General features: G+C 37.4%; 5 protein-coding genes and 2 non-coding genes across 8 annotated transcripts in view; 4 read left to right on the forward strand and 3 right to left on the reverse strand.

Annotated features, from left to right (window-relative positions):
* The first annotated feature begins 16251 nt into the window (after positions 1 to 16251).
* LOC146924484 (uncharacterized) lies at positions 16252 to 17136 on the forward strand. The gene has a single exon (XM_085711861.1). The coding sequence runs from the start codon at positions 16252 to 16254 to the stop codon at positions 17134 to 17136; it is 885 nt and encodes a 294-aa protein (XP_085567987.1).
* A 4023-nt stretch (positions 17137 to 21159) lies between these two features.
* Positions 21160 to 25145, forward strand: LOC146924485 (uncharacterized). The gene is made up of 3 exons (XM_085711862.1): positions 21160 to 22814; positions 22898 to 24631; positions 24920 to 25145. Exons 1-3 carry the CDS (start codon positions 21160 to 21162, stop codon positions 25143 to 25145), a joined length of 3615 nt encoding a protein of 1204 aa, XP_085567988.1.
* A 3364-nt stretch (positions 25146 to 28509) lies between these two features.
* On the reverse strand, positions 28510 to 32486 carry LOC146924486 (actin-related protein 2/3 complex subunit 2A-like). 2 transcript variants are annotated; one of them, XM_085709499.1, is made up of 8 exons: positions 32093 to 32486; positions 31550 to 31627; positions 31249 to 31381; positions 31070 to 31161; positions 29937 to 30592; positions 29662 to 29831; positions 29414 to 29574; positions 28510 to 28626 (listed from the first exon to the last, which is right to left on the reverse strand). In XM_085709499.1, the coding sequence occupies exons 2-5, from the start codon at positions 31607 to 31609 to the stop codon at positions 30401 to 30403; spliced, it is 477 nt and encodes a 158-aa protein (XP_085565625.1). In that variant the 5' UTR covers positions 31610 to 31627; positions 32093 to 32486; the 3' UTR covers positions 28510 to 28626; positions 29414 to 29574; positions 29662 to 29831; positions 29937 to 30400. The 2 variants fall into 2 exon arrangements, with proteins under 2 accessions (XP_085565625.1, XP_085565624.1); XM_085709498.1 differs by lacking the exon at positions 32093 to 32486 and having other exon boundaries at positions 29937 to 30052; positions 30136 to 30592; positions 31550 to 31642.
* A 23668-nt stretch (positions 32487 to 56154) lies between these two features.
* LOC146924487 (uncharacterized) lies at positions 56155 to 60050 on the reverse strand. Its single transcript, XM_085711863.1, has 3 exons — positions 58376 to 60050; positions 57413 to 57669; positions 56155 to 57312 (listed from the first exon to the last, which is right to left on the reverse strand). The coding sequence occupies exons 1-3, from the start codon at positions 60048 to 60050 to the stop codon at positions 56155 to 56157; spliced, it is 3090 nt and encodes a 1029-aa protein (XP_085567989.1).
* Positions 60051 to 60724: 674 nt separating this feature from the next.
* Positions 60725 to 60830, forward strand: LOC146924488 (small nucleolar RNA R71). Its single transcript, XR_015013053.1, has one exon. It is a non-coding gene; the product is annotated as a small nucleolar RNA R71 (small nucleolar RNA).
* A 1870-nt stretch (positions 60831 to 62700) lies between these two features.
* LOC146924489 (small nucleolar RNA R71) lies at positions 62701 to 62808 on the forward strand. The gene has a single exon (XR_015013012.1). It is a non-coding gene; the product is annotated as a small nucleolar RNA R71 (small nucleolar RNA).
* Positions 62809 to 68620: 5812 nt separating this feature from the next.
* Positions 68621 to 71786, reverse strand: part of LOC146924490 (receptor-like protein 6) — a 3313-nt gene continuing 147 nt past the window's right edge. Inside the window, exon 1 of the mRNA XM_085709508.1 lies at positions 68621 to 71786. This exon is cut by the window's right edge and continues 147 nt beyond it. Coding sequence (XP_085565634.1) covers positions 68795 to 71786 — 2992 coding nt within the window. The 3' untranslated portion in view covers positions 68621 to 68794.

Consider the following 71786-nt stretch of genomic DNA (forward strand, 5'->3'; position numbering starts at 1 on the left):
GAAAAGCTTCGAAAAATTCGAAGGATTTTGAAGTAAAACCCTAAAAGATGTGAACCTTCAAAGATTCACTGTTTATTCCTTGAAACGAGGCTTGAAATCATCATAAGTAAATAAAATACTTCAGTTTAGGGTTTCGTCTCATCATATTCAAAAAACTTTCAAAAGATTCGAAATGAAACCCTAAAATACAGATCTGCAAAATTCACCGTTCGTTTTTTACAAAATCAAGTCCAAATTCATCATCAGCAGAGAAAACAACATAGATTAAAGCCTCGTTTCAAAAAGTGTGAAGAGTTTTGAAAAATCTGAAAACCGTAAAGTTTGAGTTTCGATCTACATAGATCCAGGTCTTATTTGCCATTTGTGATGCTTGATTCGTGTTTAGGCTAAAAAATGAACGGTAAAAAGTTTTAGATCGTTAAGTTTTGTTGAGTTTAGGGTTTCATCGTCACCGACGGTGGCTATTTCCGCCGGAGAAGACGGTGGAGAGTTAGAGAGAGAAGAGAGAGTCTGAAGGTTAGAGAGAGAAGTAGAAGGGATGAATAAGGCTTGGACCGGCCTCTTAGAATATATAGAGGGATTGAACCAGACCGGTTCACCTGAACCAGTCTGGTTCATCCCTGAACCTTCACCCTGACCGTTTGATCTGTCCCTCAAAAACGTGTATGGTGTAGATCTGTTGTTCCTGTATGCTTGATATGCCTTATGGTGCGCTGCTTGTTCGTAACCGTTTGATCTAGGGTTGGCAGATCCTGGATCAATCCAACGTCCCTGGTACGTTTGGATAGTCCAGGATCCATATTCCCTTGGGCCTGGATTCCTCCCTTTCGTTTTTGTGCTGCTTTTTGCTATATACACCATTTTTCTTGCTACTGGGACCCCTGCCTTGCCTTATTTTTTTTACAAAATTCCAAATAAATTTCCAAGAGTCTTTGGTGTTTTCTTTAGTGTTTTTTATGATAGTTTTGTATGATAGAAGTGGACAAAAAATAGGTGTATTAATTCTTGTTACTTGTTTGCCTTTTCTTGGCATTTTTTTGTGGAATATTGCTATGATTTGACCATGATATTTTGTTATGTAGTATTGATACAAGATATGTGACTTTGTGATGTGTTTATCTCTGAACATGTGCTTGTTTTGTGTGTCCAAGTATGAGTTTCTTGTCTTGCAAGTAATGAGAAATCTCTTGTAAAAATAAAGTGTAAAATATGCTTAAAAGTGTGCTATAAAGTTTGGCATGGCATTTCCTCTTAATTCTTGTGTTAGAGCTGAACTAAATACTTTGCAAAGTGTCAAAATGTGAGGATTATAGGTCATGTGTTTGCTTTGCTATTGTGGTGAACTTTTAGGCATGTTTTGATACTTGTTTTGGCTAAGTTTTTGTCATTTAGTTAGTGCTATCTTCTTGCTTATAATTACTACTCTATTATGCCTTGTTTTCACTAACCATCCTATTTCATGCCTCATATTTTTTCATAAGCATTACCACTTCATCCCATATTCATTTGACTTCTTGCACTTTAAGCTTCACCAAAATTAGAATGTAACACTTAGGACTTTTTGTACTTTGCTTTTATGCAATCTTAATTTCTTGGCAAAGAGGCCATAGAATGTATCTAGGGTATGATGTAAAGGACAATGGACTCTAATAATGTACACCGACACAAGCACCGACACATGCACACACATCACTATAATATAGCTAGAATATGCATGTTTAGATGTATGCTTAGGATTGTATGTTTAGATGAATGTTTAGGATTCATACTTAGAAAAAATCAATTTTCCAAAAAGCATGAACAAACTTCACTCAAACCACTTTCAAAATAAACCTTGGGATCAAAATCCCATTGCATTTTCCCTTTTATTTTCTTAATCAAATTTCAATGAAAAATAATCACACTTTGACCATATTTTGCAAATCACTAATCCAACCTCACAAATTCATAAATCTCATGCCCTTGAGGCCTCTTTCTCTCATTCTTCAAAATTCCCATTTTCAAACTTAAAATCAACCAACAAAAACAAAAACCTTTTTGGAAGAGAACTACGGTGGATTTGATCCCTTAAACGGGTACGTAGGCAAGGAACAAAATTCCTTCAATTCAATTAAAACAAAAAATCCAAACACATTCTTCTCCCTCCAATTCTTCACTTAGAATACCTTTAGGCCTAATAATTACTTTCAAAATAGCATTTAAAAATAAAGCGCGCGCGTAGAAATTAGAGACGGTTCCTATAGGATACTATAGTCGTTATGGGTGCCTAACACCTTCCCGTAGCGAAAACAACTCCCGGACCTCGATTCTCAAGGGTTTTGCTTACTTTTTCCCTTCCCAAGAAAAAATAAGATATCACCGGTTTAAAAGGTTCAAACGTAATCAATGTTTGACACCCGAAAACCAAGATAAAACAGTAGACTTCTCTTGTCTTGGGATTGTTGGATAAGTCTAATGACATGATCCTAATCGAACCAAGCTTTAACCCTAATTTCATGTAGCCGTAATTTCTAATTTAGATTCACCGTTTTAACATGGATTAACCATTATCAAACTGTAGAAGCGAAAGTGGAGGGTTTGATAATTGTTAATCCATCATCCCAAATATCAATTCATAAAGCGAAAGCGGAGCTTTGATATTGGAACAAGTGAATCTAGACAATAATTGCAAAGGCAGCGAAATAGTCTTTGCAATTATTGAGACATGTGTAGTTTCAATCCTTATAAGCTTCTTCTAGTAATCAAGTCAGCGAAATAGGCTTGGTTACTAGGGGTAAACTCTCACCAGACTTTTACCGGAAAGGTGAGGGGCTAAAGGGAAACCGGTCTTTAGAAATTAAGGTGTAAAACATGAGACTAGAAGTTAAGGTTTTGGCTAGTGAAGGATTTGTCATTAGGATGAACCAATAATCCCAAGGCACTTTTACTTTATTATTGTTATTTTATCTTATTTAAAAATCCAAACTTTATTCTCAAAATGAAAGAGAAATAGAAGCTGATGTACATCATCGTATTCAAGCCGGGTGGTTGAAATGGAGAAAAGCCTCAGGTGTTTTGTGCGATAAGAAAGTACCACTTAAGCTGAAAGGAAATGTAACATCCCGCTCATCAGCTAAAGGAAACTTTGTCTGTTAAATGTAGCAGAGGACTCAGTGATGACATTCTGTCATTACGTAATATTAGGGACTTATTGTGACATTTTGATAGAGTTCTTATGCAATTTCTACTGTTCTGGAGTGCAAAAAGCTTAAATGTTGAAGTCTGTTCGAAGGAAATCGCGCCACGCCAATTTCAAGCCGTGCTGCGATTTTTGAAGCAAAATTACGTCCTCCCTGTTTGAGGGAAATCGCGGCACGCCTATATACATGGCGCGGCGCGATTTTGACGGGTCAGGCCCATGACTTCTATAAATACTGCACTCAATCGGAAGAACAGGGGTTACGATTTTGGAGAACGAAAGTGCGATTTTAACACCCAGAAGGCTGCAGCGGAGAGGATTTCATCATCTCTAACCCAGTTTATGTATGTTTTAATTCTTTCATTGATTATGCTATTTGTAAACTCAATTATGAGTAGCTAAATCTCTTAGAGATTAGGTCGGAGATGAACCTATGTAACCCTAATTGATCATATGTTGCTGTGAAACTCTATTACTTATTAATGATATTCTAGTTTTCATTCAATTCAATTGTTCTTACTGCTTTTTATATCCTGATCAAATATAAACATGATTTTGTGAGATCGAATGACTACTGACCATAGCTTTCGACTTAGACCTAATTGAATTGTTCTAATAAACATGGTTAGTCTAGGAATGGATAATCGTTTGTTAGTGATATTAGGTTAACGTGCTTAAATCTTTGATGATTATTAGACCACCTAAGGAATTAGGGGCTGTAGTTTAAAAAGAGGGTCCTAACTCAAGGGATTGATTAGGGCTAATTTGTTAACTATCGTGAAACTAGAGAATCATTAGTAATAATAGGTGCAGTAACCAATTAGGGGAAACATAGAGGATTCGAAGACCTGATCTCATCTCTCTCCTTTTTTCTTAATCAAATCTTTACTTTTTTTTATTTGATTTCTTAAAATCAAACCAAATCTACTGCCTAGTGGCAAAACAAAATAAACTTTTATACATCCTAATTATATAACGCATTTGAATTATTGAAGTTAAAAACAGTCCTCGTGGGAACGATATTTTTACTACTTCGATAGTTATTGGTACACTTGCCAAACGTCTATCACTCAGGTTCGTGGAAAACGATTAAGGTGAAGGGCATTCTGGTACTTGCACGAAAAGAGTTATATAAGTGGGATTGGACCCAAAATATTCATTTCTTCTTTCACTTTCTCTCTCTAGGTTTGAGAGAAAGAATTGTTCTCTTCCTTCTCTCTAACCCACGCCCTCTCTCTCCTCTCTAAGTCATCCAAACTTCCTTCAAAACATGATCAAGCATGGTTTATGGTAGCTTAGCAAGCAAGAAACACATGAAGGAAATGATTAAGCATGGTTTGGTTTGGAAGCTAAGGATCAATAATGAAGTGGAAACTAGGGTTTGGTGCTTGAAGCTTGAATAGATGCAAGAAACATGTTTAGGTGAGTTCCATAGATAGTTTACCTACCTCTGGTTGTGTAAATTTCATGATTAAAGTATAGATTTATGTTTATGAGAGGTTTAGAACCCTAATGTTCTTTTGATTAATTCTTGTCAATTACATGTTAGTTTGCCATGAAATATGTTATTTAAAGTCAATATATGTTGCTGGATGATTATGGTGCATTGCAGGACCAAATTGGAAAAGTTTTGGGTCAAAACTGGGAATTTGGTACCACAGACCCGAAGAACTGCGCTATTAGCGAAATTTACGCTAATAGCAAAATTCTTCAGGCAGGCCACGCCCCAGGTGCGCTATTAGCGCAGCTCTCTGGATGGGCCAGCATGCTTTTGGCCTGTTGGTCCATTCTGGGGTCCGTGGTGCATTCTGAAGCTTTTCTTTCAACGTTTTACAACTTTATAACCCCAAAACAACATCTAGGCAATGCACATAACATCAAACGATTCTTGAAATGAAAATCATGGCAATCTTACCATGAATGGCAAGAGTGAATCAAGAGAGTTTAAGCCAATATTATTCAGGTAGCAATGATTTAAGAAAGGGCATGAATGTAGAGCCTCGACATAGTTGTTGAGAACTAGCAAGATAGCATGAATCCCTAAGTATGTCAAGTATAGGAATATGAATACATATGTAAGTAAGACGCGAAGGATTATCTCTTCGCACATGAGCTAGAATGACTTAGCAAGTATGTAAGTTGTGGATTGATAGGTTATTTCTCTCCACCATGTTAAGTATGAACAAGTATAAGTTACCGCTAATCGGATCGATCAAGGTTCTGAGGTAAACAAGCAAGTATGTATATGTTTAACTTATATGCACGACAAGACCATGATTAATAAGTGTAGGTGACATGTCTCTTGTTATCCACATCAAGGGGATACAAGGGGTTCTCATGATGAGAACGATTCAAGCCGTAAGGGACCCGCATGTCACTGAGTAAGCAAAACGTAGGTGCTCGTGTCTCTTGTTATCCACGCCAGGGGGATACGGGAGGTTCTCAACCTAAGGGGAACGGTTCAAGCCGCAAGGGACCCGCACGACACCGAGGGAGTCCGATGTACGTACATCGGTCATGTATGGGATTGTTCTCGGGGTTACTCCACCCGGGACTATCCGTAAAATGAATCAAGATAATAATTGTTTGTTCAACGCTAACCTAATGAATGAACTTAGATACGTTTATGCATGATATGAATATGAATATGTTTCTCATGATTATGATTATGGTATGACATGTAGAATGATTCCATGCAAGACCATGTTAAGAACACGAGCATTAGATGCTACAAGCAAGTACAAGTAAAGTAAAGAACATGATACCGATGACGATCTTAGGTTTCCCTAATCGTCCGATTTAGCATCGTGCCATGATTATGATATGTTTAGGCCTCGGTACATAGAGTGTATTCTTGGCAATGCGGTTTTAGTTACCCCCTTGACCGCCATGACACGTATAAGAAGTGAAACCTATAACAAGTTAAGATAAGATTATGACGGCTCTAGTATGCACTGCCGTATAGTATGCAAGTCCCCACACACGTATAATCAACCGGCAGGTTGTAATGTAGACACGTGGTGACCGTAGGTTTCCCTTGAGGTTGCCTATAGCCTAGGATTTAGGGGAACTCACTGAGACATTATGTCTCATCCCAATCCTTATTTGTTTCAGATAAGCAGGATGATTATGCATGTTCGTAGCCGGATGAATATTACTTCAAGGGTTCGTTCGTACCGCTGCAGGACGTTATGGATATCAAGGATGTATTTTTATGTATGGATGAGAAGTATTGTATTATTTATACGAACGTGACTTGATGTAAATATTATTCATTTGGAAAATTTTATGTTGTATATTTTAATGTATCCAGTACTAAGAATAACGTTCATGTTAAACTTTCTAGATACGTTTAGTATGGGTGTTACAATTGGTATCAGAGCAGGTCGATTCAGACCGTGCCTTGGGTCATTAAGTTACAACTAAGGTAGTGGGACCATTGGGTTCCGGGTAAATGTTCTAGTTGTTGATGTTAGTTGAGCCTGATCAACTCAATTTAGCATTCGATGATTAGAACGGATGCCTGAGAGCTGAATAGGACCCAGGAGGAACGAAGTATGTGATGATTATGCACTGGAAAGTGTGAACTCAGAAGTAAGAACTTGGATTGAGTATTAGTAAGAGGTCGATCATGTCAGTAGGTGGCCGGTGAACTAAGCAAGTAGAAGTATGAATCCTCCGGGAATATAAAGTGATGTTAAGACAGGGTGTTCCGACAACGTTGGGTGAGATGCTAGTAATACTTCGTAAGCCCGTAAGTAAAAGAGTTTGGAATCTCTAACCAAGATCGGAAGCTTCGGTAAGAGTCGTTGTTGGAACGGGTTTATTGTATGCAAAGGAAATATATATTCTGGAACGTAAGTATAAGGCTAAAAGTTAAGGAGAAGTCGATATGTGTTGATGGAATTAGTAAGCTCTCAGGGATTGAGATATGAGAACGGAAGATAAAGATTTATATGTTCAGTGATAATAAGGGTCTAACAGTGAATGAGTTGGCAGAGAAATAAGTTAAGCCGTTCTTAGCGGACGAAGTTAAGGTTTTATGTGGAAGTATTATGTTAAGTGACATGATGAACAAGATATTAGTTTCTAATGTGCCGTGAATTAAATCGAATGATGTTAATGCTTGCCATGCAACAGTTATAAATTTTTTTTTTATGATGACTGGAATGGATGATGTGCACTAGATTACTTGAGGAATTAAGATTTTTATGTAAAATATGATTTCTGGAAAACAAAGCTGAAGAAACACGCCAATAGCGAAAATTTCGCTAATAGCAAAATTACTCCAGAGGATTTCGCTAATAGCGAACCTGGAGCAAAATTTTCAGTTTTTCTTAAAACTGTCATTTCGTCTCTAGGGTCAGTAGTAGCTATTGGGGGTTGTTTCACAATCTTTTATGTAACAATCACTCTTTATAACATCAAGTATCGAATGCACATTACCCCCTATGATTTCTAAGGAAGAGAATGCTTGGACAAGTATTAACAGAATCAATTCGGTTTAAGGTAACATTGGAAGTTAACGTGGTAAGAGCTGACGAAGAGCTTGGGTCAAGAGTTTTAAGGTTTCGGTTATGGAATGGATAAAGTGGATGCGAAGGCATGAGATGGAAAGTAAATTGGTAAAGAGTTAAGTGAGGTCACAAGATTTTCAGAATTAATGAAGTTATGAGTATTTTCCCGGATCTATGTTTTGCTTAATTGAATTGTTAGAGCTCGTTATGATGTTGAATCAAAAATTTTACAAGATTTTAGAAAGGTAGACACATATGGGTGATTGGAGTTGACGTTTATGAATTTTAAATGGAATTCTGTAGGTGCCGGTCGGTCATGACTCGCATAGAGTAAGTTAAATTCACCTGGAACAAGGTTTGATGGCATAGTCATGTTGTCAACACGTTCCGTGAATATTAAGGTAACGACTAGGACCTAGAATTCAATATGTTTATTGTATATGATGAGAAATCGTCAAACGCCAATGACCCGTGTGTTATATTTTAATGTTTTCTTAAAGAAAGAAATTAACGAGCAAGCATTATTTGATTACGCAAAACATAGTATGTGAGAATACAAGGATGCAATGAAGCAAGATCAAGAAAGGCATGTATAATTTATGATGAATCTACTATGAAGATTCGAGATTTCTCAGAAACAAGTTTATGTATGATAAGTGTATGTCATGAGGTGAACTCAACCAGTAAGAAAGTAAGGTCTATTCCCAAGTAAAATAATATGGTAATTCGACAAGTCTACTGTAAGATCCAATCTTGCAAGGTATTGTGAGGTGCATGTTTATGGCAATGGTTGCCACATGAAAGGTTTTGATAAAGGTTTGAGAAGATGATGCTCATAAGGAAAGAGAATGTGAAATTCAGTCGTCTTAATGAATTAGAGTATTGGGTAAGGCCAACTGGTGGGAATCAGAGTGGCGCAATGAAATGTTAATAGATGAAATTTTCGACAGTAATCATGGAACATGGAATGTGATAGTAAGATCCTTCGTTAGAAGCATTATGGGACAAGCGAGAAGTTCTTGAAATGTTAAATAAGTAATGAGACCAATATGGACAGTGAAGGATAGGACAAAGGTATAATGGATGTGTTTCATCTAAGTAAGATAGGAAAGGCTAGAGTCACCACAAATGAAGAATATGTACTATGGTAAGGAAGATGCATGTAAGAGTATGTGCTATGATAAGAGAAATACATGTAAGAGTTGAAAGGTTCCTTTTGTGACTCATAGTAATGATTGAATTATCAAGTGTGGAACCGGTATTAAAAGAAGAGGTGTTATGCAGGATAAGATAATAATATGTGATCGTAACCGGATATGATGTTTTGAAGATTCAAGTTTATTGTTCTTAGAACGAGGAAATGAGATAATGTTATGAGGGTCAAGGATCCTATATGATTTATGTTATGCAATTATGTGAGTCTCCAAGATATGTATGTAAGACGAGAAAGAATAAGAAAGAAGTTACTTTTGAAGTTCAAGAATTTCATTATGGATGGAGATATGAATCAAGAGTTATGCACGATGAAGTGCACACCCTCTTATGTCAAACTTGTTAAATGATCACGATACTTGCTATGAAGATTCCGAACTATGATTTATAATTTTAAAGTTAAAACGGGTAGTAAGGGACTTTGGAACGATGATTATTTTAAAAATATGATTTCATAATGTTTTCTTTTAAGTTATACAATTATTCGTTCCAAGGACCCAAATACCAAAGTTTAGAAAATTTTCTTAATCAAGATGTTAGAACAAGTATCGTTATTATCTAACAAGATGCGACACTTGAGAGTATGTAGGACACCATGTAAGGTAAGATTTGATGAAGTAAACAACAGTTTTTCGAAAAGTCTTATGAGACGCACAAGTATATGTTAAGAGTATTCAAATGCAAGAGGTCTAAGTCGGAAGTTTTAAGAGCATGTAAGTTACAAGATGGGTTGATGAATGTAATACGTGTAGGTGTAATTAATTTCACCTCTCTACGACAAATTATATGAGTTACCCTTTAGTAAGGGTGTGATAAGATGTATGTATGAAAGATGTTTTATGTCGCAAGTAAGCACTGCAGGGCAAACCTGGTATCCGATAGGATTCCAGTTAAAAGGCAAATCCTGAGTGTTCATGTTTATGATAAGATACCTTTATGAATGGTTTATGTTAAATGGGTAAGGTACGAGTCTGAGACAAGAAGTCTATGTGTAGCAAGGTAAGTTCCAAGTCATGATATACTAAGATAACTCTAAGTTTGAGTGATATTAAGATCAAGAAGGCTATGTTCAATTGCATGTGGGTTAAGAAACAAGATGAGGACATGATGCGATAAACCCTTTGGGATATGTATGAATGGAAAATGTTTGGCTCAGACCATAGATGGTAAGTTTTTGTCATGATGATTGGTAGTCGATCTCTAAATTTCGAGGACGAATTTTTTTTAAGGGGGGTAGGATGTAACATCCCGCTCATCAGCTAAAGGAAACTTTTTCTGTTAAATGTAGCAGAGGACTCAGGTTCGTGGAAAACGATTAAGGCGAAGGGCATTCTGGTACTTGCACGCAAAGAGGTATATAAGTGGGATTGGACCCAAAATATTCATTTCTTCTTTCACTTTCTCTCTCTAGGTTTGAGAGAAAGAATTGTTCTCTTCCTTCTCTCTAACCCACTCCCTCTCTCTCCTCTCTAAGTCATCCAAACTTCCTTCAAAACATGATCAAGCATGGTTTATGGTAGCTTAGCAAGCAAGAAACACATGAAGGAAAGGATTAAGCATGGTTTGGTTTGGAAGCTAAGGATCAAGAATGAAGTGGAAACTAGGGTTTGGTGCTTGAAGCTTGAATAGATGCAAGAAACATGTTTAGGTGAGTTCCATAGATAATTTACCTACCTCTGGTTGTGTAAATTTCATGATTAAAGTATAGATTTATGTTTATGAGAGGTTTAGAACCCTAATGTTCTTTTGATTAATTCTTGTCAATTACATGTTAGTTTGCCATGAAATATGTTATTTAAAGTCAATATATGTTGCTGGATGATTATGGTGCATTGCAGGACCAAATTGGAAAAGTTTTGGGTCAAAACTGGGAATTTGGTACCACAGACCCGAAGAACTGCGCTATTAGCGAAATTCTTCAGGCAGGCCACGCCCCAGGTGCGCTATTAGCGCAGCTCTCTGGATGGAGCAGCATGCTTTTGGCCTGTTGGTCCATTCTGGGGTCCGTGGTGCATTCCGAAGCTTTTCTTTCAACGTTTTACAACTTTATAACCCCAAAACAACATCTAGGCAATGCACATAACATCAAACGATTCTTGAAATGAAAATCATGGCAATCTTACCATGAATGGCAAGAGTGAATCAAGAGAGTTTAAGCCGATATTATTCGGGTAGCAATGATTTAAGAAAGGGCATGAATGTAGAGCCTCGACATAGTTGTTGAGAACTAGCAAGATAGCATGAATCCCTAAGTATGTCAAGTATAGGAATATGAATACATATGTAAGTAAGACGCGAAGGATTATCTCTTCGCACATGAGCTAGAATGACTTAGCAAGTATGTAAGTTGTGGATTGATAGGTTATTTCTCTCCACCATGTTAAGTATGAACAAGTATAAGTTACCGCTAATCGGATCGATCAAGGTTCCGAGGTAAACAAGCAAGTATGTATATGTTTAACTTATATGCACGACAAGACCATGATTAATAAGTGTAGGTGACATGTCTCTTGTTATCCACATCAAGGGGATACAAGGGGTTCTCATGATGAGAACGATTCAAGCCGTAAGGGACCCGCATGTCACTGAGTAAGCAAAACGTAGGTGCTCGTGTCTCTTGTTATCCACGCCAGGGGGATACGGGAGGTTCTCAACCTAAGGGGAACGATTCAAGCCGCAAGGGACCCGCACGACACCGAGGGAGTCCGATGTACGTACATCGGTCATGTATGGGATTGTTCTCGGGGTTACTCCACCCGGGACTATCCGTAAAATGAATCAAGATAATAATTGTTTGTTCAACGCTAACCTAATGAATGAACTTAGATACGTTTATGCATGATATGAATATGAATATGTTTCTCATGATTATGATTATGGTATGACATGTAGAATGATTCCATGCAAGACCATGTTAAGAACACGAGCATTAGATGCTACAAGCAAGTACAAGTAAAGTAAAGAACATGATACCGATGACAATCTTAGGTTTCCCTAATCGTCCGGTTTAGCATCGTGCCATGATTATGATATGTTTAGGCCTCTAGTATGCAGTTTTAGTTACCCGCTTGACCGCCATGACACGTATAGGAAGTGAAACCTATAACAAGTTAAGATAAGATTATGACGGCTCTAGTATGCACTGCCGTATAGTATGCAAGTCCCCACACACGTATAATCAACCGGCAGGTTGTAATGTAGACACGTGGTGACCGTAGGTTTCCCTTGAGGTTGCCTATAGCCTAGGATTTAGGGGAACTCACTGAGACATTATGTCTCATCCCAATCCTTATTTGTTTCAGATAAGCAGGATGATTATGCATGTTCGTAGCCGGATGAATATTACTTCAAGGGTTCGTTCGTACCGCTGCATGACGTTATGGACATCAAGGATGTATTTTTATGTATGGATGAGATGTATTATATTATTTATACGAACGTGACTTGATGTAAATATTATTTGTCATACCCCAATTTTGGACCAGTTAAAATCTTTGGTCGTATTTTAAAGCGGCTCAAAATCTTTTTTTTATTTTGTTTTAATCAGTTAAAATCCTTGGTTAGTCGTTTGTTTAACATTTTAAAACTTTTATCTTGTATTTTAAAGCAAGTAAAATTTTGTTCGTAATTTATATTGTTAAAATCACTTTATTCATTTTTAGATATTTTAAATTTGTTACTCGTACTTTTAAATATTTAAAATCCTTTTATTTGCTTCTCTTTATAAATAAATCTCTTTTAGTTAAATTCCTTTTTTTTATCTGTATGTTTGAACCAGTAAAAAGAATTTTGTTCGTATTTTAGAAGCACAACGTTTTTAGCCGTATTGGTCGAAATTTCGACAGAGAGGTATTTTAAAATACCTCATTTACTAAAGGGACAATTTTACCTTTTTTATTTTTCCACTTATTCAATCTTCATTATCATTTAATTCTCTTTATTTACTTTTACTTTTATTTTTTATGTTGCTTCCATTTTTATTATTTTTTTTTAATTTCTTCTTTCCTTTTCAAGAGTCACGTTTATTCTATGTATGTATATAGTTTTTATTTTTATTTTTTTGGGTCCTTATGTGAGTCCTCTTAAATGTTCAAGTTTGGTCCTTTGGGCCTGTCCACGTGCCCTCATGCTACAGGTTCAGAAAGCATCCAAAGTTTTAAACTTTCTCTCCAAGACAGTCCAGGTGTCACAAGTCCATTGGTCCAAAGTCTCCAAACCCTAATTTCCTGCATTATAAAAGGGTCATTTATTGCACTGTAGCGGCCAATGATTGCCAATCTCTGACAGCCGCAGAGAATTTTCACAAACCCTAATTTTCCTTTTCTCTACACATTTTCGGATCAAACACTGAAATATGAAGAACATCACTTCATTTTTCTAGATCCAGTAATTCAAACCGTAACATCAAACCAACACAGATTTGAGCAAATCCGAATCGGTTCATCATCATCAACATCATTCAAACCGTTTTGGTGCAAATAACAATAGCAATTTACGAATTACAATAACAATAGAGTCGAATCCGAGCCTGGTACAAAGAAGAGAAGAAGAATCGAAGATTTTCCTTGAAGTTTTCCCGTCTTTTCTGAAGTTTAATCTCCAGATCTTAACAGATCCGTAGAGGTATTGTTTCCGTTTCGTTTTGCTCGCCTCTTTCTTCAAAAATTTGCTAAGCTTGCATGTTAGATCTAGGCTAGTGTGACGTTTGTTTTGAAAATTTGACCTCGGATTCATCTTCAACACCAAAAAGGATTTATGAAACACTAAATTTTATTTTGAAAACGAAAAAAATAAAATCCGGCGGCGGCGCCACCACCCTAAGGTGGCCGGCCGCCGCGCCGGAGTGATGAAGATGAATCGGAGAAGAAGCTGAATTTGCAGAGCTTCTCTCTCTTTTTCTACTGAGAGAGAGAAGTGTTCTTAGGTTGTGTTGATTTTTTTGTGAACTATCAAATATATAGTGCTTTTTTTTTTATACTTCTATGCACATGGATCCATGGTACTCAGTATGCCTTCAGGATCTTGACCGTTGGATCTGAGATCTAACGACCGATGATGATGCTGTTAGAGATCCAGTAATGCTTTGTTTTTTATCTTGCGGTGTACTTATGTTTTAAGCCGTCAGATTGTTGATCTGACGGTCACTGTGACGCTGTTTTTATTCATTGTTTTTTGTTGTTTTTAAGCACCGTTTGATTTATCCACTGGCTGTGACGCGATTTCCTTAGCATCAGATCTGAGCCATCTGATTGATCAGACGGTTCAGATCTGATCTGGATCTGAGCTTATGAGGGTTTCTTTGAACCCATGGCCTGCTCCATTTCGGCCGGTTCAACCTGTCCAATGACCTAAAACCCGAACCGGCCCGGTTTTTTTTTACTAGGGCCCAAACTTTGTTTCGAAAAAGCACTACTGCCTTTACTTTTTACACCACTGCTTTTACGTTTTGCACCTCTTTTCATTAAAAGTTTATTTTCTTCAACTCTACAAAAATATTTTGCTTTGCTTGAATTATTTACATACTGTTTTTTTATTTTTGTTAATTTCGGTGCATCATCATTCCATTTTGACGCATGCATGTTATTTTAATTTCTTGCTATCTATTTCATTTTTATGCCTTCTTTATTATTTTGGTTACTTTGCGTGCATTGTTATCCCGTTTCAACTCATGCATGTTTTATTTTGATCCCTGATCATTCATTTTATCTTTACATCTTGTTATTACGTTGTTATTTTGTGTGCATTGTTATTTCTTTTAATTCATGCATAATGTTTTAGTTTTCGCTATTCATCTTTTTCTTTTATAATGATATCTAGTGTGTATAATTAGGAGATGGATGTAATTTATTTTGTGCTTTCATTTCTCTTAGAAAATGCCTAGGATGGGAATGTAATAATGTAGTAAATGCACACACCGACACTTGCACCGACACCATCACTTTATTTATCGCTTTACGCTCGCTTTTTTTCGCATCGTTATGTTAACTTGCCGTTAGTTTAGAAAAATCATTTTATCTCAAAAAAAAATCAAATGAGCAAAAAGTCAAAATATTTTCTTAATAAAACTTGGATCCAAATCCAAGATGATTTTCCCTTTATTTTCTTAATCAAATCTCTAATGAATCTTAAATGAACTTAGACTAAATTTCCTAAATAAAATGAAACAACCTCACTCCTATTTTATTCTTCTATACCTTGAGGTCTCGCAATCCTTCTCAAAAACCATTTTCAAAAACAAATTAAAATCAACCTAACCCACAAAAAATATTTTGAGAATGAACTACGGTGGTTTTGATCCCTTTTAAGGGTACGTAGGCAAGGGTTTATTCCTTCCAAATCAATCAAATAAAAAACAACAAAAATCATCCTTCTTCTCCCTCCATTCTTTCACTTAGAATTCCTTAGGCATTATTTTTTCAAATAAATAAATGAATTTAGCACAAAGATAAAGTAGGTAAGAGGTTACCACGGAGTACCGTGGACGATGCGGGTGCCTAACACCTTCCCCAATCGTAACCAACCCCCGGATCCAAAAAAGGGTTTTAATCTCATTTTTCCCTTCCCAAGAATAAAATCGAGAAGTCCAAACAATTGAAGGTTCAAAACCAATTAATGGATTGACACCCGAAAATCATGGTCTACAAAATGGCGACTTCACTGGGGATCCTACGCGGGTTAAACCCACCTTTCTTTCTTTATTTTTGTGCTTTACTTTTTTAAATATTTTACCTTGTTACGTGAGGGGTGAGAAAAGAAGTCCTACACCCGGGCTTGAGTGAAACATAAGATAGGACGGAGTACGATCATAGTGCCATACCAGGAGTAGTCCTGTGATATGTGTGCATGTGATATAACTCCACTCAACGTGGGTTCAAGAGTACATATACGTCACCATGAGTAGTCGTGATTGGCGCTATTATTTTTGAAATCCATCAAGCGCTGAGGACCTTTAGATCACCTTTAACCCATCTTGGCCTTTTATTAGGACGTAGTGCGGAGACTAAACCAAGAGTAGTCTTGACTTTGGTCGTCACGCGATACTACACTCAAACTAGACTTCCTTACGAATTATTGGTCTAGGAGTGAATCCTACGCACCGAGATATCCATAAGGGTAGTTGTAAGTTGGGAACTTGGTAGAACCCTTGTTACTTGTGCAAATGGAAACCATAGTCCTTACCAAATGGCGTTGTTATCCCTTCAACTCCAACATTGTGAATCTAGCCCTCCATGTATTCTATGTTCTCTAGCATTATCATGCATTCATGAATTCATCCATAAATATTCTTTTTCATTCATAAGATTATCGAAGGATTTAGACAAAGTTTTTTTGTAAACATTGTAGATGAATCCACAATTGAGGGCTACCCAGAGGTATAGTTTCAAGAAGCCGGATTTGATGAGGCTAAGGGAGCTAGGAGAGCAAGTATCTGATCCTAAGAGATTTCAGAATCATTACGGGAGGTTGCTTGATCTCATCAGGGTGAGGGTAGACGATGGCATTTTGGAAACTTTGGTGCAATTCTATGACCCGGTTTATCATTGCTTTACCTTCCCGGATTATCAGTTGCTCCCCACGCTCGAGGAGTATTCCTATTGGGTTGGCTTACCGGTGTCCAAAGAAATACCCTTCACTAGTCTTGAACTCGCACCTAAAGAGGCTACTATTGCAAAGGTGCTCCACCTCAAGTATTCCGACCTAGTTCAACCCCACTTCACAATCAAAAATGGTTTCCAAGGCCTAACTGCTAAATTTCTCTACCGGAAAGCCTCTGACTTTGCCAAAGCTGGAAAGACCGTTGCCTTTGAATCCGTTCTTGCATTACTCATATATGGCCTTTTCTTGTTCCCCAACATGGATGGTTTTGTTGACATCAATGCAATCAAGATCTTTCTCACCAACAACCCGGTCCCTACCCTCCTTGCAAACACTTACCACTCCATCCACTATAGGCACCGCCAAGAGGGTGGAGCTATTGTTTGCTGTGCGCCTCTGCTATACAAATGGTTTGCTTCACATTTGCCCAGATCTGTCTTTGCCAGGACCGAAACCGGAATAGCTTCTTGGTCTGAAAGGCTTATGCCCCTCACTCCGGCCGACATTGTTTGGGCTCATCCTGCTGCCGACACTGAAGGAATCATCGGTAGTTGTGGGGAATTTCAGAATGTGCCTCTTATTGGTACATGTCGAGGAATCACCTTGCCATGCGCCAGTACGGATACCCTATGAAAGCGCAGCCTGATAGTCGTTTTTTGTCCGGCGAATTCTACCTTAACAGTGAGGTTCACACCGATTTGAGGAGGTTGTTCGAGCGAGCTTGGTATACTGTTCGTATGTTCGATGGGATCCAGCTAGGGAAGAAACAGAGTTTTGTCCACGAGTCGTATACTCAGTGGGTTATTGTAACGCCCTCCTTTTTATTTAATTATTTTTATTAAGTTAGAGTCTATTTATGTGATTTATTTATTTATATGAGGTGTTAGTATTTTAGTATTTATGTGATTTATTTATTTATATGGCATTATTCTATTATTTATTAGAATATGAGAATTATTAGAGTAAGTAGATTTGGACGTAGTTTTGAGATTAGATGTCTTTTTATGATTTAGTCGATTTATTTTGATGAGTGATGTTTTGTTATGTTATATGTTGGTATTTACTAGAATAATATATATTTGTTATTTGTTAGAGATATATTTGTTTTTTGGTGTAGAAATATATTTGTTATTTGTTAGAGATATATTTGTTATTTGGTGTAGAAATATATTTGTTATTTGTTAGAGATATATTTGTTATTTGGTGTAGAAATATATTTGTTATTTGTGAGAGATATATTTAATTTAGAAATAAATAAGATTACGAGGATTATTAGTGTGAGTGGAATTGAGGGTTAGAATAGAAAGAAGAATAAGTTGTTGGGCCTAAATAGATTTGGGAAGAATATTTTAGTATTATAAATAGAGAAACTTATGTTAGAAAGAGTTTACCGGAAACCACTTTTTGGAAAAGAGGAGAACAAGAAGAGAAGAGAAGAGAAAAGTCAAGAGAAGAGGAGAAGACCTTAGGAAAGAAGAACGATGCTGCTGATTCAGGAATTAATCTAAGGTGAGGGTGAGACTATCTTGCATTAATATTAAGTTGTTAAATCATTAGATTACATCTAACAAGTTGGGGAGAGTTTGTGAGAATTTGAGAATTAGGGTTTTGAGAGAGTTTTGATGATTAGATGATGAAAACTTGTTGAATTGATGTAGAAATTGTGTACAGACCTTAGATAATCCATAGGATGATTATTGAAAGTAGTTTTGAGGTTAGAACCATGAGATTAGGTGAAACTTGTAGAAAATCTGCATTCTGCTCGAATTTTGATATTAAAACCTGTATTGATTGGTGCGGAATTGGTCTTAGGTGTAAACACGAAAGTTGTAGGTATGGATGTTAGCTTTCTAATGCAGTTGGTCTCACGTCAAAACGATATATAGAACTTGAGTTATGGTCAAATTACTGCACGTAGGTCACAGCGAATTTTTATGGACTTTCAGCACAACTTTTCCGAATTTAAAATGAAAACTGGTATTGATCGGTACAGAACTGGTCTTAGGCGTAAACATGAAAGTTTTAGATAATTTTGTTAGCTTTCTAGCTGCTTTGGTTTGACATGAAAATGATGTTTGGTCTTTGAGTTATGATGAAAATACTACAGGGAGGTCTTAGCAAAATTGTACGGTGACAACATTCTCTGTTTCATGTTTTTGCGTTTTGTTCATATGTTTCTGTTTTGAATTGATCTTTGTTGTAAACATGAAAGTTGTTGATATTTGTGATACCTTTCCAGTAGCTTTGGTTTGACATGAAAATATGTTGTGGATAATTTATTATGTTTTTACAAAGATACATAGTGAATTATTGTTGATGTTTAAATATGATGTTATATGATGTTGTTTATGATTGATGAATATGATATTTTAAGATGTTGTTTATCATCATTTGATATTGTCATATTATGATATGACATGAATTATTTATGTGATCCATATGTTGTCATGATGCTAAGATGTTAAGATGTTAAGACGTTAAGATGATATGAAGTTGTTAAGTCGTCGAGTCGTTATGAAGTCGTCAAGTTGTTAAGATGTCATAGATGTTCATGAAGTTTCTAAGACGTAAGATGTTGAGTCCATGCATACTCATTTAAAGATGAGGGCTCATGCCCTGGAGCTTTTGCTCAACCACGACGATGGAGCTTATGCTCAACCAGAGACGAGGGCTCATGCCCTAGGAGCTTTTGCTCAAATAGCGACGAGGGCTTATGCCCTAGGAGTATATTTATGCTCAATAGCGACGAGGGCTTATGCCCTAGGAGTATATTTATGCTCACAAGCGACGAGGGCTTATGCCCTAGATTGGTACCACATGCATTTGCATTTTCATGATGACTCAAGATGATTTAAGACGATAAGAGTTGCATAGTCGAGTTGAGTCGCATTGTCAAGTCAAGAGTCGAGTCGATCATGAAGTTGTTTATGACTATGATTATGAAGTCGATTATGAGTTTGATTAAGAAGCTGTTATGATGATTATAGATGCTAAATGATTATTGTTGTTGATGTTCATGATTGTTTTGATGATGATGTTTATTTATGAGTTGATGATTATGATTTGATGATTATGGTTATGATTAGTACTTGATGTTATATGATGATGTTTATGTCTATGATTAAGATGCTATGATTAAAAGGAATATATGATAATGCTTATGACTAATATTTGTAGATATGTGATGATATTTATATGATGATATAATATGAAGTATATGACTATTGTAGGAAGAATAATGATACTAGTTAAGGAAGTTTAAGTTGCTAGATATGATTAATGAATTATAGGATATTTAAGTTGTTGAATGTACTTTACATGATTTATATGCTTTATATTATTGTTTGAGAAATCTCACCCCTCTGCTTGGAAATGTTGCTCTTCGTATGGGTAACTTGCAGGTAATCAAGATTAGAGGCGTCGTGAGTGGACTCCTCACATGTGTGTCTAGGTGCTCTGATATGTAACGGGATGAGACTTGACTGTACTTCTATTCCTTACGTATTGTTTATGAACTTTTATGAATAAATATTGAACTAAGACTCATGAGATTTTCTGATGAGGCCTGCGTGCCAAAGACTTTTTACGTTGAATGAACTAATTCCGCTGCGAAGTTTTGAATTACTTATGTTAAATGATTTTGAAGAATAAATTGTTATTTATTCAGTTTATGAATTTTTAAGAAGTGTAGCATTCCGTTTAAAGTTGAATTACTCTGATTTTTAATTATGAAATTTTTACGTTGGGAAAACGGGGTGTTACAGTTATCGATAGGGCTGTGGCTTTCGGCATGCTCTACCCCATACCAAGGTACGTGTCCGCGACCGATCCAGAAATACCATGACCTTTACCCCCAAAGACTCAGAAAGAGTGCCAAGAGCGTTTGCATGCGTCCGACCAAGAAAAAGCCATTTTGGAGAGACAACTCCACAAGAAAGAACAAGATTATGAGATAGTAATGGGTATGTTAGAGCAAAAGAATTGGGAAAGTGAACAGAGACGCCTTGAGATTGTCCGATTAGAAGCTATCATCAAAGAAAAAGATGCCGCACTTGACAGGGCCCCAGGACTAAAGAAGAAACGGAGTGCTTTCTTTGCCAACACATGTTCTTATCCATCTCCTTAGAGTATTCGGAGTTTCTCCCAGAGTCGTTTACTGTCTTATGTTTTATATTTGGAGTTTATCCCTTGACTCAGTCTGTTAGAAAAGGAATTATCTTGTAGTGTTTTTATATTCGTAAGTTTATCCCTTGGCTTGGTTGTTAGAAAGGGAACTATCTTGTAGTATTTTACATTTGGAGCCTATCCCTTGGCTCAGTTTGTTAGAAAGGGAATTATCTTATAGTACTTTACATTTGTAAGTCTATCACTTGGATTGGTTGTTAGAAAGGGAATTATCTTGTAGTACTATATTTTCATTAATGTAATGTTTAAGTTGTTATGTTTACAAAATTACTTTTATAAGTCCTTCGATAAAAATGAAAAAATGGCACATTTTTTTGCACATAGCACCTCATGCATCATACTGCATTCATAAAAGTGTCAAAATCAAGTCTCACACTTCATTCCATTCTGCCGCAGTAATTGAAAGTGGCCCTACGAATTCAGTACAAACCTACTCATATTCACCACACTAGAGCATACATCAAGAAGAAGATGGCAACTGCAGAACAGGAAAACGTTCAGCTCAGAGCGGATGTTAGTAATCTGAAGGCAGAGTTAGAGAAGATGGCACTTATGATGGAAACTCTGATGGCTGAAAGAGAACAAGCAGTGGTCTCCGAGCCAATTCCTACTGTGGTCGCTTCTGCTGCACCTAATGGTACTCCACAGCCAGTACCTACTGCCGTGACATCTGCTGGGCCTGCGCAGCCTCTCATGATGGGTTTTTCATCTGGTGATATGTACAATCAGAGCTTCCGTCCACCTGGTCCTTCTGGTATTACTTCTCAATACTACATGCCTCCCGGTTATCCTTGGGGCATGCCACAGATGATCAATGATGGTGTTCGTCCTGGTACTACGGAAATGTCATTCCATTATGGTCAACAATCGACACCATTTGTTCAGCCTGGCCAGCCAATTCCTCAGGTTGTCGTGACTAATGTAGGACCCCATGTCCACGCCACTCAGCAAGAAGATGAACAGGTTTATCATTCAGGTAGTGTGGCAGGAAATGATGGAGTGGAAGACTTGCGTGAGAAGTACGATGAAATGTGGCAAGAGGTGAAAGCTCTCCGTGCAAAAGACGTTGTTGGTCCAGAGGCCCACGAACTTTGTTTCGTCCCTGATGTTGTGATACCGCCCAAGTTTAAGTTGCCAGAATTTGAGAAGTACAAAGGAAACACTTGTCCTAAGCTTCATTTGGCTATGTATGCTCGAAAGATGTCTGCCTACGCTAGAGATGATAAGTTACTCATCCACTGTTTCCTCGACAGTTTGGCGGATCCTGCATCAAGGTGGTACATGAAGCTAGAGAAAGACAAGATCCATACCTTCAAAGAGTTGGGAATAGCCTTCATTCAACAATATGATTACAATGGATTCCTGGTTCCAGATAGAGAACAACTCAGGGCTGAAAGTCAAGGGGACAAGGAAAGCTTTAGGGCATATGCCATGAGGTGGAAGGAGCTCGCATCACAGGTTGTCGTGATGATAGGAGACCCGGAGATGACTAAGATCTTTCTCAAGACTCTCAACCCTTTCTACTACAGGAATATGGTCGCTATAGCTCCTAACAATTTCAATGATATGGTGATCATGGGAATGCGTCTCGAAGAGGGGGTCCGTGAAGGACGTTTGACCATTGAAAGTGGGTCGTCAGGAAGTTCCTCAGGGGGATCCTCGAATGGTTCAGCGAATGGCTCATCAAGTGGGTCGTCTAATGGTAATAAGAAGCTTGGAGGTGGATATCCAAGGAAAAATGCTCAAGAGGTCGGCATGGTGGCCCATGGCGGACCTCAGCCTATATACCCAAACTACCCTTATGTGGCCAATGTTGCACCACAAATGCCCCCTCCACGTAACCTAAACTACCAACCGCAAAGGCCTCAGGCACCTCCACCTTATTATCCACCACTATATCAACAAAATTACCAACCATACAATCCTCAACCCTTCTACCAACACTCATATTATCCTCCACCACCTCAACAACAACAATGTCCTCAAGCTCAACAACAGCCTCGCCCTCCTAGAAACCAATTTCCTCCCATACCTATGTTATATAAGGATTTGTTACCCTCTCTCCTTGCAAGAAATCTGGTACAGCTCAAGGCACGCCCTCAGGTGCCAAATCCCCTGCCTGCCTGGTATCGTGCCGATCGCACATGTAAATTTCACCAAGGAGCTCCTGGTCATGATATTGAGCATTGTTACCCTTTAAAGAACGAAGTTCAAAGCTGATTCAGGATAAAGAACTAGCCTTCACAGACCCTGACCCTGTTGTTCCAAATAACCCTCTACCACCTCATGGGCCTGCCATTAACATGATCCAAGAAGACAGTTGTGTTCTTTATGCATGTGATATCAAAACTCCGCTGGTTCCGATACATGTGAAGATGTGCGAAGCAACTCTCTTTAGCCACGATCATGAGGCTTGTGGTATATGTTCAGTGGATCCTCATGGTTGTGAGCAAGTCCAGAATGATGTACAAGGTTTGCTAGACAGAAAAGAGCTTGTTGTTACTAGAAAAGAGAAAGACAAAAAAGTTTGTGTTGTCACTCCGGTATTCAGGACTCGGGAACCACTCGTGATAACGGTCAACCGTGCTAAGCCAGCTGGAACTCCTTTGGTGATCTGCCCACCAGAACAGTTGCCTTATGCCTCTCAAAAAGTCGTTCCATACAATTATGAATACACAATCCTGGAAGATGGGGAAAAGGTACCTTTAGATTCACCAATCCTTGTGGACAACATTGCGGAAAGTAGCAAAATCTTGAGGAGTGGACGTGTTATCCCTGTCGTTGTTCAGAAAGAAACTAATGCTCCAGCTGAGGAGTCATTGCAAGAGCAGATCCCAGGTAAAGGTAAAGTTGTGGGACAGCCCAACGGGATTGTCTATGAGGATAGTGATGAGGTCCTGAAGTTAATTAAGAGGAGTGAGTACAAGGTTGTGGATCAATTGCTACAAACTCCTGCTAAAATCTCTATAATGTCTCTTTTGTCCAGCTCTGATGCCCATAGAGATGCTCTGATGAAAGTGCTAGATCAGGCTTATGTGGAATACGATTTAACTTTGGGACAGTTCGAGAGTATTGTAGGGAATGTGACTGCTTGCAACAATTTAAGTTTCAGCGATGAAGACCTCCCGGTGGAAGGAAGGAATCATAACCTAGCATTGCTTATCTCTGTTCTTTGTAAATCAGACTCTCTCTCCAATGTCTTGATAGATACAGGTTCTGCTCTTAATGTGATGCCGAAGTCTACTCTAGACCAGCTTTCATATTCGAAGGCTCTCTTGCAGCCCAGCAATGTGACGGTGAGAGCTTTTGATGGAACTAGAAGGTCAGTATGTGGAGAAATAAAGTTGCCTATCTCAGTTGGCCCACATGAGCTCAAGGTTACCTTCCAGGTTATGGAGATCCAGGCCTCTTTCAGTTGCCTACTTGGCCGGCCTTGGATCCATGATGCTGGGGCAGTGACATCCACTCTCCACCAGAAATTAAAGTTCGTAAGTCATGGAAAACTGATAACCATGAATGGGGAGTCAGCTCTATTGGTCAGTAATTTGTCTGCTTTCTCTTACATTGGTGGTAATAGCTCGGATGGGTCATCATTTCAAGGTCTATATGCTGAAGGAAGTGTGGGGAAGATTGAGACTAGTATGGCTTCTTTGAAGGATGCTCAGAGGGTGATTCAGGAAGGGAAAACTGAAGGTTGGGGTCAGCTAGTGAAGCTGTCGGAGAACAAGCGCAAGGAGGGAATTGGTTTCCCTAATAGCAAGCCTGGGACATTCAACCCTACTGGAGGTACTTTTCATAGTGCTGGTTTTATTCATGCTCCGCCAGAAACTAATGCTATCATTGAGGATCAGTCTGAGGAAGTGGCACCTGTCTTTGTGACACCTGGAGGAGCCTGCTGCAACTGGATCGCTGTGGATATTCCTTATGTGATACCTCGTTCTAAGTAATATGTTTGTCTTTGTCTTTGTTTTTCTATAAGAAAACTCCTTTCGTCCTGCCCCAGACGAAAGTGAAATCATGTAGGGCTTTGTCTTTGTTTCAAGTACTTTTGTTATGAATGAAAATCGTCGTTTCTATCACGGCCTTTATTTTACTTTACTTTATTTTATTTTAGTTCTTTTTCTGGAAAAATGGTAATACATAAAACCAAAAATTGTTCTCTTTTTCTTTTAAAAATCAAACTCAAAAGTCTGCATTTACTCATTTGAAATCAATCATAAATCATGTGCAGACTGAACATAAATGAGCCCGTTGAACACAGTAACCCTATGCTTCCTCCCAACTTTGAGGTCCCTGTTTATGAGGCTATGGTAGAGGGGGATGAAGAGATTCCTGATGAGATCAGATGGATGTTAGAACGAGAAAGAAAAGTTATTCAGCCTCATCAGGAGGAGATAGAAACTGTCAATCTGGGTACCGAGGAGGACAAGAAAGAGATCAAGATCGGGCATTGTTAGATGCAACTGTTAAGCAAAGAATAGTTGAGCTTCTCAGAGAGTATGTTGACATATTCGCATGGTCATAAAAGGATATGCCCGGGCTAGATGCTGAAGTTGTGGAACATCATCTGCCTTTGAAGCCTGAATGTCCTCCAGTTAAGCAGAAGTTGAGAAGGTCTCATCCCGATATGGCCCTCAAGATCAAAGAAGAAGTGCGAAAACAGATTGATGTCGGTTTCCTAATCACATCTGAATATCCTCAATGGTTGGCCAACATAGTACCTGTCCCAAAGAAGGATGGCAAAGTCAGAATGTGTGTTGACTATCGAGATTTGAACAAAGCTAGCCCGAAGGATGATTTTCCTTTACCTCATATTGATGTATTGGTTGATAACACGGCTAAATGCAAGGTGTTCTCCTTCATGGATGGTTTTTCCAGGTATAACCAGATCAAAATGGCTCCTGCAGATAGAGAAAAGACATCTTTCATCACACCTTGGGGTGCATTCTGTTATGTGGTAATGCCGTTTGGCTTGATAAATGCTGGTGCTACTTACCAGAGGGGCATGACCAAGATATTCCATGATATGATACACAAAGAGATTGAGGTTTATGTGGACGATATGATTGTCAAGTCAGGTACTGAAGAAGAGCATGTTGAGTATTTGTTGAAGATGTTTCAGCGGTTGAGAAAGTACAAGCTCCGTCTGAATCCTAATAAGTGTACCTTCGGTGTTAGATCCGGGAAACTTCTGGGTTTCATTGTCAGTCAGAAAGGTATTGAAGTAGATCCCGATAAAGTCAAGGCCATCAGAGAAATGCCTGCTCCAAAAACAGAGAAACAAGTCAGAGGATTCCTTGGTAGGTTGAATTACATATCCAGATTCATCTCTCATATGACCGCTACCTGTGGGCCAATACTCAAATTGCTTCGCAAAGATCAAGGAATTGTGTGGACCGATGATTGCCAGAAAGCCTTTGACAGTATCAAAGAGTACTTGCTAGAACCTCCACTTCTAGTCCCTCCAGTTGAAGGTAGACCTTTGATTATGTATCTGACTGTGTTAGAAGACTCTATGGGCTGTGTACTCGGTCGGCAAGACGAAACTGGTAAGAAAGAGCATGCAATTTACTACTTAAGCAAGAAGTTCACTGATTGTGAGTCTCGATACTCCGCACTTGAGAAAACTTGTTGTGCTCTAGCCTGGGCTGCCAAGCGTATCCGCCACTATATGATTAATCACACAACTTGGTTGATATCTAGGATGGATCCAATCAAGTACCTCTTTGAAAAGCCAGTTTTGACAGGAAGAATTTCTCGTTGGCAGATGTTATTATCCGAATATGATATCGTGTACCGCACTCAGAAAGCTATCAAAGGCAGTGTCCTTGCTGATCATTTGGCCCATCAACCAATTGAAGATTACCAGCCTATCAAGTTTGACTTCCCGGACGAAGAGATCATGTATTTGAAAATGAAAGATTGTGATGAACCATTGTTTGGAGAAGGCCCTGATCCTGAATTTGAATGGGGTTTGATATTTGATGGAGCCGTTAATGTCTATGGTAGTGGAATTGGGGAAGTCCTCATCGCTCCTAAAGGCCATCACATCCCTTTTACTGCAAGGCTACGGTTTGATTGCACAAATAACATTGCAGAGTATGAAGCTTGTATTATGGATATTGAGGAAGCTATTGACTTGAGGATTAAGAGAATTAAGATATATGGTGATTCAGCTCTTGTGGTTAAGCAAATCAAAGGAAAGTGGGAAACTCATCATGCTGGGTTGATACCTTACAGAGATTATGCCAGACGTTTGTTAACCTTCTTTAACAAAGTGGAGTTGAACCACGTACCTCGTGAGGAGAATCAAATGGCAGATGCTCTAGCTACCTTATCTTCAATGATCAAAGTGAACCATCACAATGATGTGCCCTTGATCAGTGTCAAGTTCCTGGATAGGCCCGCTTATGTGTTTGCTGCCGAAGCAGTCTTTGACGGCAAACCTTGGTTTCATGATATCAAGGTTTTCCTTCAGACACAGGAGTACCCGCCTGGGGCATCTCGCAAAGATAAGAGGACTCTAAGAAGATTATCAGGTAATTAGAAAAATGCATTTTGCGACCCTTAAAATGACGGATTGCGACTGTTCTAAGGGTCGCAAATTCAAATCTGCGACTGTTCTTGAACTGTTAGGGATGTTGGGGTCGCAACAGCATTTTGCGACAGTTCACGAAACAGCCGCTGCAACAGCCGCAATGGGTATTGCGACAGTTCAAAACAGTCGCAAAGTACATTTTTTTTTGTTTGAAAGGGGTGTTGCGACTGTTTATAACCGTCGCAATTGATGAAAAAAAAAATTAAAATCCCATTGCAGCAGTTTGGAACTGTCGCAATTGTTGAATTTATTTTAAAAAAATAAATAAATCAGTTTTTTCATGAATTTTTAATAGAATTTTTTACTCATCATCTTTTTATTACAAAACTAAATTATAATTCATAGATAAAAAATATGAATTAATTCATAAACTAACATGAATTTTACATTCATATAAAATGATTCTATAAAACACAAACAAGTGATACAATTAGGTTTCTTAAGCTCCTAACATGAAAATTTAATCATGTAGATGTTCTATGACGAGGAAGTTGTTTTGATCAACTGGCGATGAATAGACTCCAAAGAATGTCATGCCCTGTTTGGTCGTTCGAAGTCTTTCCACCTAAAAACAAATCAAACATCATATAAGACACCAATTAACAAAAATACGCAATAAAGTCACCAAAGTCATGGATTTTAACTTATCGTGCAATGAAACTATAATTACTTTATGATATATTTGTCAAAGAATATGTACAAACTTTCGCATGTGCATTATGCATAAAAGCCTCTCGCTATCCATCAAGGTAGTGAAGAAAAGGAAAAACCACACAACCTCAAAAGTCTCTAGTCTCTACCCACTGTCAGTAGTAGTAATAACAACAGTGATAATGAGAAGACGAAGAAGAAAAAGAACTAGAAGAATAGCAACACCAGCAGCAGCTTACTTAGTAGTAATGACAATGGGGAGTAAGGCATGATGGATGGAAAAACTGTGATTGATATTCAGGGTAACATGTCTAGCAATGAAAATTCGTAATCGAGCATATCAATAACAAAAGTTCTGAAGATTAATTTCCTAATTCATTCTATACCGGTAACAATGATTCAAATGAATAAATTTTACCTTGAGAAAATTGAGGAGGGCTGATCAAGTGCGAACGACGGTGAAACCTGATTGCACATAACTAAGAACTGAGAATACATAATACAAATCAAGAAATAGCTGAAAGAAACAGATAATACACAATAAAAAATAAATGTAAATTCAATATGAAGAGCAGCAATATATTTTTATCCTAAAATGAAACAGTCTTCTAAAAGAAAGTAGAAACACACCTGACAACATTGTGCATTTCCACCACATGCTACATAATGGAGTGGAGTGCTCCCAGAACCTGTAAATAAAAATAGATAGCAATTAGTGGTCCACTTTAAACATGTAGCATTTTCTCTTATGTAGTACAAGGGAAAAAAATTAGTTATAATATCTCCTAATTGAATTCAATAAATGTTTACTGAGAGCTGTACTGCTAAGATTTAGAAGTGGATGAAAGAGGGAGAAAAACCCACTCAGACACCAAGGCTGTGCTTAGTAAACATTAGACAAGAGGAAAACAGTGCAATGTGTAGAATGTAGATAATGGAATATGATGAAAAGGTTTTTAGTAATAGTTCACTGTTCTTCCAGCTCATGCTATATGAGGATAAATCAACAGTTTTGGTTTAGAATATAGTAAATGTTTAGATTGGGGGGTGAGATTGGCAGAATCACAGAGGGACACCATGATTTTAACAAACGTACACTTTGAAGCTTCAATAAAATCACTGTGCTAGCATGATTTGGTCAAACTCAACGCCAATCAAAACATGAGTTGCAGTTGAATTTCTACCACTACAAATTTTGTTGTGCCAAGCCATTGTAAAGTAAGTTAGTTATCAAGTTCAACTATGCACTTCCTAAAATTTCTCTACAAACCAAAATGTTGAACAATATTGATGAGAAATGGCCAGGGTGTGTAGGTTTGATTACAATACCAATTATGCATGTTTCCAAAAGAAAAATGAAGAAGCACAAATGAATATGGAAACAATCGAGAGATAGTAGGAATATAAATGCCAACTTTCCAAAGCAAGTATTTGACATCACTTAATCACATGAACTAGGAGATGATAAATCATTACCAATTAAATCAATAGTAGTTCCATCCTCTACGGTCACCTCGGACACAGAAGCTCCCAAGTCCAAGAGCAACTGCACACTTTCAACATGGCCATTCAATGCTGCCATATGCAGCGCAGTGATGCCTCCATCAGAAGTTTTGTTAATTACCTCACAAACACCACTTTGTATGCAACCATTCAAAGACAGAATTAACTTACTGCAACAGTTTATAATGGATAACTACAATAGAACTTCTGAGTGAGAGTACCTTTGATCAAATTATGAGATTGATGTCTGATCACCTGTCTGTAAGATATCCCAAAAGTTAGGGATGCTTGGTATATAGTCTGCAAGGATTAGCCGAATGCACCGAGTGTGGCCATTTAAAGCAGCCAAATGGAGGGCAGTACCTCCATTCAGGTAATCTGTTTTATGTATCTGCAGTCCAATTTAGCAAGCAATATTTTATACAACTTATTCTATCAATAAATTATCACATTGTTAATATAATAGCACAAAATCGGTTTGCAGAAATGATCTTACATTGGCTTTAAAAATAATCAAGGTCTGAACCACCTCCCAATGACCATGTTGGCAAGCTTGCAATATTAGAATTCTTTAGACGCACCATTGTAGAAATGTAGTTATTTGGTCATGTACTACAGGAGATTATCAACAAGGTATCAGTGACCTAAAGACTTGGCCCTGATAGGTATTGTCATTTCTCAGAGAAAGTATACACTTGATATATTAGAAAAGATAAGGGTGCTAGATTGCAACTGGTTAATACTCCTACATACAGACCCCCAATGTCGAGCTTCTTCTAACCATGAAGAGACACATTCAAACTCAAGCAGATACTAAAGATTGGTGGGAATATTAAGTTATCTCTCACAATAAACATACCAGATATACATTTACCTATAAATGTAACAACTTGTATTGTCAAATAACAATAAGATCAGTTTTAATCAATTTCAAGTAAGTGTCTAACCATTCATGTAATATCAAGTATAAACTGTTCTTTTTATAATCAAGCATATTCGGTAACGTCGAATTAGGGTGAGGTACTGCAAAAAAATACCGCTATGACCTACCACAAAAGTTTGCTTGAACAAGTATAAAATAACATGCAAGATTACCTGAATCAAAGACTCCACACGACGACGCATCCTAGTATGCATAAATCCTTCGGAGCACTGTTACAAATAAGCAAAATGGTATACTGAGAAACATCTCTTAGGCAGGTTTATTGTAAAAGTAAATTCAATGAAAATATACTAAATTTAATGAAAAAATAATTCACAATTTTAGTCATTGTGAGTGCAAAATGGTATACTGACAATGTGAAAGAATTACACACGGACATCCAACCATATGTTTTTATGTAAAAAATTGCAAAGATGTTTAAGAAAATAACATATTATGTTTATGTGCCGTCATTGTGAGTTATGATTCATTATGATACAACATGTGTATAAAACTTACTTATGTTGTCAATGCTATAATAATATTCGTAATCATAAATAACATGTAAAAGTCTAAAAGATGGTAATATGTCATTGACACCAAATCAACCTTGTAAGAGCATTGTCATGACTCAATACTTTAACACATGAAGTGATATCATTTTTGTGCATGCAACTGAAGAATATTAGGACAAAGAAGACCCCAACCTTAACATGATAACTAACATAGGCGTGAAAAGTTGATAGACTCCATACTGTCCGATCCAGTTTTGGGCCTTCAACATGACGAGGGAAGATAACTGCGAAGTTGAATATATTACATTTCAGTGATACATAACATTACTATGAACGAAACAAACATTGTGACAGCTTATCCGGACACTAACCAAATGATACAAATCTTGCATTTGCAGATAGTGCATCAGTAGATACTCCTTTCAGTTCTGGTGGTGGAGTATGAGACCATGAACAGGGAGGGGTATTATTAAGTCCAGCTGTACGCCTGGCTTCGACAAATTCCTAAATCATAATAAAGCTTGAAAGTTAAAACCATCAAAACACCCAAACAAGGACCAAAGCACGACAAAAGAATGGTATGAAAGATGTAACAAAAATGTACAACTCTCTCTCCCTGCTCTTTTTAAATTCTGTGACCCTCACAGAAACAAATTATTTAAGAAATCATACCTGCAAGAATGAAGTTGCAAGAACAATGTCTATCGAATCATTGAATCTCATAGGATACATCACAGTCACCTTATCAGCCTGTCAAAAACAAAACTATTTCATCAACTAACCCAAAGGGATGCTTCCCTATCAAATACCTTAAATGGGCCAACTAACGTCTCAAACGTCAATCTTCTCAAGGCAATGTGACAAAACATAAACTTTGAAACACAATAGAATCAAAACAAGCGAACAAAATTTGTACAGTTTCAATTAAAAGAATTCTTTATTTTGTTATTTTCCACTTCTCTTTATTTCCCAACAAAAAGCATCTATTGTCGCAGGTGTAGAGCTTTCAAACATTCAAAGTTTAAACATCATTTTAAAAGGGTTCTTGTCAAATGTTCTCTAGATGTTGCCCATGCTTGGGTTAGTGTCTGTAATGTCAAAACTTCAATAAAAGCAAAGGTGAATGATTACAAATTAAAACCCAAATCAGAAACCCTAAAATTTTAAATCACAAATTAGCAGAAAAAATCAATTTAGCAAAGGTCATTCACTAACCTTTCAGAGCAATAAAATCAAGGTGATGGATTGTGGACCGAGTGAGTTGGAATCTGAGCAATATTGGGTGTGAGAAGATACGAATCTGAGAAGCGGCCGAGTTGGTGGTGAGTGTGAATCTGAATCACCGATTGTAGGATCGATTGAACCGATTCAAAGCTAGGTTAGGGTTTGTGAGAAGATACGAATCTGAATCTGAAGCTAGGTTGGGAGTGTGAGAGCCATAACGATGAAGAGGAAGCGACTGAGAAGCGTCTGAGTTGGTGGTGAGTGTGGTGAGGAGCGAGTGTGAAGGAGGGAGGAGCGACTGAGTTGGTGGTGAGTGTGGTGAGTGAGTTTGAGATTTGGGGGTTTTGGGGGAAAGTGAGAGCGGGGAATGAAATTTTGGGTAGAGAGGGTAAATGAAACTTAGAACGCGGCTTTTAATTTATTTAACAAAAAACACCTGCGACAGTTATAAGGTAAGGGTCGCAAATGTTGTAAAATTTTGTTTAAAACCTGCGACAGTTAGGCCAAACAGCCGCAACAAAGGTCGCAAATGTGTACTTTGAGGCAGTTTTGAAGCAAGGGTCACAGATGAAGTGTCGCAAAATGCTAAATTTCTTGTAGTGATTGAAGGTGAGAAAAACACAAGAAGGGGGGTTGAATTGTGTTTTGAAAAATTCTTCGTTTCTCCTAAACAACTGAATACACTGATCAGAAGCTAAGTGAGACAGCTTCTGAAGTGATGATCAGAATCTAAATGCAGCGGAATAAAACAGAGAGAGAGAAGAAGAACGACACAAAGCAATTATACTGGTTCCTTCCACAATCCGGAAGTAGTCCAGTCCCCCTTGCACTTCCAAGGAGATTTCACTAAGAGTAATATCTGATTACAATTGCTCAAGCACACAAGCAAGAGACTTCCTTTGCTCAAGCACACAAGCAAGAGACTTTCTTTGCTCAAGAACACAATCAAGAGACTTCCTGCTCAAGCACAATTGCAAGAGACTTCCTAACTAAACAAAATTACACAGAAAATTGTTTAAGGTTGAACACTTGATATACAATCAGAGGTGCTCACAATACAAATCAGATATAGACTCAATGGACTTAAGAATTTCTAAGATATGACTATAAGACACAGAAATTCTAAGTGAATGCAGAACAATTTCAGCAGAGGTTTGGCACTTGTAAAAATGTTGTGAGTCTTTCGTTCAGCGTTCTTGCATTGCCAAAACTCTAAGTCTTCACTTCTTTATATAGAGGTGTGAAAGAGACGTTGTGAAATTGCCAGCGCCCAAAGAGTCGTTGCTGAAGCTTGATCTTTCACCTTTGATCTTTTGCCTGATTTGGTTGTTGTCCTATGAAGAACTAATTTGAAATCCATTCCTTATCCAAAGGAACATCTATGCAGGCGAAGCCGTATTCTGGAGCTGTTTTCTTGTCTTGTAGCGTGGACACAAAACAGAGTAGTGGAGAACGTGGTTGTACAACCCGTACAAATGTCAACGCTTTCGTCCAAATTGCAAGCACATGCCTTCAAACACCTTTGAAATGACCGTTGCAAAGTTCCACTAATCTTTTGTAGCATTTTCGAATCCAATAGACAGCTTTTGCAGTGATAATTCTTCAATTCTTGAATCTTTTGCAAATCCAGTTGATATTCAGCTTCTGGTGAAATAGCTTCTGATGAGGCAGCTTCTGATGATGCAGCTTCTGATGATATGACTTCTGCAGCTTCTGATGATGCAGCTTCTGATGATATGACTTCTGGACTTCTTGTCTTCAGGAGCACTATTCTTACTTCAGAAGCGACTTAACTTCAGGAGCACGTTGCCTTCAGGAGCGTCCAAGCTTCAATTATGTTGTTTCCTTTGCTCTTTATTTGCTCATTCAGAACCAATGATGATGTAACTTTCTAATTAAGGTCCTGTACACTTGAACAAATATTAGCTAGTCCAATTTACAATTTTTAATACCTTGTTATCATCAAAACTCTTTAAGGTTCATTGTTAAACACATTTTGTTCCAACAATCTCCCCCTTTTTGATGATGACAAACAAAAGTATTTAAAATTGATCAATTGTTGTTAATCTAATTAACAAGTTGACTTTGGGGTTCTGAGGTTTGTAAGCTCAGAGTCTGAGGTTTGTAAGCTCAAACTCCCCCTGAGTCTGATAGTCTTTAAGGTGAGGTTTGTAAGCTCCCCCTAAGTTCTATCCAGGTTAATTAAATTCATTTTTCGCACAATAAAATTATCAGAGCTTTTAAAAAAAAATTGAATCATTGAAAGAATTAATTAGGAGATAAGAAGAATGGTTCAATTAATTTTACTTGAATTTTGATATTCCTTCTTTCGTTCATAGCTTATACCAATGAGGTAAAAAAAATGATATAAGTTTTTCAAAAAATTCAAATGCACTTAATGGGGCTCAGAGCCTTTAAATACTTGTCACATATACTCCCCCTTTTGTCATTATCAAAAGAAATAAGCATAAAAGACAAAAAGATTTTGAGAAAAAGAAACCTCAAACAAGAAGAGAGTATAATAGGAAAATAACTAAGTCAATCAGAGCAATGTAAATAAACAAGAATATCCAGGCATAATACATAAGTCAGAAGTAGCTAAGCATTCAGAACCATTAAGCATTCAGAAGCATAGAGAAATAAAACAAGATGGTTTCAGAAGCAGAGACTAAGAATTTTAAAACAAACAACAAACAAAAGATAACACTAAGGTGTGTAACTAAGGGTTGGTTTGTTGTTGTTTCTTCATCTTCTCCATTTCTTCAATTTTCTTCTGCAACTGTTCTTCAAGAAATTGTTGCCTTTGGAGAAGAACCTGTTCCCTTTCTCTAGCCTCTTGCTGCTGCTGTGCCATCTGTTTCTTCAGAAGCTTACACAACCTTGCTTCTCTGGTCAAGTAATCCATTTCTAAGAAGAAAGGCTGGTTTGCCAGGAGCAGTGTAGGATTTCTAACTCTGAGACTCTGATTTAGATTTTCCATAAGCCTTCTGACTGAAGCTTGCTTGACTCTGATGCACTTAGCCTTTATGTTTTCAATTAGCTCAGTTGCCCGGTTCTGAAGAGATGCCAGGAGTCTTCATATGCGTTGGTGAGATCAATTGTCATCCTTTGATCCACCAGTTTATGCATTTGAGAGAGAATAGAGAGTAGTTCAGCATTAATATACCCAGATTCCAGAGTGTTTGTGGGTGGTTGTTCAAGAATTTCAGGATCAGAATCACTAAGTTCAAGGTCTTGAACATGGCTAGAAATTGGAATGGTGATGTGTTGAGTTGGGGTTGAGGTTGATGGTTGGTCAGAAACAATGTTTGCAGTAGAGGTTAGGTTTTGATCATTGACTTGAGAGTTGTCAATATCCATGGGAGTTGGTTGGGGTTCAATTTCAGTTGGTGGTTGTTGTGGTGAAGTTGATGTTTGAGTGTTGAGTTGGGGGTCAATGGTAGCTGTTGGTGATTGTGGAGGTGTTGTGGGTTTATGTGGTTCAGGTGTGTGTTGATGGGGGTTTTCTGAAACAACATTTTCAGAAGCAGCTGCTTCTGGAGTTGTTTCAGAGGCCTTTTCTGAGGTAGACTCAACATTTTCTGGAGGAATCATGTTGAGAGGTTGAATGTTAAGGGGTTGAGGGTTAAGGCGAAAGATAGTATCAATGACTCTTTCTCTCTGCTCAGCCAGTTCAGCCAACTTCTCATTAATTATGTGACCAACTGGTTCATAAGTAGTTGACTGAGAGGGCTTTTTGTTGGTTTTGGTTGATGTTGACTGGCTTTTTACTGGTTTTTGAAAAAGTTGAGCTAAGGGTATATCATCATCAGAATCATCAGAATCTGATAATGATGTGGATGCGGAATCTGATGATATATTAATTACCTTCTCTGGTTCAGGATCAGAATCCTCTTTAGCAGACTCACTAGTCATCAGCATCAGTTGCTTGGCTTCTAAAACTACAGACTCTTGTAGCTCAGCAGCAATTTCCAAGACTTTTTCAGCTGCTGCCTTCTTCCCTTGTAACTCCTTTAACTCCAAATCAGAAGCAGCTTGAGCTGTCAAGGTGATATGAGGAAAATCCTTGGTCCTCCTCAAAGCTGGCTTCCTCTTCCTCTTTGGTATAGCTGGTTGTACAGGGGCAATACCAGAACTTAGGACTGCACAAGAGTTGTTGTCTTCAGCTACCTCTTCAATTGATGGCATTGCAGAACCACCAATCTTAAGCTTGACAGAATCAGGTCTTGCCTTCTTAGCAGATTCTTCAACCTTCAGATACTCTTCTTTGGTCATTTTCCTCTTAACACTTCTGCTTTTTGCCAGAGGCACAGTACCACCATACATTTCCTCAGGTACCTCATCCAACCTGATGACCTCTTTGGTTGCCACATAGTGTTCCTTGATGTACCTCATCTGTAATTCAATAGGATCCTGTTTGCAGATGGGTGGAAAATCCCTCATAAGATCAGACACGACATGAGATTCACTTAGATCAGTCTTAAGTTTGGTGACCTTGCTGATCAGCTTGATATTCTTGAGAGTTTGAGCATTTATGAATGCTCCAGTTTTTGTATCCAGCATCTGATCTGTGTAGCCTTGAGCTCTGCTTAAACTGTCCAAGACACCTCCTTGATAGAATATCTCTGATAAGAGTCTTCCATAAGGAACCCAGGGCCTTGGTTTATCCTGCAGCTGACTCTGTTTCAGACACTCTACCAAGTACTTGAACATGTATTTGGGCACATTCACCTTTTCCTTCTTGATGAGGTGCTGGAGAAAGACCTTCTGAGCCAAATTTGGTTTCTCATTATCACCACATGGAAACAAATCTTCATTCTGAATCTTCAGAAGCATCTTGGTTTCCATGTTTAATTCAGCATATTTCTTCTCCTTTTCAGAATTGTATATAACCAAGTTAGCTCTTTCCTTCCAAATGCGTTGTTCAGCAGCACTTGAAAGATCAATTCCAGAGTAATATCTAGACGCTTCAACCTTAAGAACAGCTTCTATCTGCCATTGAGTAATTCTTACTGGAATACCGCAGATACTTGATCTGATTTCATCCTCAACAAACGGCGCAAGACCCATTTCTTCTCTTGTTTTCCCTTCTAATTCAGGATACATTAACACCATCTGACTTTCCTCAGCTAGGGATGCCGCTCTGTTGTAAAATTTTGCTCTTACCCAGAAGTGTCTAACCAGAGCTTCGTATGTTGGTCCATTTAACATTTTGAAGTAATGCATGAGTCCTTGCTCTTCAAAGTAGCTTCTGATCCAACACTTATGAAAACCCAGAGAATCAAAATCCACTGGATTCTCTATCTGAACTTGTAAATCCCATTCTTCCAATTTCATGCTTCTTCCTCTGTAGTCATATTCAGGGACCATTCGTGAAGTAGATACTGAATCTTCTCGTTGCGAACTTGATGATGCCATTTGATGATTGACGAAGATTTGAAGAAGATGAAGATTTTAGGGTTCTAAGGTTGAGAGAATGCGCTTACTTCGCAAGAGGTTTGAGAGCAAATGTGTTTGTTGTGAGTGAGTAGTGTGTGAATTGTCAAAGTGTTAAAAGTAAAACGATTGCAATTCAAAAGAGACAAACAAACATAACATTAATGACAAAATTGGGGGCGCGTGAAAAGTACTTTCAAAGCTATTAAATCATCATTGCCCTTTTAGTTATACACCAACACATACAGGCCACGTAAGAAGTTCACAGAGTAACTACCAAGTTAGTGGGCCAGAAGTTACTTTTAAAAAAAATAACTCCCAACGTTTCCACTAATTCAACTATTCGAAAGTAATAAATCCAGCTTCTGGACTTCAGATGCTGACATCATCATCAGAAGCGAGTTTTCCTCAGAACCTCAATAAAGAGCTTCTGATGGACTACTGCTTCTGAACTAACTTCAGAACCTAAAATCCTATTCAGGAGCAAGCAAACATCTAATCAGACACGTAGTGCATGTTCAAATTTTTCTTTATAAAATCAAATCTTTCAACAGTTAAAGGCTTAGTAAATATATCAGCCCATTGATTTTCAGTATCAATGAATTGTATATCTAAAATTCCTTTTTGAACATAATCTCTGATAAAATGGTGTTTGATTTCAATGTGCTTAGCTCTTGAATGAAAAATTGGATTTTTAGACAAACAAATAGCAGCAGTATTATCACAATAAATGGGAATACTGTTAGCAGTTATCTGATAATCTTCCAACTGATGTTTCATCCAAAGTAGTTGTGTACAACAACTTGCAGCTGAAATGTATTCTGCTTCTGTTGTAGACATAGCAATAGTTGTTTGTCTTTTGCTAGCCCAGGATATAAGATTATCACCCAGAAATTGACAGTTGCCACTGGTTGACTTTCTTTCAATCCTATCACCAGCATAATCAGCATCACAGAATCCAATTAGCTTATAACCTAAGGATTTCCTATAAAGGAGTCCAAGATTAGTTGTTCCCTTCAAATACCTGAAGATTCTCTTGACAGCAGTCATATGAGATTCTCTAGGATCTGATTGGAATCTTGCACACAAGCATACACTGAATAAAATATCTGGCCTAGATGCAGTGAGGTATAACAAAGAACCAATCATACCTCTATACAGCTTCTGATCTACTTTAGCTCCTTCATCTTCTTTGCTTAAGGTGCACGTAGGGTGCATTGGAGTGTTCATCACTTTACAATCTTCAAGTTTGAACTTCTTCAGAAGCTCCTTTGTGTACTTTGATTGATGAACATAGACTCCATCTTTGCATTGATTGATTTGAATGCCAAGGAAGAACTTCAGCTCTCCCATCATGCTCATTTCAAATTCATCCTGCATTAACTCAGAAAATTCCTTGCAAAGAGATGCATTAGTAGAACCAAATATTATATCATCAACATATATTTGCACAACAAGAATATCTTTCCCAAGGGTCCTTCTGAAGAGTGTAGTATCAACCTGTCCTCTTTTAAAATCATTTTTGATTAAGAAATTACTTAGTCTATCATACCAAGCTCTGGGAGCTTGTTTCAAGCCATATAGTGATTTCTTCAGTTTAAAAACATGGTCAGGATATTTAATATCCTCAAATCCAGGAGGTTGCTTGACATACACTTCTTCTTCTATGACACCATTTAGAAATGCACTCTTGACATCCATTTGATATAATATTATGCCATGATTAACTGCATAGGAAAGAAGTAACCTGATTGCTTCCAATCTTGCAACTGGAGCAAACGTTTCAGTGTAATCAATGCCTTCTTGTTGACTATACCCTTGTGCAACAAGCCTGGCTTTGTTTCTTGTTACTTCACCTTGCTCATTCAGCTTGTTTCTGAATACCCATTTTGTTCCAATAATGTTCTTGTGCTGAGGTTTGGGTACCAGATCCCACACATTATTTCTTTGAAATTGATTCAACTCTTCTTGCATAGCTAGGATCCATCCATCATCTGACAGTGCTTCATCAACTGTTGTAGGTTCAATCATTGAGATTAGTCCAATCATTGACTCTTCTTGTCTGAAATGTGATCTTGTTCTTCTTGGACTATCTTTGTTTCCAATGATTAGCTCCTCAGGATGTGAAGACTTGTGTTTGAATGTGTTTCTGGGAGGATCTTCTTGATGTGAGCCATCTTGTGCTTCATCAGAAGCAGTTTCATCTTGTGCTTCTGATGTGGGTTCAGCTTCTGGACTATCTTCAGACTCAGCTATCTGATCAGGTTCTGGAGTAACTTCAGGAACCTGTATCTCTGCAAAACTTTCACCTTGCTTTGAAGTTTTATCTTCAAGCTCCTTGTCATCAAATTTAACGTGCATAGATTCTTCAACACAGAGTGTTTCTGAATTATACACTATGTATGCCTTTGACCTTTCAGAGTAACCTAAAAAGATTCCTCTTTGGGCCTTGGCATCAAATTTCTTTAGGTAGAGCTTGTTGTTCAGAATGTAACATGTACATCCAAATTGATGAAAGTAAGAGATATTGGGTTTTCTTCCTTTAAAGAGTTCATATGTTGTTTTCTCCAAAATAGGTCTAATATAGATCCTGTTTTGAACATAGCATGCTGTATTCACTGCTTCTGCCCAAAAATGTTTTGGTAAATTGTTTTCATGAATCATGGTTCTGGCCATTTCTTGTAAAGTTCTATTCTTTCTCTCTACAACCCCATTTTGTTGTGGTGTTCTAGGAGAAGAGAATTCATGGAAAATTCCATGTTTTTCACAAAAAGCTTCAAATGGCTCATTTTCAAATTCTCCACCACGATCACTTCTGATTTTCAAAATTTTTGATCCTTTTTCAGATTGAATTTGAGTGCAGAAGCTACTGAATACATCACACGCAACATCTTTACTCTTTATGAATTTCACCCAAGTCCATCTGCTGTAATCATCAACAATGACTAATCCATATTTACTTCCATATAAGGATGCAGTACTCACTGGTCCAAATAAATCAATATGGAGTAATTCTAAAGGTCTTGAGGTTGAAACAATGTCTTTGGTTTTAAAAGATGATTTCACAATTTTCCCTCTCTGACATGCACCACAGAGTGCATCTGAATGATAGTCAATGTCTGGTAGCCCTTTCACAAGTTGTAACTTACTAAGCTTAGAGATTAACCTCCAGTTAGCATGTCCCAACCTTCTGTGCCACATCCATTTCTTTTCATTCACTGATAGTAGGCAAATCACCTTCTGATCAGCCAGTTCAGAAAAATTGATTTTATAGACATTGTCAACTCTCTTTCCCTTGAACACAATGGATTTGTCTTCCTTGTTGATTACTGTACAGTTGGGTTTTTCAAAAAGCACATCATAACCATTATCACAAAATTGACTAATGCTCAAAAGGTTATGTTCAAGACCATCTACCAACCATACATTATTAATTGAGGTAGAGGAATTACCAATAGTTCCTGTACCTATGATCTTGCCTGTCTGGTTGCCTCCAAATTTCACATTTCCTCCCTCTTTCATTGTTAGGCTGAGGAACATGGACTTGTCTCCTGCCATGTGTCTTGAGCAACCGCTGTCTAGGTACCATGATCTTTGCTTTGGCACTGCTCTTAGACATACCTCGTTTTCATCTTCTGAGTCTGAATCTGATCCAGCTTCTGAAGTTGCTGTTGCTACCAACCCAACAACTACCTTTGCATCTTCATCAGCTTCCTCTTTATCAGATCCAGATTCACTACCCAAATCATCCCAGGTTGCCATTAAACTCTGCTTAATCTGCTTCTTGAATTTGCTTGGTTTGAATGTAGACCTCTTTGACTTGTCCTTTGACTTTTCTCTTTGAAGATCAGGGCATTCAGCAATGAAGTGTCCCGGCTTATTACAGTTGAAGCATCCCTTCTGATCTTCTTTCCTTGAGCTTCTGGAGTTACCCCTTTTGGCGAGAAACTTTCTGTTCTTCTTGGCCAGATATTGAAGTCTGTTTGAGAGCATGGCCATTTCAGCAGCATCTGGTTCAGAATCTGAACTTGACTGTTCTTCCTCTTCAGATTCAACCACTTTGAGAGCTTTTGATGACTTGCCTTTGGATGGAAGAGCTATTGATTTACTCTTCTTAGTAGACTCATGTTCATTAAGACTTAACTCATGAACTTTGAGAGAACTAACAAGATCTTCGACACTTAAAGTGTTTAAATCTTTAGCTTCCTCAATGGCAGTCACCTTCGGTCTCCATCTGGCAGGTAAGCTTCTGAGAATCTTGCTTACATGATCAGAAGCAACATAGCTCTTCTTTAGAATCTGTAGCCCAGAAACTAAGGTTTGAAACCTTGAGTACATCTCCTCAATAGTTTCATCATCCTTCATCTTGAATAACTCATACTGATGTACAAGCAGAAGAGCCTTTGCTTCTTTGACCTTCTTGCTCCCTTCATAATTTGAACAGAGAGAAGCAAACATAGCTTTAGCAGTGGATTTGTCACTCATCTTCATGTACTCTGCTTTGGGTATGGCAGTGACAAGAGCTCCTCTGATAATATGATGCTTCTTGTAGAGTTTCCTCAGTTCTGGAGTATGTTTCTTTCTATCCACAGCAGCTCCTTCTTCATCAAGGACTAAATCACCAACACCATCTTCCAGAATATCCCACAATTCTTCATCTAGGCTCATGATGTAACTGTAAAAATTGGTCTTCCACCAAGAGAACTCTTCAGCATCTCCATTGAACTTTGGAACTTTTCCAACACTGGTTTTCTTACTATCACTATAATCATGTGAGACATTTCTATAGCTAGTATCACCAGAACCAGTAGGAGGAGGAATAGATATGTTTTTCTCAGATCTTTGACTGTTGCACGGTTAAGTGTTACACAACATACCAAGGCTCTAGATACCAATTGAAGGTGAGAAAAACACAAGAAGGGGGGTTGAATTGTGTTTTGAAAAATTCTTCGTTTCTCCTAAACAACTGAATACACTGATCAGAAGCTAAGTGAGACAGCTTCTGAAGTGATGATCAGAATCTAAATGCAGCGGAATAAAACAGAGAGAGAGAAGAAGAACGACACAAAGCAATTATACTGGTTCCTTCCACAATCCGGAAGTAGTCCAGTCCCCCTTGCACTTCCAAGGAGATTTCACTAAGAGTAATATCTGATTACAATTGCTCAAGCACACAAGCAAGAGACTTCCTTTGCTCAAGCACACAAGCAAGAGACTTCCTTTGCTCAAGAACACAATCAAGAGACTTCCTGCTCAAGCACAATTGCAAGAGACTTCCTAACTAAACAAAATTACACAGAAAATTGTTTAAGGTTGAACACTTGATATACAATCAGAGGTGCTCACAATACAAATCAGATACAGACTCAATGGACTTAAGAATTTCTAAGATATGACTATAAGACACAGAAATTCTAAGTGAATGCAGAACAATTTCAGCAGAGGTTTGGCACTTGTAAAAATGTTGTGAGTCTTTCGTTCAGCGTTCTTGCATTGCCAAAACTCTAAGTCTTCACTTCTTTATATAGAGGTGTGAAAGAGACGTTGTGAAATTGCCAGCGCCCAAAGAGTCGTTGCTGAAGCTTGATCTTTCACCTTTGATCTTTTGCCTGATTTGGTTGTTGTCCTATGAAGAACTAATTTGAAATCCATTCCTTATCCAAAGGAACATCTATGCAGGCGAAGCCGTATTCTGGAGCTGTTTTCTTGTCTTGTAGCGTGGACACAAAACAGAGTAGTGGAGAACGTGGTTGTACAACCCGTACAAATGTCAACGCTTTCGTCCAAATTGCAAGCACATGCCTTCAAACACCTTTGAAATGACCGTTGCAAAGTTCCACTAATATTTTGTAGCATTTTCGAATCCAATAGACAGCTTTTGCAGTGATAATTCTTCAATTCTTGAATCTTTTGCAAATCCAGTTGATATTCAGCTTCTGGTGAAATAGCTTCTGATGAGGCAGCTTCTGATGATGCAGCTTCTGATGATATGACTTCTGCAGCTTCTGATGATGCAGCTTCTGATGATATGACTTCTGGACTTCTTGTCTTCAGGAGCACTATTCTTACTTCAGAAGCGACTTAACTTCAGGAGCACGTTGCCTTCAGGAGCGTCCAAGCTTCAATTATGTTGTTTCCTTTGCTCTTTATTTGCTCATTCAGAACCAATGATGATGTAACTTTCTAATTAAGGTCCTGTACACTTGAACAAATATTAGCTAGTCCAATTTACAATTTTTAATACCTTGTTATCATCAAAACTCTTTAAGGTTCATTGTTAAACACATTTTGTTCCAACAGTAATTTCTTCCTAAATGGAGACGTTTTGTACAAAAGAAACTTTGATGAAGTTTTACTCAGATGTATAGATCGGCGTGAAGCAGATTTGTTGATGCATGAAATACATGAAGGCACGTTCGGGACTCATGCCAATATGCAACGGCTAAGAAAGCGTTGAGGGCAGGTTATTACTGGATAACAATGTATGCTGACTGTTATCATCATGCCAAGAAATGCCACAAATGTCAAATTTACGTGGATAAGATCCACATACCGCCGACTATGCTCAATGTTATCTCCTCCCCGTGGCCATTCTCTATGTGGGGCATCGATATAATTGGTCGGATTGAACCAAAAGCTTCCAACGGACACCGTTTCATACTGGTAGCTATTGATTACTTCACCAAGTGGGTTGAAGTTGCATCTTATGCTAATGTGACCAAGCAAGTAGTGGTTCGATTCATCAAGAATAATATCATCTGCCGTTATGGTGTTCCTAACAAGATCATCACTGATAATGGTACCAATTTGATCAACAAGATGATGAAAGAGTTGTGCGATGATTTCAAGATCGAACATCATAACTCCTCTCCTTATAGACCACAGATGAATGGTGCAGTGGAAGCTGCAAATAAGAATATCAAGAAGATTGTGCAGAAAATGATGGTGACTTACAAGGTCTGGCATGAAATGTTACCCTATGCTTTGTATGGTTATCGTACCTCAGTGCGTACTTCGACAGGGGCAACCCCTTTCTCTTTGGTATATGGTATGGAAGTTGTACTCCCTGTGGAGGTTGAGATCCCGTCTTTGAGAGTCTTGAAGGAGGCTGAATTGTCTGAAGCTGAGTGGTGTCAGGATAGGTATGATCAGTTGAATTTGATAGAAGAAAAGCGCATGACAGCTTTGTGCCGTGGGCAATTATATCAGTCGAGGATGAAGCATGCATTTGATAAAAGGGTGTGTCCCCGTGAGTTTAAAGAAGGAGACCTTGTGGTCAAGAGTATCAAGTCTTTTCAACCAGACCCAAGGGGCAAGTGGACACCTAACTATGAAGGTCCCTATGTTGTTAAGAAAGCTTTCTCTGGTGGTGCTTTGATTCTTACAAATATGGACGGAGAGGAGTTACCTCGTCCCGTGAATTCTGATGCAGTCAAGAAATACTTTGTCTAGAAAAGATACAAAAGAATAGCTCGGTAGGTCGAAAACCCGAAAGGGCGGCCTAAACCAAAAATGAGCATCTCGATGGATTGAAAACCCGAAAGGGCGGTCCATGCAAAAATTAGAGACAAAAAAAAAAGATGTTTACCCTGATAGGTCGAAAACCCGAAAGGGCGATCTATGCAAAATTTAAGGGATTATGACAAGTAACTGCATCAGATTAAACACCACTCACTTGGGGCACCCTAGCTGTCAGAAGTTCTCCGATATCAGAGCATCAAAACAGTGGATCCCAAAGTTGTTAGGGAACATAGCGGTTATTGTGTTCAATGTACCTTCCATATATTAATTACCATTTTCCAAACTTTGTAATCCGTGGTGCCATGCCTTTGGCCGGTTACCATTTCTATTACATCAATTTGAGCCTCTGCTTTTTATTTGGAATTCTTGTTTATTCTATGTGCAAAATTTCTTCCATTTTTAATATTAGTACTTGAAGCAAAAACTTTGAAAATCTTTTAAAAATTTTGTGTTTTCTTTGAAAAGAACAAAAATGACAAACATATTATCTTTACAATCACGTATCATAGAAGCATGAGTCAACATTCGGTCCAAAAGCAAGCAGGTACAACAAGTAGACATAGTCATTGCTAAAAAATAAAAAATAAAAAAAGGGCTCGCTAGGTCGAAAACCTGGAAGGGCGGCTTAGGCAAAAATGAGCGTCCTGGTGGATCGAAAACCCGAAAAGGCGATCCAGGCAAAAATTAAGGACAAGGAAATGTATTCCCGGTGGATTGAAAACCCGAAAGGGCGATCCAGGCAAAAGTTAGGGATTTCAAAAAAAATGGTGGAAAAATATACAAAGAAAGCAATGACTATTTGAAACATGAATTTGAGAAAGTACCTTGGCATAGAAATGGCGACTTCTGTCAGTAGTTTGTTTGGAGGGTTGTACCCCGGCAATGTTTTGATTCATCTCCAGTGATGTTATCCCCAATGAAGAGTGTTGAATGTTTATAACGTGATGTCGGGCCACTTTTCTTTGGACCTGCCCAGTCTTGTCTCAATAGTCTCACCATTATACTGTCATATGAGTCTAATACGCATTCATTCATTCATGCATACATAGCATGCATACAAATATCATTCATACATAATTGTATTATCTCCCTGTGTTCTACTCCAATACACAAAAATGTCAACCTCAAAATGTTTAATTCATAAATGTCACCAATCAAGTTGTTTCAAGGGGCAGGTCCCGCTAAATGTTCTTTTTACCAATGGCTCTCCAAATTTCTCCGATGATTATTCAAGCTTTGTGATCGTCTTTACCATTTCTAAAGGTAATAGACGTGCGTTTTCCATCTTACTTTGTTTGTCTTTACCTAATTCACGGTAATAGATAAGTCTTTACCTAATTCACGGTAATAGACAGGTCTTTTACCTAATTCACGGTAACTGCTGATTTCTTTCTTGGTTGTCTTTACCTAATTCACGGTAATAGGCAAGTCTTTACCTAATTCACGGTAACTGACTGATTTCTTTCTTGGTTGTCTTGACTGATTTCTTTCTTGGTTGTCTTTACCTAATTCACGGTAATAGACAGGTCTTTTACCTAATTCACGGTAATTGACTAATTTCTTTCTTAGTGGTCTTTACCTAATTCACGGTAATAGACAGGTCTTTTACCTAATTCACGGTAATTGATTAATTTCTTTCTTGCATTGTTTGTCTTTACCTAATTCACGGTAATGGACAGGTCTTTACCTAATTCACGGTAATAGTCTGATTTCTATTTTTATTGTTTGTCTTTACCTAATTCAAGGTAACAGACAAGTCTTTACCTAATTCACGGTAATTGACTGACTTCTCCCTTACTTTGTTTGTCTTTACCAATTCTAAAGGTAACAGACATATGTCTTTTATCCTTGTAATGTCGTCTTTACCAATTCTAAAGGTAACAGACATATATCTTTTCTCCTTGTAATGTCGTCTTTACCAGTTCTAAAGGTAACAGACATGTGTTTATACTTTCTTGTAATGTCATCTTTACCATTTTAAAGGTAATAGACAGTTTTTCCTCCCCAGTGATACCTATCAGTTTATCCCCAGTCATTCCTCTTCGTCGTCTTTGCATTCATACTTGCATCACAAAGCATCCATATCACAATACTCATAAGCATTGCATTCTTAGCACTACGACTGGTCCAAAAGTGGTGTACTTAATATTTAAGTCTCCTCGACCCGTCGATTTAAAAGTTTTCTTTCAAATCTTCGTGACGAAGAAACTAAAATAGGGGCATCTGTCATACCCCAATTTTGGACCAGTTAAAATCTTTGGTCGTATTTTAAAGCGGCTCAAAATATATTTTTTATTTTGTTTTAATCAGTTAAAATCCTTGTTTAGTCGTTTGTTTAACATTTTAAAACTTTTATCTTGTATTTTAAAGCAAGTAAAATTTTGTTCATAATTTATATAGTTAAAATCACTTTATTCATTTTTAGATATTTTAAATTTGTTACTCGTACTTTTAAATATTTAAAATCCTTTTATTTGCTTCTCTTTATAAATAAATCTCTTTTAGTTAAATTCCTTTTTTTTATCTGTATGTTTGAACCAGTAAAAAGAATTTTGTTCGCATTTTAGAAGCACAACGTTTTTAGCCGTATTGGTCAAAATTTCGACAGAGAGGTATTTTAAAATACCTCATTTACTAAAGGGACAATTTTACCTTTTTTATTTTTCCACTTATTCAATCTTCATTATCATTTAATTCTCTTTATTTACTTTTATTTTTATTTTTTATGTTGCTTCCATTTTTATTATTTGTTTTTAATTTCTTCTTTCCTTTTCAAGAGTCACGTTTATTCTATGTATGTATATAGTTTTTTTTTTGTTTTTTTGGGTCCTTATGTGAGTCCTCTTAAATGTTCAAGTTTGGTCCTTTGGACCTGTCCACGTGCCCTCATGCTACAGGTTCAGAAAGCATCCAAAGTTTTAAACTTTCTCTCCAAGACAGTCCAGGTGTCACAAGTCCATTGGTCCAAAGTCTCCAAACTCTAATTTCCTGCATTATAAAAGGGTCATTTATTGCACTGTAGCGGCCAATGATTGCCAATCTCTGACAGCCGTAGAGAATTTTCACAAACCCTAATTTTCCTTTTCTCTACACATTTTCGGATCAAACACTGAAATATGAAGAACATCACTTCATTTTTCTAGATCCAGTAATTCAAACCGTAACATCAAACCAACACAGATTTGTGCAAATCCGAATCGGTTCATCATCATCAGCATCATTCCAACCGTTTTGGTGCAAACTGCTCCAAACACACAAGACTGCAAGCAATTTTCAAATTACAATAACAATAGAGTCGAATCCGAGCCTGGTACAAAGAAGAGAAGAAGAATCAAAGATTTTCCTTGAAGTTTTCCCGTCTTTTCTGAAGTTTAATCTCCAGATCTTAACAGATCCGTAGAGGTATTGTTTCCGTTTCGTTTTGCTCGCCTCTTTCTTCAAAAATTTGCTAAGCTTGCATGTTAAATCTAGGCTACTGTGACGTTTGTTTTGAAAATTTGACCTCGGATTCATCTTCAACACCAAAAAGGATTTATGAAACACTAAATTTTATTTTGAAAACTGATAGGTCCAAACCGCAAGTGCACGGCCTATCGAAGTAATAGTAGTAAGTAGAGTATCGTTCCGCTAGGGAGTTGGTCAATCTAATTAACTTTTGGAAAATGATTAGAGGAGAGGAAGTTTAGTAAAAGGGAGGTTTGTTTGCTGAAGGTAAATAACAATAATGATAAAAAGCCTTGGGATCATTGGTTCATCATAATAACGAATCTTTTCACAAGCAAGCCTTAAACTTATAATTATGTGTTAATCTTAATTACTACGGACAAGTTTCTCTTTAGCATATCACAGCTCCTCTCGAAGTCAGTGAGTGTATCCCTCCAACAACCACACCTATTCTCATGGGTGATTGCCTTTGGGACCCTTGAAGATCGAAACTTTATGTGTCCCAAGGTTTGCTAGACTATTCTCATGTTTCGCAAACCTTGTCTAAATTCACTTGTTCGGATATCAAAGCTCCGCGTTCGCTTTATGAATTGATATATGTGATGATGAATTAACCATTATCAAACCCTCCGTGTTCGCTTCCACAGTTTGATAATAATTAATTCATGTTAAAAGTGTGAATTTAGATTAGAAACTAAGGTAACATATAATTAGGGTTTAAGGCTTGGTTCGATTAGGATTACGTCATTAGACTTATCCAACAATCCCAAGACAAAGAAGTCTACTCACTAATGTTCATTGTAGACATAGAGAAGAAGGAGAAGAAGAAGAATATAAAAACAATAAAGTGAACTTTTATTCCAAGAACAAAAGATGAATGTTTATGATGGAGTGCTACTCTATTTATAGCTTTACAATTGACTTAAAATCTAAGCAACTATAAGGGCTAATCAGTAAAACTACAACAGAGTAACTTGGGCCCGAAGAAAAAGCAGCAAAAGGCCTTCTGTGAGGTGGCACGGTCGTGCCACATATTGGCACGGGCCGTGCCAAGCTTCTGACTTGGGGGCTTTATATTTTTGTTCTAAATCTTTCGTATTTTTGCTCCAAATCAGCTCCAGACTCCTTTCTCTTGCTCCAAGACACCTTCCATCATATATTCGTTCCTAAAATATAAAATATGCAACTGTAGTAAAAAGATTCAAAAAGGAAATATTATTTAAATAAAATAAAACTAAATCTAATTAAAACAAAACTAAATAATGCATAAAAATAGACTAAATAAAGACTCATCAAACTCCCCCACACTTGAATCTTTGCTTGTCCTCAAGCAAAAGGCAATAGACATAGTAACAACAAGAAAGATTAAACATGGCAACACAATTGAAAAACTCATGTCTCTCATAAGGTTTTGTTTCAAGTACACTAATCACGACCTCAAGTACTTCTTGTGAACTTATTCAACCCAACAACAAGTCTTAAGTGAGTGTGTGTGTGTGTGTGTGTGTGTGCAGTCCAACCCTTTTCTTGCTCCTGTATAAGACATATATTATGAGGAACAGGTTCTATCCCTAATGCTAAAGTAACCGAGAAAAGTCCTTTCTTCATTTCATATAAGAGTGATGGGAATTTAGTTAAAATTAAATAAGATAAACAATTTAAGCACAAGGGGCTGCAGATGCTTAGGGGCTATCTATCCTCATAGGAAGTCTTTTTGGATGTAATTGTCCTTTCCCCCTAGATTCAAAATCACCCTAAGCAGTGCTGCAAAATTTCTTTATTTCATCTCCGCGTAGGAAGTCTTTTTGGATGTAATTGTCCTTTCCCCCTAGCATTGATGAATTTATTTTACTTTAAGTTCAAATTAGGGAGTCACCACCACAATTAGGAAGTTAGGGATTGTCCTTTCCCCCACATGTTGGTGCCATTCTCCCGCCCCATTATAACTTTAACAATTAAGAATATAACAATTAAGAACATTGATTATTTTCCCACACAAACTTATATTACTTTTACTCTAAAGACTTTAAAGGGTCTAAGTTAACGCTAAAGATAGAACGTGCTCCTTAAAATACCTACTCATACACTTACTCAAAGATTGCAACTGGGTGCTTTTCTCATTGGAGATTTTTCACAATAAAACAAGGTGTGGGTATAGCAAGAACACTAAAAACACAAGAAATTACTTTCATGTACAAGAAACAACCTTTTTAAGAGAAGACAACAAAAAAATTTATGCCATGATTTTACATTAAAAACAAGCTACTTAATCATACCTTTCGCTATAAAAACAAAACAAAAGAATAAAGTTCAAGGGAGTTTGGAACACTACGACTCTAGACACTTTATTAGGCTCCCCCCACACTTAGGAGAAGCATTGTCCTCAATGATTCAAAAGAAAAGAAAAGAGAAGAAGAAAAGAGAAGAAGAAGAAGAAGAAGAAGAAGAAGTAGAAGTAGAAGAAGAGGAAGAAGAGTAAAGGAAGAGGAAAGCTCACAATTTTATTGAGGTCCATAGTGGACTTTGGAGGTGAAGGTGTTGCATCATGTTTCGGAGCATTTGATTGTTTTCTTCATTTATTCGATTGCTCCTTTGGACATTGTTCCTTTTAACACCTTATCTTTGTTGCTCGGTGCTTATTCTTTGAACTTTGGTTTGCATCCATGCCCGCCGTTCATCATTATAGCTTCCACCGGCTTCTTGTTCATGGTGCAAGCTTACACCTACCTCCTTCTTCATTACCATCATCATCACCATCATTATGTACCTGTGGGTTAGTACCAACATAAAGCAAATTTTCCACCACCTCCGGATTAGTTATGTCTGGATTAGGTAGAATAATCAAACAACAAGCTCTAATAATACTCCATTCATATTGGTAATTATGAGTAGGTTCATGGGTTCTAAGGAAGGACAAAGTAGTGAGAGTATATAAGTTTAGATAATAGTTCCCTCTATCCTCTAGATCCCTTGATTCACACTCACCACAAACTTCCTAGCTATAAAAGTGATGATTCCACCTACCATTATATCACCCTTATCATCCGGTTTCTTTTTAACAATTAAAACAAGATAATCAAGGAAATAATAGCAAATGTTAATAGGATGGTTATAAATCATAGCCCACAACAACAACTCATCAATCCTCATCATTCCTACCTCTTTCCTACTTTATATGGTGCAAGCCATAACCCTTTGAAGGTACCTAAGCACAGGGTTGTGTTATTCAACATCCTAATCATATGTTCATCTATTCCTAGTCTATCCATAACATTAATCATCAGGGTACCTGCAAGCATAGATAGTTCTAGAGATTAGAGAATTGTACATGTTTCTTTTCTCGGAATCCTTGATTTGGATCCCATGATTATGAGTTGTTGATTGCTTCTTGGTTGCACCACTTCTGAAGTCTTCAGTCTACTTACCTTTCTTCTTTGATTCCAATTGACCTTAGTTGACTTGGTGTGGATTTTGGGTGAAGGTTAGGGTTAGGCAAGGTTTTGGTTGGGAGGGGTTGGTTTAGTGATGGGGTTGTGGTTTAAGTGTTGAATGATGGAGATTCGTGAGGAAGTTTTGGTTTTTTGGGTTATGATTTAATGGTGTATGAATTTGGTTTAGAGAGTTATGGAGAAGGGATGAAAGAACTTATTTTGAATAAGGAAAAAAAGTAAAAAAAAAAAAAATTATTTTTTTTTTCAAAATTATTTTTTTTTTTGGCTGAAAAGTTGGCACGGCCGTGCCACAACCGGCACGGGCCGTGCCAAGCTTCTGGAGTGGAAAGAAGAAAATTTTTTTTTTGGTTGGTTTCTGGTCAATGGCTTCAACTTTCTTTCACTTTTTTGTATCATATTTGGACAAATACCTACAAAATAAATTAAAATAACACAAAACAAACAAAAATAAAAACAATAAAAGTCATGGGTTGCCTCCCACGAAGCGCTCGTTTAGAGTCATTAGCTTGACAGTTAGAAAATGGTTTATCTATCCTATACCCAATCTTTCGGAAAGGGATAATGGCATCAAACTAACATTCTCTCCCAAATCACACATGACTTTTTCTATAGTTTCAGATCATATGACACAAGGTAGGGAAAATCTTCCTAGATTCTTAAGTTGAGGTGGCAATTTTTTTGGAAGTATTTCAATAAAATTCATAAACTGCTCATCTAACTTGGACTCATCAAACCCTTGTGTTAATGGAATTTCAGGCTCATGAGATGGTGAAACGAATGGCTTTTCATTCTCTCCTATGGTTTTCTCACTTTGAGGCTCATTACTCCCTATCTCCCCTTCATTGTTATGAACTTTCACAATGGGGTCCTCTAATTGTTTACCATCCCTAATGGTAATAACACTTATATGGTTTTTGGGGTTGGTTTCGGTTTGGTCTAGGAGGACTTCGGAGGTTTGAGAGGGAGTAGCCACTTGAGATGTTTGAGTCTCTAGCATCTCACTGTGAGTAACTATGGAGTCTACTTTCGATGTAAGTTTGGCAAAAGAGTCACTCATAAATTTAGTTTGATTTTGAAGCTCTTGGAGCTGCTTGGATTGATTTATAAAAAATTTTCTAAAAAAAGTTCCAAGCTGGATTTTTGAGGGACTCTTTGGTTGTTTGCATAAATGTGTGGTGTTGTTTGTTGTCCAAAAAGATTTTGAGGGGTTTGAAAAAAAATTTGGTTGTTTCTACACCCTTGATTATATTGAGCATAGTTTACTTGCTCATGACTTCTAACAACACTACCTAGTTGGCAATCAATGCTAATATGGCCAAATACACCACAAATTTCACAAAAAGGAGATGCAGAAGAAGAAGAAGAAGAAGAAGAGATGGCACTAACATTTATTTTTTTCAAAATTTTGGGTTAATGCATCAATCTTAACGGCAAGGTGATCATAGTTAGAAACTTCATACATACCTGCCTCCTTTTTGGAGGGTGAAGAATTAGTGATGGCTCTCTCGTCGGTCCACTTGTAATGATTTTGAGCCATGTCTTCAATCAAGGCGTATGCTTCTGTGTAATTCTTGTTCATTAAAGCTCCACCTGCAGCTGCATCAACATAAATTTTTGTGGTATACAAAAGACCATTATAAAAAGTGTGAATAATAAGCCACTTCTCTAAACCATGATGGGTGATAGATATTTGGCAAGTGTACCAAAGTCTATCGAAGTAGTAAAAATATCGATCCACGAGGACTGTATTTAACTTCAACGTAACAAGTTCGTTATTCGTTAGGATGTGAAAAGTTTATATAGTTTGCCCTAGGCAGTTGATAATTGGTTTGAACAATCGATAAGTAAATTGCGACAGAAATTATATTGAGATGAATGATTAAGCCGTTGAATCCGCTATTGCTCTATATGAGATAATTGTCCTCTCTCTACTTCTCAATTATTAATCTTTCTTTACGACAAGTTAACAAAATAGTGTTGGTCACTCTCGCGCATCAACACCCATTCCTAAGCTAGAATCGCCTACTCTATCCCGAGTCTACGTGGCAGCAATAACATTAGGAAGCAAATATAGAACGTTATCTTATGTGTCATAACCCTCAATTTCCCATCTTTGGGCTCCTAATGTTGAGTTAAACAGAGTTACTAGATCAAGATCAAAAGCCAGGGTTAGTGGTCATTCAAGTCCTAAGATCAATTCTTATTCATAATTGAAGTAGTTATGGTTAGTGGTCCTACAACAATTACTTTAGAAAGGCAATGAACACAAGTAAAACTGAATAAAGACTGATTAATATTGATAATAGAGAGAGTACAACTATTGATTCATATATTACAATAGCATCATCATGGCTCAATCAAACTATAGTTTAGCTACTCATAACTAAACTATCATAAGCATAAATGATAGAAGCATACATAAATTCTTACCAACTTGAGAGTTGGTATGACTCTAAGAGCTTGCTCCTTCGTTTCCTTCTTCCTCTATGCTTAAAATCCCATAAAACTTCTGTGTCTAAAACATTTGGCCCAGCTTTCCTTTTATAGACAAACAAATGTGGCCAACAGAATAAACCATCGTGCCACGATGACTCCCCATCGTGGCACGTTTAGACAATAAATGCACGCTTGTCAGCAGATCGATCGCACTAAAACTGTCTGTAGATTCATCATCGTGGCACGATGGGTAAGGCTTCGTGGCACGAAAGTTCCAGAAAGTTTGCCTTTTCAAATGTCAATCCATCGTGCCACAATGGATTTGAACGTGGCACGATTACTTGGATTTTTAGGAACTTTTCTTCTTTTCTTCTCTTCGAGCACTTGTTCCCGATTTCATCTGATTTCGCCATGAATTACAGGTAGTTGTCTCTCTTTATGTTACAAAATCAATACAAATAACAACTAAAAACATGCAATGACAGACATTCATCACAACCCCAAACTTAAATCATTCATTGTCCTCAAGGAATCAAACTTTGCAAATGGAAAAATCGCAGTAAGATAACAGTTACCAGCCAATGATATATTCAAACAGTTCACTTCCTTCCAGTGTAATGATGTACCGGATGCCTATCTCTTACCTCCAAAGTCACAACTCCACGCATATGTTTGAATAGGGTCACTCAATCATCATGCAAGTCTGCTGTATTACCATAGGCTTGAAAAATTTCTAAACTGTCAATCAAAATCAGAGTTAAGTACACACTTCTAAGGACTTTCAAGGTTAAAATGAGGCTTAGGTTCAAGGTGGATGTATATTTGGAAAGTAGTGTAAAAGAACAATGAAGTTAAGCTCAAACTACTTTGGATAATTTCAGTTTAACACAATTCTACCATTGAACATTAAGAGAAGTACAAGAGAACCTTTTTCTTATTTACGAGACATATAGGCATTGTTGGTCTCGCACACAATTTTCTTTTCATCTCAACTTAAATTTTTTTTTTCTGCACAATTACAAGTGCTTTTCATTGTATGAGATGTATACTTTTAACCATTTCTTCTTAGTTCTCTAGTACCCCACCCCAAACTTAGAAAGTTGCTAATTCCAAAAGCAACCCCAAACTTGAACATTTCATACAACCTAGATAGCTTAACTTCAATTGAAAATGGGACATTCATGCCTAAAGCTTGATAAGGTTGTAATATGTTTTGTTACCGAACAAGGGGTCTATACCTAATGGCACAATTTGGCTTATCAAAGGATTCATATCAATTAAAACAAGGTAGGCTCAAAAAGGCACAAGGTACAAATCAAATTGCCTTAGTGTGTACATAACAAGACCAATCAACAAAATAGAGAAATATCACAAGTTCTAGAAACAACAGTTGCATGGAACACTCATATATGTAAAATTGGAAGAAAAAAAATTTGCTATGACCTTACAAGTGAAGTTATCTGGGAGTTGTGGTCACTTACTTCATTTGCCGTACACTTCCCATTGTAACCATTTGGCATCATCCTCCTTTGAACTTATTGATATATCATTGGCATGTCACTGCTATGAGATTGATAGATTTCCAAAAACAAACAGATTCATTAATAACAAACAAAGGAAAATAATTCAAAAGGGAAATGGAAATTGAAATCAAACCACACAAAGTAAACAAGAATTACAACAAAATCAGAAAGTGCAATAAACTGATGGGTTGCCTCCCATATAGCGCTTGTTTTCTGTCCTTAGCTTGACAAATGATAACTCCTAAAGATCTTGTAACACAACTCCCGCTCTATCTTTTGGGAGGTCACCGCCAAGGTAAGGTTTTAATCTTTGAGCATTAACTTTGAAAGTTCCTTGTTCTCCTGGTGTGCTCAAATCCACGGCCCCGTAAGGCGAGATGCTTACAACAACAAAAGGTCCGGACCACTTGGATTTTAACTTCCCTGGAAATATCCTCAACCTGGAATTAAACAGCAATACAAGTTGTCCAACATGTAACTCTCTCCTCACCAGACCTTTATCATGGTACCTCTTGATTTTTTCTTTGTAGATTACAGCGTTCTCATACGCACGTAATCTCATTTCCTCTAACTCATTAAGTTTCAACAGCCTTTTCCTTCCTGATAAAGTTTGATCAAAGTTTAACGCTTTGATAGGCCAATAAGCCTTATGTTCAAGTTCGACAGGGAGATGACAAGCTTTTCCATAGACTAATTGATAAGGTGAGAGTCCTAGGTGGGTTTTGAACGCCGTGCGATATGCCCACAAAGCATCGTCTAACTTAATAGACCAATCTTTTCTAGAGTAAGCCACTGTTTTTTCCAGAATTTGTTTCAGCTGACGGTTTGAGACCTCTACTTGTCCACTAGTTTGAGGGTGATAAGGTGTTGCAATCTTATGTTTGATGTTATACTTTCTAAGCACAGTTTCAATAAGATTATTGCAAAAGTGTTTCCCCCCATCACTGATCAAGACTCTAGGAGTTCCAAATCTAGTGAAAATGATATTTCTTAAAAACTTGACCACAGTTTTGGCATCGTTAGCAACACATGGTATTGCTTCGACCCATTTAGTGACATAGTAAACACAAACAAGTATATGGAGATAAGAGTTAGAAGAAGGGAAAGGTCCCATAAAATCTATGCCCCAACAGTCAAAAGGTTCGACTTCGACGATTCCTGTCAGAGGCATTTCATTTCTTCTAGAGATACTACCTGTTCGTTGGCATTCATTACACCGCGTCACAAACTCATGGCAGTCTTTAAAAAGTGTTGGCCACCAAAAACCACTTTGCAAGATTTTTGCAGCGGTTCTTTGTCCACTATGGTGTCCTCCATATGGTGAGCTATGGCAATGCCATATGATGCTTTCAGCTTCATTCCCTGCAACGCATCTTCTAATAATACCATCAGTGCTCACCTTGAATAGATATGGATCATCCCACAGATAGTGGTTTGAATCTTTGAAGAATTTTTTTTCTCTGGTTCAGATCCATGTCATCAAGAATTATGTTCCCTGCCTTAAAGTTCGCAATGTCAGCGAACCAGGGTCTTGCTTCAATAGCAAACAGCTTTTCATCTGGGAATTCTGCAGTAATTCCTTTTTCCTTTCTCGTCACCTCATCATTTTCCAACCTAGAGAGGTGATCAGCTACTACGTTCTCCACTCCCTTTTTGTCACGAATTTCCAGATCAAATTCTTGTAAAAGAAGAATCCACCTAAGTAACCGAGGTTTCGAGTCTCCTTTGGTTAAGAGGTACTTAAGAGCTGCATGATCTGTAAAAACAATGACTTTGGAGCCTATTAGATAAGAACGAAACTTTTCCAAAGCAAAGATTATGGAAAGCAATTCTTTTTCAGTGGTTGTATAGTTAACTTGATTTTCATTCAACACTTTGCTTGCATAATAAATTGCATGGAAAAATTTGTTCTTTCGTTGGCCTAGGACTGCACCAACAGCATAATCACTTGCATCACACATAAGTTCAAAAGGTAAATCCCAATTTGGTGCAATGATTATTGGTGCAGTTACCAACTTAGTTTTAATCAAAGAAAAAGCTTCTAGACATTCATGATTAAATTTAAAATCATTTTCTTTGATCAAGAGGTTACAAAGGGGCTTAGAAATTTTGGAAAAATATTTTATGAAACGCCGATAAAAACCAGCATGCCCCAAGAAACTCCTTACTCCCTTAACATTACAAGGAGAGGGAAGTTTCTCTATAACTTCAATCTTTGATTGATCCACCTCTATGCCTTTAGCACTTATTTTATGCCCCAAAACTATACCTTCAGTTACCATAAAATGGCATTTTTCCCAATTTAAAACAAGGTTAGTTTTGGTGCATCTTTTAAGGACAGCATCTAAGTGAGACAAACATTGATTGAAGGACTTACCAAAAACAGAAAAATCATCCATAAATACCTCAATGTTCAGAGAAGATAGAAAGCATGCACCTTTGAAAAGTAGCTGGTGCATTACACAGTCCAAAAGGCATCCTCCGGTAAGCAAATACGCCGAATGGACATGTGAAAGCAGTTTTTTCTTGATCTTCCGGAGCTACGGCAATCTGATTGTACCCCGAATATCCATCCAAAAAACAGTAAAATGCTTGTCCAGCCAACCTCTCGAGCATTTGATCCATGAATGGTAAAGGAAAGTGATCTTTCCTTGTTGCGACGTTCAACCTCCTGTAATTTATGCACATCCTCCAACCAGTGACTGTTCTTGTAGGTATCAATTCATTCTTTTCATTTGCCACAACTGTCATTCCTCCTTTTTTTGGTACCACATGAACAGGACTAACCCATGAGCTGTCAGAGATAGGATAAATCATACCTGCATCTAGCAACTTTAACACCTCTTTCTTAACCACTTCCTTCATTGTTGGTTTGAGTCTTCTTTGTGGTTGCACCACCGGTTTGTATTCAGCCTCCATGTGAATTTTATGTGTGCAATATGCTGGACTAATTCCTTTTAGATCAGAAATGCTCCATCCCAGTGCCTCTTGGTTACTTCTTAGCACCCTCATAAGTTTCTCTTCTTCTAGAGGTGTCAAGGTGCTACTGATGATTGCTGGTCTTGATTTATCGTCACTAAGAAACACATACTTCAGATGAGAAGGAAGTTCTTGTAATTCTGGAATTTTTTTGGTACTTTGTTGCTCCCCCTTTTCTTCACTAAAGATGTTCTCATCATGAGGAGAATGTGACAGCTGTTCAGTTGCCTCAAGTTGCTCAATGCATTCCTTCACCTCCATGTCTTCAATATCTTCACTATTTTCTATGGAGTTGACAATTGTTTGTTCCAAAGGCTGTGTTGGTTGTTGCTTGCGTGAATTTTCTTCAACTATTTCCTCAACAACATCTATCTGGTAACACTTAGGATTTTCAGCTCTATGTTTCATGGCTTCGAAAATATTAAACACCACTTGCTCCTTATGGAACCGCAACTCAAGTTGTCCTCTTTCAACGTCAATTAATGCACGTCCTGTTGCAAGGAAAGGTCTTCCAAGAATAAATGGCACTTCTTCATCTTCAGCCATATCCAAGATCACAAAATCAGCAGGGAATACCAACTCATTAACTTTAACTAGTATATCTTCAATCACACCATAGGGATAAGAGATTGACCGATCAGCTAGAGTGAGAGTCATCCTAGTTGGTTTCGGTTCACCACACCCAAGTTTCTTCATCATTGAGAGAGGCATCAGATTTATGCTAGCTCCAAGATCACATAAAGCTTTACCAATGCTCACTGGCCCAATGGAGCAAGGGATAGTGAAAGCACCAGGATCCTTTAATTTTGGAGGTATTTTCTTTTGAAGAATAGCACTACAGTTTTCTGAAAGAGAAATGTTCTCATCATCTTTTAACTTTCTTCTTCCGGTTAACAACTCTTTCATGAATTTTGCATATATAGGCATTTGATCAAGAGCTTCTCCAAAAGGAATGTTTACCTTAAGTTGTGAAAAGACCTCCATGAACTTCTGAAATTGACCTTCCTCCTTCTTCTTCCTTTTGGCTAAATGAGGATAAGGTAGCTTGACATATGATGGAATAATTTGAGGCTTATCTCTATTCTTCAATATTTGGTTCTTTGTTCTCTTCAAGATGGAGTCTTCATCTATCAACTTCTCAATTTTTTCTTCCTCCATTTTTTTCTTTTTATTTTCAACTTCTCCATGATTACTCATATTTTCAACTACTCCCTCATCATTCTTTTCAACTTCACCATTTTTTTCTGTCCACTACTACTTCCTCATTATTCTTTGGAAAATTTGGAACTAAAGGTGTCAATACCTTTCTGTTTCTCAATTCAATGGCATTGCATGTTGCGGTTGTATTTGATGAGAATTCTCCATTGTTTTGTTTGGCCAGTTGCTTAGCCAATTGCTCCAACTGATTTTCAAGTATCTTTCTGGAGGTTTCATTGTTCTTACTTTCAACTGCTTGACTCCTCTTTATTTCTTCCAGACTTCCTTGGGTCATTTTCATGAAATTGGTCATTTTCTCTTCCCAATCTGATGATATTCTTTGCTGTTGTTTGTTGGCTAGAGTATAACAATGAAACTCTTTGGTGAGCTTCTCTAGCTGTTGGTTCATCGAGGCTTGGTTAGCTAGGATGGTAGTTTGATCACTCACCCCAAACACTCCTCCTTCTTTTGTGTTGGCATCAGCAGGATATTCATTACTTGTAATGAGTTCTATTAGAGCTAAAACTTCATGATCGGTCTTGTTCTTCAAACCACCCCCGGCTGATGCATCTAGGAACATCCTATTGTTGTAGGTTAAACCTTCAGTGAAGATTTGGAGATATTGTTTCATGGTGAAATCATGGTTTGGGCATATTTTAAGAAGTAAATTGAATCGCTCCCAAGCATCATAAAACAATTCATTTTCTCCTTGTTTGAAATTGGATATCTCTCTCCTCTTATCCCAACATTTTGATATTGGGAAGTACTTCTCTAAGAATTTAAGCTCTAACTCATCCCATGATTGAATGGTTCCATTAGGGATAGTTAGTAACCAATCCTTTGCTCTACCCGTCAAGGTGAAAGGGAAAAGCCTAAGTTTCTTTTGGCTATCAGTTATAGTAGATGGGGGTACACTAAGCTCACATGTTTCAGCAAAGTGACTCAAGTGTTCATGAGGGCTCATGTTCTTTGACCCATCGAACTGTTTTTCCCTCAACCCATTTAGGACTGTGGTTTTGATATCAAAAGCGACTGGATTAGCAGGTTGAAAGATGTGGGTATATTTACCATGATGATTTGCTAAACCGTAATCCCCTAACTTTGGTCTAGCTGGTTCCCCCATGATACTAGGTAGCTGTTCTCGCGCAATTGATGAGACGGACTTTTTACAACTGGAACCAAGTGATCACAGCACTGTCGACCTCGCATACACAAGAAAATACCTTAGTAGTACTGTACTAGACAAGATAATATGTACTGAAATAATAACAAACTTATTTACAGAAAGATAAATTACAGAAATCCTAATTAATAACGATATTGCCTTGTTGAAATGATTCAACAGTCCCCGGCAACGGCGCCAAAAACTTGATAGATATTTGGCAAGTGTACCAAAGTCTATCGAAGTAGTAAAAATATCAATCCACGAGGACTGTATTTAACTTCAACGTAACAAGTTCGTTATTCGTTAGGATGTGAAAAGTTTATATAGTTTGCCCTAGGCAGTTGATAATTGGTTTGAACAATCGATAAGTAAATTGCGACAGAAATTATATTGAGATGAATGATTAAGCCGTTGAATCCGCTATTGCTCTATATGAGATAATTGTCCTCTCTCTACTTCTCAATTATTAATCTTTCTTTACGACAAGTTAACAAAATAGTGTTGATCACTCTCGCGCATCAACACCCATTCCTCAGCTAGAATCGCCTACTGTATCCCGAGTCTACGTGGCATCAATAACATTAGGAAGCAAATATATAACGTTATCTTATGTGTCATAACCCTCAATTTCCCATCTCTGGGCTCCTAATATTGAGTTAAACAGAGTTACTAGATCAAGATCAAAAGCCAGGGTTAGTGGTCATTCAAGTCCTAAGATCAATTCTTATTCATAATTGAAGTAGTTATGGTTAGTGGTCCTACAACAATTACTTTAGAAAGGCAATGAACACAAGTAAAACTGAATAAAGACTGATTAATATTAATAATAGAGAGAGTACAACTACTGATTCATATATTACAATAGCATCATCATGGCTCAATCAAACTATAGTTTAGCTACTCATAACTAAACTATCATAAGCATAAATGATAGAAGCATACATAAATTCTTACCAACTTGAGAGTTGGTATGACTCTAAGAGCTTGCTCCTTCGTTTCCTTCTTCCTCTATGCTTAAAATCCCATAAAACTTCTGTGTCTAAAACATTTGGCCCAGCTTTCCTTTTATAGACAAACAAATGTGGCCAACAGAATAAACCATCGTGCCACGATGACTCCCCATCGTGGCACGTTTAGACAATAAATGCACGCTTGTCAGCAGATCGATCGCACTAAAACTGTCTGTAGATTCATCATCGTGGCACGATGGGTAAGGCTTCGTGGCACGAAAGTTCCAGAAAGTTTGCCTTTTCAAATGTCAATCCATCGTGCCACGATGGATTTGAACGTGGCACGATTACTTGGATTTTTAGGAACTTTTCTTCTTTTCTTCTCTTCGAGCACTTGTTCCCGATTTCATCTGATTTCGCCATGAATTACAGGTAGTTGTCTCTCTTTATGTTACAAAATCAATACAAATAACAACTAAAAACATGCAATGACAGACATTCATCAATGGGGACAAAGTCTAAGCATTTCTTTGAAACGCTCCCAAGCATAGTAAAGAGTTTCTCCATCTTTTTGAGTGAATTGTGTGATTTGATTCCTTAATTGAACGGTTTTAGAATAGGGAAAGAATCGGGCAAGAAAAACTTGCTTCAATTGTTGCCATGAAGTGATAGAACCAATTTCCAATGAATGAAACCAAGCACTAGCTCTACCCCCTAAGGAAAAAGGAAAGAGGTGCAGCCTTAAGGCCTCTTGGTTTGCATTCAAGGTTCCACTGAGTCTTAAAAAAGGTGAAATATGAAAATTCGAATCCTCAGTGGGTGATCCGAAAAATTGATTTTGCTGCACTAACTGAATAAGTGCAGGTTCTATTTCAAAATTGTCCTCAACCGTTGGGTACACAATAGCATCGTATGACTCATTTGAAGATGGGATTGCATACTCTTTGAGAGAGCGTTCCCTAGCCATATCGTTATTATCTTCCCAAGAAGTTAAAAGCAAAAGAAGAAATAGAAAAAGAAAGAAATAAAAGAGAAAAAAGAGATTTTTCTTTTATTTATGGGGAGAGAGAGAGAGAGAGATATTTTTTTTTTAAAATAAAAGTAAAATAATAATAAAAAAGGAAATAATATATTTTATATATATATATATATATATATATATATGTTTTTTTTTAGAAAGAAATATAAAAAGAAACACAATAAAATAAAATAAGATAAAATAACGAAAAAGATTTTTTTTTCAGTCTAATCGTTAAAAAAATGTTAACCAAATTGCAATAACTCCCCGGCAACGGCGCCAAAAACTTGATAGGGTCAAATCGCAAGTGCACGGCCTATCGAAGTAATAGTAGTAAGTAGAGTATCGTTCCGCTAGGGAGTTGGTCAATCTAATTAACTTTTGGAAAATGATTAGAGGAGAGGAAGTTCAGTAAAAGGGAGGTTTGTTTGCTGAAGGTAAATAACAATAATGATAAAAAGTCTTGGGATCATTGGTTCATCATAATAACGAATCTTTTCACAAGCAAGCCTTAAACTTATAATTATGCGTTAATCTTAATTACTAAGGACAAGTTTCTCTTTAGCATATCACAGCTCCTCTCGAAGTCAGTGAGTGTATCCCTCCAACAACCACACCTATTCTCATGGGTGATTGCCTTTGGGACCCTTGAAGATCGAGACTTTATGTGTCCCAAGGTTTGCTAGACTATTCTCATGTTTCGCAAACCTTGTCTAAATTCACTTGTTCGGATATCAAAGCTCCGCATTCGCTTTATGAATTGATATCTGTGATGATGAATTAACCATTATCAAACCCTCCGCGTTCGCTTCCACAGTTTGATAATAATTAATTCATGTTAAAACGGTGAATTTAGATTAAAAACTAAGGTAACATATAATTAGGGTTTAAGGCTTGGTTCGATTAGGATTACGTCATTAGACTTATCCAACAATCCCAAGACAAAGAAGTCTACTCACTAATGTTCATTGTAGACATAGAGAAGAAGGAGAAGAAGAAGAATATAAAAACAATAAAGTGAACTTTTATTCCAAGAACAAAATATGAATGTTTATGATGGAGTGCTACTCTATTTATAGCTTTACAATTGACTTAAAATCTAAGCAACTATAAGGGCTAATCAGTAAAACTACAACAGAGTAACTTGGGCCTGAAGAAAAAGCAGCAAAAGGCCTTCTATGAGGTGGCACGGCCGTGCCACATATTGGCACGGGTCGTGCCAAGCTTCTGACTTGGGGGCTTTATATTTTTGTTCTGAATCTTTCGTATTTTTGCTCCAAATCAGCTCCAGACTCCTTTCTTTTGCTCCAAGACACCTTCCATCATATATTCGTTCCTAAAATATAAAATATGCAATTGTAGTAAAAAGATTCAAAAAGGAAATATTATTTAAATAAAACTAAATCTAATTAAAACAAAACTAAATAATGCATAAAAATAGACTAAATAAAGACTCATCAAAAACGAAAAAAATAAATCCGGCGGCGGCGCCACCACCCTAAGGTGGCCGGCCACCGCGCCGGAGTGATGAAGATGAATCGGAGAAGAAGCTGAATTTGCAGAGCTTCTCTCTCTATTTCTACTGAGAGAGAGAAGTGTTCTTAGGTTGTGTTGATTTTTTTGTGAACTATCAAATATATAGTGCTTTTTTTTTATACTTCTATGCACATGGATCCATGGTACTCAGTATGCCTTCAGGATCTAGACCGTTGGATCTGAGATCTAACGGCCGGTGATGATGCTGTTAGAGATCCAGTAATGCTTTGTTTTTTATCTTGCGGTGTACTTATGTTTTAAGCCGTCAGATTGTTGATCTGACGGTCACTGTGACGCTGTTTTTATTCATTGTTTTTTGTTGTTTTTAAGCACCGTTTGATTTATCCACTGGCTGTGACGCGATTTCCTTAGCATCAGATCTGAGCCATCTGATTGATCAGACGGTTCAGATCTGATCTGGATCTGAGCTTATGAGGGTTTCTTTGAACCCATGGCCTGCTCCATTTCGGCCGGTTCAACCTGTCCAATGACCTAAAACCCGAACCGGCCCGGTTTTTTTTACTAGGGCCCAAACTTTGTTTCGAAAAAGCACTACTGCCTTTACTTTTTACACCACTGCTTTTACGTTTTGCACCTCTTTTCATTAAAAGTTTATTTTCTTCAACTCTACAAAAATATTTTGCTTTGCTTGAATTATTTACATACTGTTTTTTATTTTTGTTACTTTCGGTGCATCATCATTCCATTTTGACGCATGCATGTTATTTTAATTTCTTGCTATCTATTTCATTTTTATGCCTTCTTTATTATTTTGGTTACTTTGCGTGCATTGTTATCCCGTTTCAACTCATGCACGTTTTCTTGTCAAAAAAAAAAAAAAACTCATGCACGTTTTATTTTGATCCCTGATCATTCATTTTATCTTTACATCTTGTTATTACGTTGTTATTTTGTGTGCATTGTTATTTCTTTTAATTCATGCATAATGTTTTAGTTTTCGCTATTCATCTTTTTTTTTTTTATAATGATATCTAGTGTGTATAATTAGGAGATGGATGTAATTTATTTTGTGCTTTCATTTCTCTTAGAAAATGCCTAGGATGGGAATGTAATAATGTAGTAAATGCACACACCGACACTTGCACCGACACCATCACTTTATTTATCGCTTTACGCTCGCTTTTTTTCGCATCGTTATGTTAACTTGCCGTTAGTTTAGAAAAATCATTTTATCTCAAAAAAAATCAAATGAGCAAAAAGTCAAAATATTTTCTTAATAAAACTTGGATCCAAATCCAAGATGCTTTTCCCTTTATTTTCTTAATCAAATCTCTAATGAATCTTAAATGAACTTAGACTAAATTTCCTAAATAAAATGAAACAACCTCACTCCTATTTTATTCTTCTATACCTTGAGGTCTCGCAATCCTTCTCAAAAACCATTTTCAAAAACAAATTAAAATCAACCTAACCCACAAAAAATATTTTGAGAATGAACTACGGTGGTTTTGATCCCTTTTAAGGGTACGTAGGCAAGGGTTTATTCCTTCCAAATCAATCAAATAAAAAACAACAAAAATCATCCTTCTTCTCCCTCCATTCTTTCACTTAGAATTCCTTACGCATTATTTTTTCAAATAAATAAATGAATTTAGCACAAAGATAAAGTAGGTAAGAGGTTACCACGGAGTACCGTGGACGATGCGGGTGCCTAACACCTTCCCCAATCGTAACCAACCCCCGGATCCAAAAAAGGGTTTTAATCTCATTTTTCCCTTCCCAAGAATAAAATCGAGAAGTCCAAACGATTGAAGGTTCAAAACCAATTAATGGATTGACACCCGAAAATCATGGTCTACATTATTCATTTGGAAAATTTTATGTTGTATATTTTAATGTATCCAGTACTAAGAATAACGTTCATGTTAAACTTTCTAGATACGTTTAGTATGGGTGTTACAGGAAAGTTCTATCGGACAGCAGTCAGACCGGCAATGTTGTATGGTACGGAGTGTTGGGCGGTTAAGAGCCAACACGAGAGTAAAGTAAGCGTAGCGGAGATGAGGATGTTGCGTTGGATGAGTGGTAAGACTAGACAGGATAGGATTAGGAATGACACGATTAGAGAGAGAGTGGGGGTAGCACCTATAGTAGAAAAGTTGGTAGAAAATAGGCTTAGATGGTTTGGACATGTAGAGAGAAGACCCGTAGATGCCGTTGTAAGAAGAGTAGATCAAATGGAGGAGAGTCAGGTTAAAAGAGGGAGAGGAAGACCTAAGAAAACCATTAGAGAAACCATTAGAAAAGATTTAGAGGTCAATGAATTGGATCCAAATATAATATTTGATAGAACACTATGGCGTCATTTGATCCATGTAGCCGACCCCACTTAGTGGGATAAGGCTTTGGTTGTTGTTGTTGTATTTATAAAAGTTTGATATTTGATATAATTAGTGGAATTCCATATTTGAAATAAATATTTCTTTTAAATTACTTTTTTTTGTCAATTTTTCTTATGAATTCTTAAAACTAACCATCACACTGTTATTTACATATACCTTCGTTTTTAACTCAACGTATAGGTAACTAGGTACCATTTTCATAATCAGTTTTAAATATAAGTCAAAGTTAATCGTAACTAGCTCATTCGACTAGCTCATTCGACTATTGTGTGAGGGTTGTCTTTGGTTTTTGGTATTGGCTTTGGTTTTGGTGGTTAGTTTGTATTGATTTTTGTGGTAGCCCTTGGTTGGGTGGTGATTTTATTGTTGTTTTTGTATGTCTGAGATGTATGAGTTTTATTTTGGGTGTTCTGCCTATATAAAACATCTTTTACTAATAAATTTTACTGTTAAAAAAACAGTCCAAATTAAGACAAAGTATTTTGATTTTTTCTTATATTTAAGATAAAAATAGTAAATGTCCAAATCAAAAGGAGTGTCAATTACTAGTATTTTGACTTACTTGAATAAATGACAACACTCATAATCATTGACAAGATAAGCTTGGCAATCAATTATTATTTTTTAATTAAACTAACATGATGATAATTAAATGAAAAGAGAGATCATACCGAGAAGGATTTGGAAATGGAATGTAGATGGCTCTTCTAATCTAAAGGCAAATCGGGTCCAGCTGGTATAGTTGGAGTACTTCCAAAGGACAGAGGTACAATCATGGGAAGCTTTATGACATCGATAGGTGTTTGGGATTCCAATGAGGAGGAGTTTTTAGCAATTGTGTCAGCATATTAATTAAGAAAATCTGGTTAAAAGATTATGAGATTATAGCAGAATCGGACACCAAAAATACACTTATGTGGATTCAGAACAAATAAGATTGTTCGTGGAATCTCCGCTTTTATTCTACTAAGGTAAGTAACCTAATGATGGTGCTAAAAAAGATGTCATTTGTACATACGCACAGAGAAGGAAACTAAATAGCCAAAGCAGAAGCATGCATGGAGGGGAGCATGACATTTTTCATTGGCTGATACTTTTTGAAGAAGGAAACTAAATAGTCTCCGCTTTTGAAGAAGGAATGCTGATACTTTTTTCATTGGCTGCAAGGGCTGATTCTTTGATAGCCTGGTTCAAACTCTTGGTTTTGTGGCTGCTATTTTGAGCATGACATTGCTGAATTGCTTTCTTTATAGCAGAGTTGCTATTTTATGGCTGCGTCTCGGTGCCTGGTTTCATGTCAGATGGTGCTCTAGTGTGAAGTCTGATGTGTGAGTGTTATTTTTTGTGCACATAATGTATGTTACGCAGTTTTTGGGGGTGGTGTTATCCAAATGTGGGCTACCTACCAACCAGGAGACATTGAGATAAAAAAAAAATTCAAAAGTTGAAGCAATTAAGTCTTGATCATTTATTCAACAAAAAAAAAAAAATCTTGAAAGTAACAGAAAAGCAATTGATCACTATAAATTTCTTATTTGTTCAACAACTTACAATATATAACACATTGGTATTAAAAGATATATATAATACTACATCCCTTAAACTGGGAAATTCAGATTAATTACAATATATAACACATTGGTATCTACATATTTGAAAAGACCCTCATCCAATTAATTCATTCTTCTGCGATTTGCGCTGGCTCTGGTGTATGTTCTTTTCAATCTTATGTTAAACACACGTTCAACATGTCTTGCAAGGCATTGAGGTTTTCCAGTGAAGAAGAATACATTATAACCCAAGAGCAACCCGAATATTGCCCCACATGCATATCCAATTGCTACAGCTTTCCAGCCAAATCCCGATTCTTCTTCATCTTCAGATGTTGAATGTGGTGGCGGATCTTCCTCATTTTTGCATGATTTAGACAATGGAAATCCACACAACATTGTATTCCCTTCGTAGGAATCATTTCCAAATGTATCAAACTGTTGACCTTTAGGTATGATTCCCTCAAGGTGGTTTTGTGAAAGGTTTAAGACACAGAGGAAGTTCAAATTTGTCAAAGCCTCAGGAATCTCACCCGTCAATTGGTTGCTTGAGAGGTCCAACCACTCCAAATTTCTCAAATGACTCAAAGATTGTGGAATGCTACCCTTGATTCCATTTTTTGAAAGGTTAAGTCCTATGAGAGAATGTAACTCTCCAATGACTTGTGGAATTTCACCTTCAAACATGTTATTTGATAAATCAATGGTTGTGAAAGTAGTCAATATCCTTGTTAGCTCCATGAAAACACCTTTCATTATGACCACCAAAGAATCATTATAGTAATCAGTTGTACCCATGTATTGCAAACCAATCTGGCTGTCATTCTCATTCATCATTCCTTGAAAGTTCTTGATGCATGATGTTGGCGAGGGGCCACTAAAATTGTTGTTAGAGACATCAAAAATTCTCAACTTGGGAAATGGATGTTTGGTGCTAGAGCATTTGATTGCACCATGAAATTTATTTGATCTTAAACTGAGCACTTGTAACTCCTGTAGAGTTTCTAGCCAATTGGGAAATGTATCCTCTATGCTGTTGTCACCAAGGTCCAATACTTCAAGATATGAACAGTGAGCCAAAGACTTTGGTAATGGTCCTTCCAATTGGTTGCCATTCAACTTTATAGTCTCAAATGCATTTCCTTTGGAAAAGGTTCTAGGAATGCTTCCATACAGGTTGTTCATTTGCATATCCAAAATAGAGAGATGAGGAAATGTTCCTAGGCATTGTGGAATCATACCTGTCAAATTGTTGTGAGCCAAATTGAGAATCTGAAGGGAACTTGCATTGCAGAATGTTGAAGAAATATCTCCTGTGAAGTTGTTGTTTGAGAGTAAAAAGTATTCAATGCCATCAGGTGGAATTGGAAGATCTCCTTGCAACTTGTTGAAACTCAGGTCAACGGACCAAATGTCCTTCCATGAGTTTAAGAGCTTCTTATGAAACCATTTGGGAATTTCCCCATGAATGTTGTTATTGGAGAGATCTAACCAATGCAGATTTGGCAGTTGTGCCCGGAATTTAGGAAAGCTATTAATATTAGCAGAAGATAAATCTAAGTCAACAAGGTTGGGTAAGATGGAGTCAGCACTGCTATCAATGTTGATAGAAAGAAAACTATTGTGTGAAAGAACGAGGGAAGTTAGTTTGTTTAGTTTTGAAAATTGGTGAAAATCCACAACACCACTCAAGTTTGTTGATGACAACTCTAAGAAGGTAAGATTTTGGAGTTGAAATATTGAATTTGGAAAATGACCTTGTAGGTTGTTATTTGAGAGATACAAAGATTGCAAAGAATAAGTTGAAAACTCACCAATGAACCCTGTGAGTTGGTTGTCGCTGAGGGATAACAGTAACAACGAAGGCAAAGAATAACACCACTGTGGAATTGTTCCATTTAACATGTTATAACCCAAAGCCACAGAGCTCAATTTTGAACGTTTTGTGATTTCAATTGGAATTGGGCCAACTAGTTTGTTAGATGATAAATATAAATCAGAAAGTTGAGGTAGATGAAAAAGTGATGATGGAACTTGGCCTGTTAGGTTGTTAGAGGAAAGGACTAAATATTCCAATTTGTTTAAATTTCCATAAACTTTTGGGATGTTACCACTGAAGTTATTACCTCCAAGATTACATGAAATGAGGTGTGGGAGGTTTGAAAGTAATGGGAAGATCTCACCGTTAAGTTTATTTTCTGAAAGGTCCAAGTATGTTAGTTGAGTGAGGTTCCACAAAGATAGAGGAATCACTCCATCAAAATTGCAACGTGAAAGGTGTAAATGAGTAAGAGACTTCAATTGACCTATGGAATAAGGAATTTCACCTGAGAAAGCAGAGGAAGAGAGGTCCAAGTACCTTAGAGGAGTGCTCCAGTTGGATTTTGGAAGTTGGCCACTAAGGTTATGATTAAATGACAAATGTAGTTTTTGAAGATTAGGTAAAGAGAGGATGTCGCTTGACAAATTTCCTTGCAACCCTGTGACTGCTAGACTAAGAGAAACCAAAGAGGATGACAAATTCTTTAGCATAGACAAAGAGCTCTCTCTGATGGAAGACATGTTCACTCCATTCAGATAAAGCTCACTTAAATTAGTAGCATTATGAATGAGTTTCTTCCATGTGAATGGATTGAGTTTGAGTTTCCGTTCCATGGACCAGTAACTATCAGTGCTAAGATCAAGTGATACTAATTTTGAGAAATGAGAGATTGTGGAGGGAATATTACCACCGAGGGAACAGTATGATAGATTTAGATGTGTGAGATTCACTAAATCACTGATACCAACATGCAATGAAGACCCGGAAAAATTATTAAAAGCCAAGTTGAGTTGTTGAAGGTGTCTAAGTTGAAAGACAGTGCTATTGGGATGTAATTCACCTTTCAGATTGTTGCAACTGAGGTCCAGACCAATCACGTGATCTGACATGGTGTCGCACGTGACACCATCCCACTCGCAACAATCTGTACTGTTCTTCCAAGATTTTGTCTTGAAAGAAAAGGAGGGACAAATATCGTCCGGTTTAGATGAAGTGTTGACAAAAAATGAGTTTTTGAATTGTAACAAGGCAGAGGTGTCATGTTGGTTGCACAGTGAGAAAGTATAGGAAGTA

Source organism: Medicago sativa, chromosome 5 (genome assembly GCF_051527215.1).
Source record: "Medicago sativa cultivar Bolivia chromosome 5, Bolivia_mono, whole genome shotgun sequence".
NCBI classification, from domain to species: domain Eukaryota; kingdom Viridiplantae; phylum Streptophyta; class Magnoliopsida; order Fabales; family Fabaceae; genus Medicago; species Medicago sativa.

Excerpts from the sequence above, each read along its gene's own strand:
- LOC146924485 (XM_085711862.1), top strand. The coding sequence starts at position 21,160 with ATGGCAACTGCAGAACAGGAAAACGTTCAGCTCAGAGCGGATGTTAGT. Across the intron at positions 22,815-22,897 it reads CCAAATCCCCTGCCTGCCTG|TTCAAAGCTGATTCAGGATA; the intron begins GTATCGTGCCGA and ends TAAAGAACGAAG. Across the intron at positions 24,632-24,919 it reads TATGTGATACCTCGTTCTAA|ACTGAACATAAATGAGCCCG; the intron begins GTAATATGTTTG and ends AATCATGTGCAG.
- LOC146924487 (XM_085711863.1), bottom strand. The coding sequence starts at position 60,050 with ATGGAGGAAGAAAAAATTGAGAAGTTGATAGATGAAGACTCCATCTTG. Across the intron at positions 57,670-58,375 it reads GAGGATGCCTTTTGGACTGT|ATCATGCAGCTCTTAAGTAC; the intron begins GTAATGCACCAG and ends TTGTTTTTACAG. Across the intron at positions 57,313-57,412 it reads CTGACATTGCGAACTTTAAG|GTGAGCACTGATGGTATTAT; the intron begins GCAGGGAACATA and ends TATCTATTCAAG.
- LOC146924484 (XM_085711861.1), top strand. The coding sequence starts at position 16,252 with ATGAATCCACAATTGAGGGCTACCCAGAGGTATAGTTTCAAGAAGCCG.
- LOC146924486 (XM_085709499.1), bottom strand. The coding sequence starts at position 31,609 with ATGTATCCTATGAGATTCAATGATTCGATAGACATTGTTCTTGCAACT. Across the intron at positions 31,382-31,549 it reads TTGCAACTTCATTCTTGCAG|GAATTTGTCGAAGCCAGGCG; the intron begins GTATGATTTCTT and ends ATTATGATTTAG. Across the intron at positions 30,593-31,069 it reads ATGTTAGTTATCATGTTAAG|TGCTCCGAAGGATTTATGCA; the intron begins GTTGGGGTCTTC and ends TATTTGTAACAG.